At 42.7% G+C, this 70,872-nt stretch overlaps 5 protein-coding genes across 5 annotated transcripts; 3 read left to right on the forward strand and 2 right to left on the reverse strand.

Annotated features, from left to right (window-relative positions):
• Nucleotides 1-8,561: 8,561 nt before the first annotated feature.
• Nucleotides 8,562-9,896, reverse strand: LOC311506407 (cyclin-dependent kinase 5 activator 1-like; the record flags this gene model as incomplete). The annotated part of the gene is made up of 2 exons (XM_084570357.1): nt 9,134-9,896; nt 8,562-9,053 (listed from the first exon to the last, which is right to left on the reverse strand). Exons 1-2 carry the CDS (start codon nt 9,647-9,649, stop codon nt 8,562-8,564), a joined length of 1,008 nt encoding a protein of 335 aa, XP_084426483.1. The 5' UTR covers nt 9,650-9,896.
• A 3,933-nt stretch (nt 9,897-13,829) lies between these two features.
• rpain (RPA interacting protein) lies at nt 13,830-15,610 on the forward strand. Its single transcript, XM_084571191.1, has 7 exons — nt 13,830-14,011; nt 14,129-14,320; nt 14,406-14,478; nt 14,636-14,747; nt 14,871-14,934; nt 15,243-15,383; nt 15,481-15,610. Exons 1-7 carry the CDS (start codon nt 13,940-13,942, stop codon nt 15,508-15,510), a joined length of 684 nt encoding a protein of 227 aa, XP_084427317.1. The 5' UTR covers nt 13,830-13,939; the 3' UTR covers nt 15,511-15,610.
• Nucleotides 15,611-16,481: 871 nt separating this feature from the next.
• On the forward strand, nt 16,482-26,597 carry LOC311506622 (26S proteasome non-ATPase regulatory subunit 11A). The gene is made up of 13 exons (XM_084570656.1): nt 16,482-16,755; nt 17,617-17,718; nt 18,882-19,078; nt 19,767-19,824; nt 20,106-20,300; nt 20,384-20,528; nt 20,658-20,718; nt 22,769-22,831; nt 22,919-23,044; nt 23,152-23,187; nt 23,278-23,329; nt 23,429-23,572; nt 24,233-26,597. The coding sequence occupies exons 1-12, from the start codon at nt 16,665-16,667 to the stop codon at nt 23,569-23,571; spliced, it is 1,269 nt and encodes a 422-aa protein (XP_084426782.1). The 5' UTR covers nt 16,482-16,664; the 3' UTR covers nt 23,572; nt 24,233-26,597.
• Nucleotides 26,598-27,488: 891 nt separating this feature from the next.
• LOC311506679 (homeobox protein Dlx3b-like) lies at nt 27,489-36,110 on the forward strand. Its single transcript, XM_084570730.1, has 3 exons — nt 27,489-28,457; nt 30,741-30,925; nt 32,967-36,110. The coding sequence occupies exons 1-3, from the start codon at nt 28,109-28,111 to the stop codon at nt 33,405-33,407; spliced, it is 975 nt and encodes a 324-aa protein (XP_084426856.1). The 5' UTR covers nt 27,489-28,108; the 3' UTR covers nt 33,408-36,110.
• Nucleotides 36,111-45,580: 9,470 nt separating this feature from the next.
• LOC311507004 (homeobox protein Dlx4a-like) lies at nt 45,581-57,229 on the reverse strand. The gene is made up of 3 exons (XM_084571192.1): nt 56,733-57,229; nt 53,323-53,519; nt 45,581-45,906 (listed from the first exon to the last, which is right to left on the reverse strand). The coding sequence occupies exons 1-3, from the start codon at nt 57,067-57,069 to the stop codon at nt 45,664-45,666; spliced, it is 777 nt and encodes a 258-aa protein (XP_084427318.1). The 5' UTR covers nt 57,070-57,229; the 3' UTR covers nt 45,581-45,663.
• Between the last annotated feature and the right edge of the window lie 13,643 nt (nt 57,230-70,872).

Below are 70,872 nucleotides of genomic sequence, written 5' to 3' on the forward strand. Positions count from 1 at the left end.
GCAAGGTGGACGCGTTGATGAACCAGGAAGATTGATGCACACACTGCACCAAATGCAACAGCTGAGGGTTAGCCAACCCTTAGCCTTGGGCCTACTATAGGCTGTAGCATTTTAAATTGGCCACACTCAACAAAATACATACATTAAAGAAAGAAAGAATCGCCTATAGAAGGCACTCGGCTTCAAGACAAAAGAAGCAATCTGGGGAAATAAGGGATAACTGCACAATCCCTACTAAAAGAGGTTGCCTGGATGTTATTGTCAGGCTCTGAGACTTCAAGAAGGGACGTTGTCTTGTTAAATGAAGCCGCCTCTCCATCACCCTGCAGAAGTGATGAGAGGGCCAGCGGGGTAGCTGAGCGGGCTAGTTACCTGACATCATCCTCCCTGTGCGTCGACAGGTTGCATCCTACACAACCGCTGAAATAAATGTGCGCACAATCCACCAGGCAGCCGCTCCACAGCGCAAAATGAATACAGATTGGGGGCTAAAGAAGCAGCAGCAGCAGCACTGAAGGCTCTCACACATGTCACCAAGCGTTCACATGCACGGTCCTTTCATTTTCGGACTCTCTCTGTGCTTCCAAAACAGAAGCCGTGTTATTCAACATGGGCTACGCTTTTCAGTGGCAAGCGTATTTTTTTTACGCAGCCTGCGTCGGCTCAAGGGCAAGCAGAGCCCTGGATTAAGCGGCGATACTCCCAGCTGTCAGCAGGCTGAGGGAGGCTGATGCAGGCGCTACAACACGCAGTAAAGGGTGGAACGGTTCCTCACAGCGCAATGCAACGTTCACGGGGCTCGGACACGACAAAATAAACATCATGCTCTGCAATCGAGGTGACATTCAGGCGCTAAACCCTTCCAGGAGTGCTTACAAATTCGCAAGGAGATAAGACTGGCCCGACATTTTGCGCCACGGACACGCAGTCATTTTATTTACCACAACAGAGACGTTGTTTTATTAGATGTTTTTAAAGGGTATAAATAAAGCATATATGTATATTTACTCACCCGGGCCGCCATCTTCACGGTTTGCAGTGGATCGAGGGATGCAGCTCCGTTCAGTGATTCATAGGACAGCGGGGACAGTGTAGGGGGAAAGGCTCGGCAGCAGATGGGTTTATAGGCTGCTGCTGCGCACCGCGCTCCGATTGGCTGATTGGGCGGAAGGGGACTGCACCAGCAGCTCGCGTGCCACCGAGGAGGATCACCCGTTTTCGCGAGAACACTCACGTGGCATGCGAAGGTGGGCAAAACACGAATCACGGATGTGTGTGTGAGAGGAAACTGAAACGTTGATTATGAAAGATGGGCATTTGGACATTTGCCTCTTGGTCTCATATTTAAATGCTGCTCCATTTTTTCATTATAATTAAGGATTAATATGTAAAGAAAGACTAAAAATCTCAACTGACTTGGACTGGAATAACCAAAAGCACTTCTGAAACCTCATCCCGTCTTTTATTTTGGTAAATATCCTTCATTATATCCTGCATTTTGTCCGGTCCTCTGAGTCAGCACCACGGAGAGCTCCAGCTATCCTGTTGCCGCAGTGGGTGAATAATAAAATCCTGCAAACATACAGATTAGCTTAAAAGTATATGTACCCCTTAGAATTTTCTTTATAAAAAAGGACACAAAACATCAGATTTTCACAGAAATCCTCAAAGTAGACAAAGAGAACCCAACCACACTCATGAAACAGAAATATTATACTTGTGTATTTGTTTATTCGGGGAAAATGAGCCAATATTACATATCAGAGATGTGCTAAAGTAAGTGCACCTCAAGGCCAAATTCAAAGGCCAAGGACAAACTTGAAGACCTCAGAAAAGGAGTTGTTGTTGCTCATCTGGCTGGAAAAGGTTACAAAACCATCTCTAATGAGTTTGGGATCCACAAATCCACAGTCAGACTGATTGAGAACAAATGGAGGAGATTTAAGAAGACTGTTACCCTCCAACAGCAGTGGTCGACCAACAAAGATCAGTCTAAAAGCAGGATGCATAATAGTCTGAGAGGTCACAAAGGAACCCAGGGTAACTTCTAAGAAGCAGCTAAAGGCCTCGCTTGCATTGGCTAATGTTAATGTTCATGAATCCACCATCGGGTGAGGCTGTGTTAGCCAGTCTATCGCCATGGCCAACACAGGGAGACAGACAACCATTCACACTCACACCTAGGGCCAATTTAGAATCCCCAATGAACCTAACGAGCATGTCTTCGGACGGTGGGAGGAAGCCGGAGTACCCGGAGAGAACCCACGCAGACACAGGGAGAACATGCAAACTCCACACAGAAAGGCCCCAGTCGGCCCGGATTCAAACCTTCTTGCTGTGAGGCATCAGTGCTAACCACAGCGCCACTGTGCCGCCCCTGAAATCTGAATTATATTCAGGAGCTGAATCTTAAGAGCAATTAGGTCATATCGTTCTACAAAAGAACGTTTAAAGAAGAACATAATGAATGTTTAGGAACGGCCAAGTCAAAGTCCTGACCTTAATCCAATAGAAATGGAAACCCACCAACATTTAAGAACCGAAGCGGTGTAAAATTCCTCCGAGCCGCTGTAGACGACGGATTAGCAGTTACCAGAAACATTTAGTTTGCCGTTATTGCTGCACAAGGAGGTCACAGCAGATACTGAAAACAAGGGTCCGTATACTTTTTCAATGATTAATTGTCTCGAATACGTAAATGGACAAGTATAATTCATTCATTCATCTTCTATACTAGTCCTGTTAAGGTTGGAGCTTCTACTCCTCTGCTAATAGCCGACCCAGCTGATTTCATGATGTGTATACTGTATAATAAGTTGTCAAAAAGTCAGATTTAAGTTTAACTCACCTTTGAAGAGACATGAGTCACCAAGTTTTGGTTTGTAGTAGACCAGATCAGCTTGAGGTTGAAATGTCAGATCTTTTGGACCATTCCAGCCGGGTATCTAGTCGCCACATCAACTAGGGTATGTACAACCTAAGCCCTTCGAGCTTTGTACCTAAATTAATTTGCTTCAGACACTGGCTGTCACAACTCATAGCAGGGAGAAGCAACTAAGTGATCATTCAAGCATATACACCGATAAGGCATAACATTATGACCACCTTCCTGATATTGTGTAGGTCTCCCTTATGCTTCCAAAACAGTCGTGACTCATCAGAAAATGGACATGGGCCTTCTGAGGGTGTCGTGTGGTGTCTGGCAACAGAATGTTGTTAGTGGGGGGTTCTTTCAGGGGAGGGGCCTCTGTGGATCATCCCACAGATACTTGATCACTTTGGGATCTAGTGAATTTGGAGGCCAGGTCAACACCTTGTGCTGTTCTTCATGTTTTTTTAGTTGTTCCTAAAGTGTTTTTGTGTGTGTGTGCCTGTGTCAGGCTCCATCCTGCTGGGGATGGCTGCTGCCATCAAGGAGTGTCATTGCTACGGGGTGGGGGTGCCTGGTCTAGGTGGGTGGTTTCCCAGCAGCACATTTAATTGTCACAAGATGGTCACTTCTCCTGTCAGTGGTTTTAACTTTGTGGCTGATCTGTGTCACCTGCTGGTTCATTCATAAACCAATAAACTGAGTTGACGGTACCAACTTCTACATATTTACTACATGTACAATGTCAGCTTTCATTTCTCCCGTCATGTCAGAATATTTACACAAGAAGCCCCCGCCCCGAGGTAGGATTATCTCCACCCAGAGTAGATCTCAAGAGCCACTACACCCACTTAAGTACTAGAGAGCAAGCAAGAGGTAATTGCATTGCCTATTGTGGGACTTCCTCTTAGATAAAGACCTCTTTAACTCCTTCAGATACAACTTCTGCCGTGAGCCTGCGGCTTCTGTTCAGTTCACTTCACTGACTCTCTGCTGCCTTCCCGTGGTCAGTGTAAGAACTGTCTGTAAAGAGTCAAAGCACCTACTCATCTATGAAACCCCCAATCCCTGAAATAAACAAAGGAGGCCGTGCTTGTAAAGGTTTTGTTTTTATATATATAAAGTACCTGTAACAGTTGATCAAATTATTCTTATTTCTCACATACATATTCATACATCCACATAGTAACAGATTGCAGCATCAGCACTCTAGTAACACTAGTAGCCTTGACTTTTGTTCAACAAAGATTCTTGTTTACACAATATGATTCACAAATGAAAAGGAAAGGAGAAACCCCGTACCAAGTTCAACATCGTTAGAAGCTTCATATGTTACATGAAAGTCGTTGTCTTGTACGTGTCGCAAGGTAAAATATGGCACATAGTCGTGGGTTGATCAGTAATGAGAGTGCGTGTAGGAAGGATGGAGGCGGTCAACCTAAACTTAAGTTTTCAGTTCATGTCTCCTTTTTTTACCCAATAAATACATCATGTATGCTTAAATCGGGCATACAAAGTATTCAGCGTGTTTGTGGGCGTCTTTTCTCGAGGGCGTCGGACATTTTTAAACAAGATGTAGAAGCAGAACTCACTGATGTTTCAATCATAGTTGAGCATTTGACAGGTATGTTACAGGTATGTTAGGCTTTTGGGTTTTTTTTTTTTTTTTTGACAATCTGAAAAAGGTGTACGTGGTATTTCAAGAGTTTGGTGGTGGGTATACACCTGGCTGCCTTTCCAAAAACCTCAGCTCTTACTCCAGCTGCAACTGTTAGCTTGTCGGGCTAATTACATTATGACCAACAGCAGAAAACCCAAAGTTATCCAGGACCAAGTTTTTGGGCTCTCGTTCCTAACTAGCATTCCCAATTTTCTTTTTTGTGTGTATTTATCAACTGTGTGGAAGATAAACGTTGATGCTATCAGAGTTTAAGCTAACATTTCTGTCCTGCTCTTACGATTTAGACTTTTCCCCCCCAAGACCTGTTAACTTTAGCCTCATTTTTAGTACTTTTTGGCTAACTAGCTTATTAAGCTAACGTTAGCCTAATAAGCTAGCCAGTCAGCATCAAAACTGATCTTTTTGTGTTTAGATTAAGCACAATAAATACATCATGTATGTTTAAATTAAAGTTTTTTTTGGCTAAAAAGCTTATTAAGATAACGTTAGCTTTTTAAGCTAATATTAGCCTAATAAGCTAGCCAGTCAGCATCAAAATTGACCTTTTAAGCACAATAAATACTACATCATGTATATTTAAATTAAAGTATTTTTTGGCTAACTAGCTTAATAAGCTAACGTTACCTTATTAAGCTTATAATCTTGCAAGTCAGCATCAAAATTGATATTTTTGTGTTCAGATTAAGCACAACAAATTCGGTGACAGTTGTTTTTAACATTCGTCATCCCTCTACTAAATCTGATGCTGAAATCATGTCTAATTATGGAAAAGTGGATTTGTAACCTTTCTTTTATCCGTTAACCTGCAGCGATACACATCCTAAATTCTACTTGTAGTTTGGGTCATCAAGTACGACGACAAACTCTAAAAAAAGATTATTCAACAGTCGTCTTGGGAATGCCGTTGTGAGGAATGCTACTTGTCTACTGCTCCGTCAGAAAACGGCTGGAGGAGGAAGGACGCGTCACGAGCTCGTTCGCTAAGGATTCGTTCTCCGTGTGCATATTTGTTTCATGAGGTTTGAGGCTACATGTTTCTCTACCCCGCTGCAGCCGAGTCGGTCATCACCCGGGAAAAAAACAAAAACAGCAAACAGAGTTAAAACATCACCTGCACAGAGGAGTCGCCCAGTCTGGACAGAGGCATGACATTCTGGGTCAGTTTTAAAATCCCATTCCCCTCACATCAATCAATAAGTAGGGGCTGTTTGAATTTATTCAGAAATTAAAATTTGCTAGCAGAATGTGGAACACTGGATGAAATTTTGGCGTACGTTTTTTTGCAAAGTGACCCATAAAACTTCATCGTGTATTAAAATCACAAGCTTTTCCATTTGGCCATCCAGTCCTTGTTTTCTGCATCTGAATCTCTGATAACACGATGTAGAGACACCTTGAAAAAAAGCTTATTCCTTTATAGTCTTTCTTGTTCAGGAGGAGGAGGAGACTCTTGAGTTGGCTCATGTTTTTTTTTTTTTTCATGTTTGTATGAAATAATGAAGTCTTTATAATGATATGGCACAAGATCTCTGCCCTGCCTGAAAAGGCAGAGGTTTTTCTCAAAAAATTGAAGACAGTTCATTGGCTACGGTTAGACTTAGTGATACGACATCCTCAGGTTCAAAGAATCTCTCCAGAGGGAACATCTGAGACATCTCCTTTTTTTATATACCAACACTTTAACAATTGCACAATATCCTCTACATTGAAGGGGAATTCCACAAATAATCCACGTGGAAGTGAGTTTACATGTGACAAAGGGCACAAAACGGCTGCAGAGGTGCTGTCCCAGGTTTGAAAATGAACACAGATTGTGTCGTCTGTTATAGTAGAGGTTGGGATTGAAGGAAGACAGCCTTCAGGAGACAAATTAAAGATCCAAATAGTTTGGATGCCATTTTAAAGCTTGAAATTTGAAACATTTTTGGGTGGTATACGTATGCATTCAAACTGACCCAATCTGGTGAATGAATCCAGGACAAAATCAAGTCTATAGACGGTTTCCAAAATTGAAACTATTTAATCTTCCTGGGCTTTTTTATTTTAACCGTGTAACCGAGAAACGTGGAAATCCGATTGCACTCGTCTCGACTCCTGTACTCGCAGCCAAAGGCAAAGACTGCACCTAACCTTTCACACCACCTCCCTCCCCCATCAGAGAGTCACCGGGATGTCACATCACTCAGCCTAGCTTTCAGTTCAGTACAGCACGGCGGCCGCTCAGTCCCTTTCTGTCACGTGGAGTGCGGCGCGCCCAACGCAAAGCAGCATGCTAGGAAACCTATAGAATCACACATGCATGTCGGACGGCTCGGTGAGTACGTGAGCCGTCGGGTCAGCGGTCAGAGTCTCTAAATATGGGACGACTGGATGGCACCGGACGGGAGACGACCAGTTCAGACCAGATTGGACAGAGAGAGAGAGAGAGAGAGAGAGAGAGAGAGGGAGAGCATTTGTTGCTTTAGCTTGTCCGAGTTGCTGTACACAGCAATGAGCAGAGGAAAGGTGGGTGTATACGTGTGTGTTGTGGAGGGGGCGGGGGACTTCAAGCAGCGGCCAAGGTCTCTGGTTCCCGAGGGGCGACGGAAACGTCAAAGCCTTGTATTGGAAGAAAAGTCACGTGTACACTTGCGGCAACCTGCCCTCTCCACCCCTGGAGCATGATCACATTTTCTTTTTCATTGGCCGAGGCCGGTCACATGATCCGGTCTCGGAAAATGTCTGCCACGGCAGACGGCAGAGCACCAGCGTTGGCGCTCACAATGCAAGTGCTGTGTTTCTGAAAATTTAAATCTTTCTTTCGTTCATTCTTTCTTTCTTTGCGTTCCCAGCAGTCAGCACCAATATGGACTGGAAGAGAGAAAGTGCGGGGGCAAAAGAGAAAGTAATAAGATAATTCCCTGTGTATAATATGCTCTGCTGGGGTTGTCGTGTATTGCATTTTCCCATGTTATTTTATTTTTTGTGAATGTAAACAGCTTACAGGAGGGCTTTTATTAAATTATTATTCATCTTTGCCCCGAGGGATTAGCGTTTCATACCCAATTGCTAAAAGATCTGGCTGGATAAGCCCAAACGTTCCCTCACAAGTACAGTACTTTACATAATATGTCAATGGACGACTAATCCGCGACGGTACAATTGCGCCAAATAGTTAATGCTCTTTACGACAGCGGGACCTCACGGAACCACTTTTGGTGAGTGCAATAAGCTCGGGCGGGACTAAGGTAAAGTGGAGTTGGCAATAAGCATGTGGTCAAGTGCAAGGACATATGAGCATGAATGCTAAATATATAAATATATATATGTGTGTTTGTTTGTTGTCTGGCGTCTCTGACATTTTTTTTTTTATCAAAGCACGCTAGAGACAAATGTCGGTGCAGTTGTCAGATCGCTTCTCTGGCTAAAACAAGGTACAGGTCGGACTGATGCACGTCCCTGGACCTGAGGCGAAAGATAAAAAGGAAAGATATCTCTATCTCGCAGCCGGTTAATGTCACACAGCTGACCGGGCGGTGGATAAAACATCGCTTTCCTCGTAGGTGTTGTCACTTCACGTCGATCGTATCTCCGCTTTTAAAGCTCGTCGTCCTCCCGGATTCGGAAATGGCAGCAGCTAGCTTGTTGGTCTTGAGAATTTAATCGGAGCCAATGATGTCAAATAATGCAGGAAGAGCCTTGATGTTATCTGCTTTGTTGTGGTGGAACGGCCCCATAGGCCGGCGGCTACCATCAGTCACTACGGATCGTTTACTGCCTGAAAGCCTGTTGATGTTTAAACGCCTCATTACACAGCTTAAATGCAGAGTTTAAAACCAGACGCTCTTCCTTCCCGGTTACAAAGCGGAAATTTGGTCAATCATAAACCAGCAGAGACGCCAGACAACAGTACCTCTCCAAGGTAGCGCTACACTGCATCACATTCCTGTCCTCAACCTGTTCCCTTCCTACCATCCATCCTTCCTTCCTTCCTTCCTTCCTTCCTTCCTTCCCCACCCTCCCAGCTCCCATTTATCGGTCAAGGCCTATGAGGAGCTTGGTCTTCTCCTCCTCTTTCTTGCTCTCGTTCTTCAGGTCGGCAAACACCTGGGTGAAGAAGTGCGGGTCGGTGTTGATCTGGAGCATTTTGCCGCTCATGCGGTTGATGATCTCCAGGCAGCGGTCCCAGAAGGCCTCCTTCTCCGCCTCGACCAGGAAGGGCTTCAGCGGGTAGGAGATCTCGTTGCCCATGTAGGAGTAGGACAGGTAGAGGCAGGTGAGCAGCGAGGCCTGCAGCTCGCGCTCGGAGGCCACCTCGGACGAGACCACGTCGCGGCACAGCATGTAGAGGAAGACCACGTTGGCTGGAGTGATGAAGCCCTGATCCTGCCAGCCCTGGAGGAGGAGGGAGCGGTCCACGCTGCGCAGCCACAGCACCGGGTCCGTCGGGGATAGGCGCTTCAGTCTGTAACAGCGGCGGCACAGGAACTCACCCAGGCTGCGCATCAGTTCACTGGTGGAAGCCTGGGTTTAAAAAAGAAGGGGCAAAGGGTTAGCAAAGGAGAAGAAGGTGACACTGAAATAAAAGACAAATAAAGAGGTACCTGGACGATGACACGTTTCGGCGTGCCAGCAGCAGTGGAGGCTTGGACTCCAGAGCCTGTGAGGGAATTCTTTTTGGCAACGACAGTAGCTACGCTGGCCAGGGTCTTGGAGGTGGGCAGGTGGGAGGAGGTAGTGGTGGTGGTGGCTGAGGGGTCCTGGCCGGAGGAGTAGGACGCGAGGTTAGCGCAGGATTGAGACTTCTTCAGCTTCAGGCTGTTGGACGCCGAGTTAGCTGTGGCGGCCGCGTTGCCGTCCGGGGAGCTGCCTTTCCCGCCATCCCCAACTTCCGACTGCAGTTTCTTGGAGCCCTTCCTCTTTGCCGACACGGCCACGATCCGTTTCCATGGCAGCACACTGATGATGGACGGGCGTTTGAGGGACTTCGCGGCCGCCGCCGCCGCGTCCTTGGCGTTCTTGCTGTTCTGGACGGCGGTGTAGTGGCCCACGGTGGCCGGGCCGTCCTCGAACAGCGCCGCCTTGCGGTAGCTGGGGGACAGCGAGAGCACTGTACCCATGATGCCTGGTGAGCGTTAGCAGAGGGGCGTCGGGAAGTGCTGGGTGGAGGGAGGGCTCTTTGATTGGTCTAAACAAAGAGCCTTAAGGGGGTCAAAGCGTCTCACTTCTGGAGGAAGTTGAACCTGTGGACAAAGATGACATTTGACTTCAACAAACAAGGCTTTTTTGAACTTTTATACTCATGATCTTCCTCAACACATCAAGTATAGTCAGTGCTAGATGCACTGAAGGCTCTGAGCACGCAAGTGAAGGTGTTCTTGCAACGCTTTCATTGCCCTTTTTGAGTTCTGTAGCCATCCTATCGATTTACTAGTTGTACAGCTGTTGCCATGGATGCAGAAACGTGACGCAGATGTTGACTGCTTCGATCTGCTGTTGTGGCACAGTGGCACGGCGGTTCACACTGATGCCTCACAGTAAGAAGGTTCAAATCCATGGGCCGACTGGGCCTTTCTGTGTGGAGTTTGCATGTTCTCCCTGTGTCTGCATGGAGTTCTCTCCGGGTACTCCCGCTTCCTCCCACCATCCAAAGACATGCTTATTAGGCTCATTGGTGATTCTAAATAATAACCCCAACCCTAACCCTAACCCTAGCCCTGCGACTCTTCACGAGTGGATAAGCGGTTACGGAAGATGAATGAATGATCTATTTTTGCAAAAGCAAAGCCTAGACCTTGACTCTTCACTGTCTCACAGGTACCAGGACAACTGGGCAAACTGCATCCCGAGAGGAAACTCGTTAGCTAAACGCAGAAAAAGGTTATTTTCAAGATATTTTTCAAAACGGTTGCTCTCCAAACTCTCTCGCCCCACAAACATCCTCTTAAGGCTGATGGATTTTGCTCTGTGTGGCCGGGAGTACCCAGCTAGATAGCCTGTTACAGAGAGGATGCTGCTGCTGCTGTCCCCTAGCAACCGTGTCAAGTGAGCTATTCTCAGAGGAACATCCAGGAAAACAGGTCCTCTTATTAGGTATTTGCAGCTCTGCTTCCTGCATAAAATGCCGACAAGCGTGGACTTGAGCTTTCAGTGAAGTTAACTGCCTCCCAAAGTCAAATGTCAACCTGTTACTAATGACCGCATTTTAAAATGCACTACAAAGTAAAAAGGATTAGGAGCAGGATCCCGTTTTATCTCCGGTCCACACCGCGATCGTGTAGCTTTGCCGGCATTCCTTCACAGCAGTCGCCTCTCAGCGGGAGGCAAATGTATAGGGAGGCGCGTATAGGAGGCGTCACGTCTTCCTAACCCTGGCCTGCCACCGTTCATTGCCATTATATAAGGACCAAGATAAGGCCTCAGAGGCAGGGGGAAGAAATGTGCGCCAGCATCCATCTTAGCTTCAAAATGGAAGCCTTGAAAAACACCACCACCCCCTTCCCTCCTCCTCCTCCTCCTCCTCCTCCTCCTCCTCCTCTCCAGCACAGCTCCACAAACATGAACATTTCACACACCAAAACATACATATATACAGACATTAATGCTTTTATGTGATCACTTCTGCATCAATACATGAATTGCATGAATCTGAGTCTATTTGTTGGCTTCTTCTTAGGCCTTCTTGGCTGTGTTGTATTTTAACAGGTGAAATAAATTGCCTCATGCACCATGTTTTCCTACCTTCTAATTAATGGACTCTTCTTGCGAAATCCATGTATCACACCTTGACCCACCCCCCCACCACCACCACTCTGGGTGCTGCTGGGAAAATGTGAATCCACACCGCTAGAGGAGAGCAGTCCAGGGTCCAGGGCGTGAAAACTGCTCGGTCCCCGGTAATAAATGTCTCCTGGTCCGCCTTCTTCTTCTTCTTCTTCTTCTTCTTTTTGTGTCTTTTAATCAAATCTTCATTAATACAGAGCCTCTTTCTCGTCGGTGACGGGAACACTGGAGCAAAAATATACGCTTCGCTCCTTCGCTCGCAGCCAGGGGAAAGATGTCTTCCATTTGTGAGAGGCGACGATGTATGGATGCTCACAGCTCGGACGAAGCTCCCTCAGACTTAAATAAGGCAACACGTATTAAGATAGGGCTGAAAACCCTAAATCGACACACACAGAAAAAAAAAAAGAAAAAGCGAGAGGGGAAAATGGCCACTATGAAATCCAAAAATAGAGCAGCTTATTCCCTCAGCTATGCAAACCTGTCAGAGAGAGAGAGAGAGAGAGAGAGAGAGAAAGAGAGAGGCTGGGGCTGCTTTGATGCGGGCATCTGCAGTTATTCGGGTTGGATGTGGGAGAGAAACGTCGCCTTCTCATTGGCTGCCTCCTGGATTATGCCGCTGCCGCCGCCGCTGCTGCTGGTCGACGCTGTCGCATCCGCGCCGCTGAAGCCATTGGCCGGCGGCGGACCCCAGCTCCAGCCTATCGCGGGGCTTCGCTGTCCGTGGTGCTGAAGCGGCCGACCAAACCGCGTCCGAGGAGGAGGAGGTGGTAGAGGAGGAGGAGGAGGCGGAGGCTCTCTGCCGCCGACGAGCGTCGACGCGGAGGATTTTTTTTTAATTTATTTATTTTTTTGTGAATCAGTTTTTACACCGGAGCTGCTAAAAATCCGCCTGCGCGCAAACACGACAGCTCTGTGGAGGAATGCGCCACCCCCGTTAGTTTTCAGATTAAGAGTTTACAGGAAAAAAACAGCAAAAAAAGCAACAACAAATTATTTGCTTTACGCGTAATTCAACGGTTTTAGTGGTGGATGTGGGTGCATGCATAGATATAGACCATAGGGAGGAGGGGGGGTTGGGGATGCCCTTGTCCCCTAGCAACCATGTCAAGTGAGCAAACTCTCTGAGGATAGATATAGCAGTGTGGTGTGTTTTTTGAGTTGCAAAATCAAACTTTGACATTATTTGAATGGGGTTCTGGTCGTGGCTGCTGGGCCGAACATAAACTGAATGATCAAAAATGTTAACACAAACTCAAACAGGACTGGAATCGTGTCATGTCTATCCCATTGTCAGTATTCGCCAGCGTCGACTGCCTTATTTTGTGCGTTCCTCTCTGCATTTAAAAGAACACAGCCTGTAAACATGAGCCATATCTCGTAAAGGTTGACCTTTGACATGGCCGCGCCAGTGTTATAGGTGGGATTCTGGATCACTTTCTAATTATCTTGCATCGGCTCCTGTTCTTTCCAATCATCTTGTAATAAATTCACAATGCTCCCCATCATGGAGGCCACTTTAAAAACCAGTATGAAGGCCGTGAACCAGAGAGCAGATCTTTCTGAAAACCACACACAGCTCAGCAATCAGGCAAAGCAGGCCGCTGTATGATTTCACAGTGCCTTAATGCTGAGAGGAATAACACTATCACAAATACAACGAGTCACCTGCTGAGTCACCTTTTTTTTTTTTTTTTTTTTAACTTAGCAATGCAGTCAACAAAACAAAGAGCGCCAAAGGAGAATGTCACCACCCTGGCGTTTTTAACCATATGTTATGTCTCATGTAATGAACTGAAAAGTAATGGAGGTTTTATGCAAAATTAGTATTTTTATAAACTGGATACAGTCACAAATTAAGTATCTGTCTGGAATGCCAAATTAAAGTGCTCTGCAAGTTGATTTTGCATGAAAACATGTGAGGAATTGACGACAACAACAAAACCCATACAAAAAAAGAAAAAATAAATACATAAAATTACCTTGATAGTCATATTTTAAACCATCCTCTGGAGAATGGTTCGGTCTAAATGTTTGATGTGTAGGCCAAATTGTGTGGCAGGTGATGTGGGGTGTAATACAGTTCAGCAATATGCAGCTATGGGGAGGAAACCATTCGTGTTAGTATTTTCATTTTATTTGAAATAAATTGTACTGTTCAGATATTCGTGGGGAAAAAAAAAATAATTCTAACTTTATTTTCATTTATTTTTTTATTTTTTTTGGGGGGGGGTTGTAGCAAATGATTTTTATTTTATTTTATTTTATTTTATTTTATTTTATTTTATTTTATTTTATTTTATTTTATTCCTTGGCTTTGAGACCCTGCTCTTGTTTAATGCTTTTAGTATTTTTTAGTGTTTTTTTTTTTTATTGTTTTACTGCTTTTAATTCTTTGTCTTATGTTCTTATTCTTACCTATGTACCGCATAGGTACACATTTTATTATCGTAGCGAAAAACAAACTACATCACCCGTCATGCAATCCGGCGGCTGCGTACATCAACTTCCGGGGCGCGCGCGGTTAAAAGCTGAAATGTTGTTATTTTGAGGACCACCTTTAGCCAGTTAGTTTGAACAACTCTCCGCACTTACGCTAACGTGTCCCCCAACTAGTAGCACTTTTAATGGACGCCCTGCACAGACACCGCTCACTTTATAAAGGCACGACGCCGCCATGGAAAGAAACGTACAGAAAAGTGAGTAATAATTAAGCGCTAGCGTTCTTCTCAGCTAGCCGCATGGCTAGTTAGCATGTCGGTTGTCGTTTGACTCTAGCATAACGCTGCTCTGCTTGTCGTCTTTTCTTTTTAAAGCGATGTATAGACAGGTTGAAAAACAGCCGGTCCAGGCTGCTCGACAGGTACCGCCAGGCCGGAGAGAGCGAGCGACGTAGCGGCTCCGGGGCCTCAATCATCGTCCAGGAGGTGATGGAGGAGGAGTGGACCGCCCTGCAGTCAGAGGACCAGAGGCTGCCGTCGCTCTGGGGGCCAGAGGGTTTAACAGAGGTCGGTCTCTATCAGTCTTTTCTTTCATTTTACTCCACTTTGTCCCTCAAAAGCTTAATCAGCTGGTTTCTTTTCTTGTTGACAGATGTTCAGCCTCATGAAGGAGTATGATGAACTGGCAGTGCTTGATGAAATCCAACAGGAGCTCATATCTCATGGTAATACATTTCTATAAGCTGTTTTCAAGCCAGAATAATAAACAAACAGACATGCCATGTGCGTCGGTAATCTCTACAGAGGCTTGAGATATTTCTTCAGACCTATTTGAAGTGTCTTCTTGTTGATGTTTTTGTTTACTTTCCCTTGGCGCTACAGAAATGTCCATTATCGAAGAGTACGAGAGGAACCTGCAGTTTGAGCAGCAGTACATATCGGATGTCGTGGAAGGGATGGGGGACGCGCATATTATTTGCCCCACATGTCACATGTAAGTCCAACAAGTGATCGCTTTTAACGCATAACATTTGCGCGACTGCTTCCTCTTCTTCTTATATGTTGTTTCACTTCTCCTCTAAAACCTGTGCACAAACATTTTTTCTTAATCTTGCAGGAACAACTTGAACATCAATAGCCATTTTATCTCCTGCACCTGTGGACTTTACATCAACACTAAGGTTTGTTAATTAAACTATATTTGGTTTTATAGTAAAATATCACAGTTCTCTTTTAAGCTTTTGGCTTCTGATTCTTTTAAGTCTTATTTCCAAATTCATCTTGGCTTGTATAGTTGCAGTGATGTCCGTTCTGGATTAATATCCTGAGATGAGCGTACATGTATCTTATATGCATGATATAAACAAGATTACACGATTGTTATATGTGCATGATTGACGATGGATGGAGCCAGCGTTTGTTTGAGTCGTATTATTTGCGGATCAAGACTTTGGCTAAAGTGGTATAATGTTGTTAATCTCCTCCGCAGAAACTAAACATCACCCCTGATGTCCTGCGGCGTCTTCTCGAGTCCAGAGTGTCCGAGCACATGGTGGACTGTCTCCACAACCCTGTTTTCTTTGTAGCCCCCAACGCAGAAGGCTCTCCCAACCTGATGATAAGTTGCAAGGTACACTCAAGTCAGTCTAAACACCCTAAATTTGGGTCATGACTTAAGTGCAAAGTGTTAATTTATATTAAACCTTCTCGTTCTCTCTTGCTTTCAGGTTTGTGACTACCTGTCCATTGTCTTGTGAGTGCAGATGCTGCTGTCAGGCTGACTTTTTTGGGAGATTTGACTTTTTTTTTTGTGAAATAAAGAATATTTTTATATTTAATGCAGGAAGCTGGTGTCCTTTCTTTTACTCTCTGTTTCCCTTTACTGGCCACCTTGGTTATAAATCCGTCCACATTTCCAGGGGATTCAAACCTGGGCTGGTGTGCTTAGGATCACTTCCTGTTCAGCTTCGACTTTCACACACAGATATTCTCATATTATCTTCAAGCACTTATGAATATCACACAGAATTCATAGCTGAATCAAGCTGCCCAACAAAACAAAACCATAAAATTTCCACCACTGTCCTTCACAGCTAGTATGAGGTGAATCTCCTGAAAAGCTGTCTCATCAGCACCAGATACTGTTACTTTGCCCAAATATCTCGAATCTTTGATTCATCAGAACAGAGTGCGTTATTCCAAAAGCCCTAGTCATTGGCAACCTGTAGTTTTGCATCAAATGTTGGGAAAAAATCCTGAAAAAGATGATTTTCCTTGATGAAAAACTTTTTAAAACTTCCTTTTTAAAAAAAAAAAAATGTCATAGAAACCACCTAGATCTTTGCACGGCAGATTCTACATGTCAAATATATGGTTGACACAGTTGTGTAGTTTGAAGGATAATCTGCTTATGGACCTTTAGGTGCAGAAAACTTCCTTTAAAAAGAAAAATCAGCCACTGATATTTCACTTTTATCTTCTCGTTATGCTAAAATGCATTCACAGATGCAGACAGATAAAATGAATAAAAACATCTGCTGAAAAATAACAGTTTTGGGTTGAAATCATTGCCTGTGTGCTGCACGCCTAAATGGTTGATGATGATGATGATGATAACTTGACAGGGGCAATTTCACTGCTTCCAACTCATTTAAAATAATGAAAGCGTTGCATTTATCTGCAGCTGCAAATATATAAAATAAAATAAGAAATAAAAATCTTAACAGTGGGTATTATGATGTTGTGGAATAGTAAAATTGCCTCAGAGTTTTATTACAAAGCCCAGAACCATGTGTATGTGTAGACATGCAGTACTCGACTCCACCTGCAGGGGGCGGCATTGTTCCGACCATGTCAACATCCTGACCGGAAAGCGACCGGGCAGAGCGGAGCGGAGGCAGGCAGAGGAAAGATGGCAGCCGCGGCAGTGGCTGAGTTTCAGAGAGCACAGTCTCTTCTTGGAACAGACCGGAATGCCTCTATCGATATCTTACACTCAATAGGTAAATATGACCAACGCAGCGCGGCTTTAGGGAGGGCGGGATTTCACGCGCGGACGCGAACGGTTTCACTTGTCTCCATCAGTCGTGGAGCAGCTTGAGTTAGCTAGCTCTGCTGTTAGCCAGATAGCTGCTAAGCAAAGGTAAGCTAGGCTAAGTGAGCTAGCCCAGGTCTTTCGGCCGTGTCTTTTTTTTCCCTCCCTGCTTCTGCTTGCACAGTGAGTCAGCAGCAGTGGGCTAGCCGGCTAAGCAGCGCGCCGGCTAGCTTATCAAGCTAAGCTAACGCTAGCTTACCCCCCCCCCCCCCCGCCGCCTCCCGGCTCATTCATTTGACAGCAACTCGGATGACAGCTGGCTAGTTAGCATGCAGCCAGCGCTGTTAGCAGCTACTCCGTTCATCATGTCAGATGTCAGGCCGACGAGGAAAAAATAAATAAATAAATAAATAAAGAGAAACCGAGTTAGCTTTCTAGCATCACACTGTTTGTCATGGCCTTTAGCTAACGCCAATGTAGCATGTGCTTGTTTGTGCTCTGAATTAAAGCATAGCTGTGCACGAGCCGTTGTTCTTTACTGTTTAAACGGAAACCAACGGTTTTTCGCAGCTTCGCGAGCTGCCTGGCCGTTTGCCACCCGGCCCGGTGATATAACTTGAGACTAGACGGAAGCAGCAGGGCACGTTAACGTCACATCATCGGCGTTTCCCCCCAGTTTGTTTTTTTTTTTTTTTCTCGTGTCGCGTTGATTCATGTCGTCAAGGATCAGATCCGATTACATCATCATCATCATCATCATCATCATCATCATCACAAACCACCATCTTCATCATCTTCTTCATCACTGCACGCCTCTTGTGTTGTATAGTGAAGCGGGACATCCAGGACAGCGATGAGGAGGCGGTGCGCGTTAAGGAGCAGAGCATCCTGGAGCTGGGTGGGCTGCTGGCGAAGACGGGACAGGCTGCAGGTACATGGTCACATATCACCGAGCCCTGCGCACACACACACACACACACACACACACACACACACACACACAGTCTGATCTGATTAGAAACAACTCAAGTTCAAATTCAGCCTGAGGAGTTAATCACAGTTATATGAGGCGTTATTTAAAACTGAAACACTCAGAGTTGAGTTACCTCTGTGCCAAGATTGGTTTTAAGGGATCTTTGGCAGCCCTTTAATATATATATATCGAACCCAGACACCGTGGTGTAAGGGAGGGATGTCCCGATCGTTATCTGGGCTTCAGCCAAGCTTGATCTCTTTGTATTTATTTACTTTAAGGTCTCGCCATGCACCAAAACTACGCAGCGTCAAAATATCTTCTTCCTCCTCTGTTTTAAAGTCAAAAGCTGCCAAAAAAACATATGCAGAAGAAGAAAAAAACACGTGACTAAGCACATCTGCTGTGTGGATGTAAACAAAGCGTCAGACAGCTGTTAATTGAGCTTGGCGAGGTGGTGGTAGTAGTAGTAGTCATTCAAAGTTCAGGTAAGGGCTGCACCGAAACGACAACAACAACAACAAACACTGAACGTTGCACTCTGCACTCTACCTTGGCTTTGGCGGCGCTACTTAATACAGGTGCACGGTGCACATGTGGTCTAGGTGAACACATGCAAGATAAGATGAATCTCCTGGGGAGGAAATTCAGTTTATTCAAGATAAGATCGGCCGGTACTCAAATGATCGGTGTCGTATCATGGGGCAAAGAACTTGATCGGGACATAAGGGGGGTTGTTGTTTGGAAGTAGTAGCTGGTGAAGGTTCATTAATCCCGTGGGAAGCTCGCTTGTGTTTGCTGTAACTTATCTGATTAGTAGATTAGAGTAAAATCTACTTCCTGTATGTGTCCAGAAACTCTGCCCTGCGCTGAAATCTAAAAGACTGCAACAAACAAGCTTGTTTAATTTACTGAAAGGCAGGTTTGCCAGCTCAGATTTAGATGAAATCCTAAGACACAGGCATTTAAAATCAATGTATGAGGGATTTAAGGCAAAGCACTTAAGTGGATTATGAGTCCTGATTTTCTATTACTGAGAACTCATTGGAATCGAAGGTGCGAGTTCCTCGGATTAAAACGTCTGCGCTCACACTTTTTTTTTCTCCCCGCCCTCTTCTCAGAGCTCGGGGGCCTGCTGAAGTATGTGCGCCCCTTCCTCAACTCCATCTCCAAGGCCAAGGCAGCCCGGCTGGTCCGCTCCCTGCTGGACCTGTTCCTCGACATGGAGGCCGCCACGGGCCAGGAGGTCGAGCTCTGCCTCGAGTGCATAGAGTGGGCCAAGGCGGAGAAGAGGACCTTCCTCAGACAGGCGCTGGAGGTGAGACAGTCGCAGCGGTGCCTGACGCTGTGGGGCTTCTGAACTTTTTTCCCCATTCGTTCAGTGTTGCCCCTTGTCCCGCAAGTGAGACAGGATTAGGAAAACTTGTTAGGAAGTTAGTTAAGGAACCTCATTATGTTGTGTTATGAAGCCTGGAAGACGTGCAGCGTTATTTGATGTGTTTAACACTTTAAACTTGTTGAATTGCAACAGAAGTGAGTCAGCCATTTGTGTGCTTTGGTCTCCTGTAACTCCTGTTACAACCCAGAGAAGTGTATCCGAAGCCAATTTGTTGAAGATCTGACTCTAATTGAAGAATTTATCATAATTTAACTGCAAGAAGCACAACGTACATCACAGTGCTCGGCATGTGCCGCCAGAGGTCGGCCTCTACTGGTGGAGCCGGCAGCTGAGCTGATGAAGATGACGACTGCAAGTGGTGGCGACAAAATTTGACCTAAATAATTAATTAAAAACAAAAAAAAAAAACTGTCTTTGGTGAGGACTTCTTCTTCCAGCTTCAAAAGCAGTTCATTAACATTTAGACGTGCAGCTCATCGGTCGCTTCGTACCCTTAGATGGGCTGTAACTGGCTGCAGGTTTCCGTGTTCAGCTTCCAATAGCACAAGGGAGCATCGCAGCACATTAACACATCTTGTCAGGTATGTAACGTCTCCTCTCTCCCCAGGCTCGACTCATCTCACTGTACTTCGACACAAAGTGCTACCAGGAGGCACTACAACTTGGTGAGTGTTAAATCTCCTGTTTGAGATTTTAGTGCACCTGTAAATTACGGTTTCTTTCTTTTCAACTCAAACCTGGTGTTGTCTCCCTGTCGATCATGCAACTTTTATCTTCCAGGGTCAAAAATGAAACGGTCTGTTTATAAAGCCTATAAAAGCCCGGATTTTGTGGGCATTAGACCACATTTATAACAAATTATACGATATAGAAACATTCGAGAGGGGTCAAATCTGACCCGGAGGTCAGTAAGAAGGTTAGTATTTTCATTTTCCTCCTTCCCCAGGCTCCCAGTTGCTGCAGGAGCTGAAGAAGATGGACGACAAGGCCCTGCTGGTGGAGGTTCAGCTGCTGGAGAGTAAGACATACCACGCGCTCAGCAACCTGCCCAAGGCACGCGCCGCTCTCACCTCTGCCAGGACGACCGCCAACGCCATCTACTGCCCGCCCAAACTACAAGCAGCTTTAGACATGCAGTCAGGTAACTTTTAAACAGAGTGTTTTAATGCGTTCAAAAGAGAAAAACCCGATCGGTGAGGAATCGTGTTTCCTCCGCTTTCTCAGGGATCATTCACGCGGCAGAGGAGAAGGACTGGAAGACCGCTTACTCCTACTTCTACGAGGCCTTTGAGGGCTACGACTCCATCGACAGCCCCCGTGCCATCACAGCCCTCAAATACATGCTGCTCTGCAAAATCATGCTCAATGCGTAAGTGGCATACTCGACATTTAAAGGTTTACAGCTGGGTTTACATATGTTTAGTAGTCAGTGAGAAGAACCAGTAAAAAGGTTTTTGTCTTGCTGTGTCTGATGTGCGGATATTGTTTTCTGTTACAGACCAGAGGATGTTCAAGCCCTCATCAGCGGCAAGCTAGCCCTGCGGTATGCAGGCAGACAGGTATCAGTCTTCACTATAAAACGCTATAAAACTTTTAGAAATGACTCTTTTCTTTAAGCCTTGTCCCAGACCAGATATTGTTGTACCATAGCTTGGTCAGAGGAGACTCTGGATCTCTGTGTATGCGGTGGGTGGGGGGTGGGGGGTGTAATAAGATAGAAATTCATTATTTAAACCGTGTGGAAGGCAGCGCTTTGTTGTCATATCCAAACCCTGAAGGCACAAGAGGAACACTGCAAGAAACTGATTACGTTAGCATGTGGTAGTTCCTCGAACCCAGTGTTAAATTAAGATTTAATCCTATAAAGTATCTTAAAATGCCTCGACAGGTCTTTAATTTTGCAGGGTTAGGGTTAAACTTGTCTCATACTCGGCGAGAAGTGAAAAATGACTTGGTCTCTTGCTCCTAGGGCTGAGAGAACAAGATAAAAGTTCATTTTGGGAAGGTCATGTATATTTCACGAGAAACTCATGTGCCGAACTCCGGGGAAGTCCTCATAGGCCCCTCCCACTGCAGTATACGTCACACCCGCTAAGCATTGTGGGAGATGCGGTAGATGGACGACGGATGCTTCTCACTGAGTATGTAACAGCCTTTAATCAGATCAGGTTTGTCAGTAACTTATTTAAGGATTTTTAAGCAAACTGCTCTTGCAACCGACCAAAACTATCAATTTGTCCTTGTTGTAGTCTTTTAATAGTATTACTGTAGATTTCAGTGTCTTAGAAATATCGTCTGTGTAGCTTTAGGTCCACATCTAAGCGCTGCAGCGGGGTTCTACGTTGGTTCAGAAACATTAAAAGGAAAGAAGACGACGGGGAAATCTGCGTTTGATCACCTCTTAGTGAAATCAAAGAGACAATTTTTTACTATGGTGGTAAATCTGCCTCTCTTGTTGTAAGCTACATGAATAGACAGCAAAAGGAACAGTCACTACTCTGATCAGTTCACTCAGATTCAGAAAACTTTATTTATTCCCAGAGGCCAATGACATGGAAAATTAGAAATAGAATAATACACAATATGTACAAAAACTGTGCTATAACTTTACAACATGAGCTTAGATAGATGATTTTTTTTGTTGTTGTGTTTAATTAGGTTGTTCTCTAATAAGTACATTTTTGCCCTGGTGTCTTTTTTTGTTGCTCTAGTAAGTTTTAGAAGGTGTACCCCAAATTTTGTGCCTACCTTGCCGGAAGTCAGATTTGTAGTTCTTTAAAGATGTCATTTTAGGGTCTTTTTGCAGGTCCTTCTTCAGGCTAGGTATCCGGCTATGGTAGGAGGCTAGGTAGGAGGCTATGGTAGGAGCCTAGGTATCCAGCTAGGTAGGAGCCTAGGTATCCAGCTAGGTAGGAGCCTAGGTAGGAGCCTAGGTAGGAGGCTAGGTAGGAGGCTAGGTATCCGGCTTGGTAGGAGCCTAGGTATCTGGCTAGGTAGGAGGCTAGGTATCCGGCTAGGTAGGAGCCTAGGTACAGGAGGAACCTTGTTAAGTGTATGATGATTGGTCCAGGTATAAGTGCATGTTGAATGGATGAACAAATGATTAAATCACGGTCGACATTAGTGAAATTTAAACCGTGTGAAGATCCACTTAAAAATGGAGAATAAAGGCTCATTCAAGGTACTGAGGGACATAGACGCCGTAACCTACGTACGTAGCCTACGCCGGTGCGAGCCATTTATACTTCCGTCAGTCTGGTTCGCTTTTTGTTTCTACTTCCTGCTTCACTTTCAACAAAGACGAGCCCTACAAATGTTTGTTCCTCCTCAGTTAACCTTTCCTCGATGTGTCCCATCTTTACCGATCTGAAACAATCGGTTAGATAATTGCGGAGACGGAGAAGCAGCCGGAAAGCGGGCCAATCGCTGCTCGTGCGGCCTGCGTCGCCATGGCGTATAGTTACATTTCTGAGGAGGTGCACGTCAGGCAATGCCGCTAGGGTCAAATTGACGCCGAAGTCTAAACCGCCTATAACACAGAGTATGGACAGACAGTGAAGTCCTACGCTGATAATAAACTACTAATTCATATTTTTTTTCTTCTTACAGACAGACTCCCTGAAGTGTGTGGCACAAGCCAGCAAGAACCGGTCGCTCGCAGACTTTGAAAAGGTTTGTTGCGAGTCTGATGGACGAACTTTTTTTTTTTTTTATTTTGATTTAAATACGTCATTAACCTATACCATAAACCTATTCCAGGCATTAACAGAGTACAAAGCAGAGCTGAGGGATGACCCCATCATCAGCACCCACCTGACCAAGCTGTACGACAACCTGCTGGAGCAGAACCTCATCAGGGTCATTGAGCCTTTCTCCAGGGTCCAGGTAATAATCTTCTTCTGTCAGCTCAGACAGACACAGAACCTTATACTTGTGTTGCATTTATTAATCCGAAGTAAAACATTCTTCTTTTTTTTTTTATTTGCTAACAGATAGCACACATTTCCTCCCTCATCAAACTCTCTAAGGTAAGATTTTTCTCACGCCGATGCTGCAGGATTTTCGTTATTCACTACTTCCTCATTTTAAGCAGCTCACAGTTTTGACTTGCCCCGCAGGGAGACGTGGAGAGGAAATTATCACAGATGATCCTGGATAAGAAGTTTCACGGTACGTGTCGTTAAGCTCTCTCTCTCGCTCTCTCTTCCCGCTTCACGTCGTGGCGGCTGCGTATCGACGTCTGAATGTTGTGCGTTTTCAACCCGACAGGTATTTTGGACCAAGGCGAAGGCGTGCTAATTGTCTTCGACGAGCCGGCGGTGGACAAGACGTACGAGGCGGCGCTGGAGACCATTCAGAACATGAGCAAAGTGGTGGACTCGCTGTACAACAAAGCAAAGAAGCTAACATAAGGTGAGCCACCGGGGGGCGATGTGGAATAGATGTAGGAGAGTGGAGGCGCTGCATCTGAGGCCAGTTCATGTCTGATGCTTTTAGAAATAAGGACTTGACCTTTAGCAGAGCTTCTCAAACTAAACTATGTTTCCTTGGGTGATCCGATCCGATCAGCCACAACATTATGACCACTGACAGTAGAAGTAAATACCATTGACCATCTTGTGACAATTCAGTGTTCTGCTGGTAAACTTTTGGAAGTGTTATTCATTCATGTGGATGTTACTTAGACATGTCGCACCCACCTAGACCAGACCAGGCACCCCCACCCCATAGCAATGACACTCCTTGATGGCAGCAGCCACTTCCAGCAGGATGCAGCCACAAAAACGCTTTAGGAAGTATCTGTGGGATGATCCACAGAGGTCCCTCCCCTCAACCCATAGGACCCAAAGGCCCCCCACTAACAACATCCTGTTACCAGACACCACAGGACACCCTCAGAAGGCCCATGTCCATTCTCTGATGAGTCACAACTGTTTTGGAGGCAACAAGAGAGACCTACACAATATTAGGAAGGTGGTCATAATGTTATGCCTGATCGCTGTATATCCGGCCCAGAATATATAGACCTGGTAGCTCGGTATGTTTTCTGTAAACCGTCCCTTCTCCCCTCAGAGAGAGCGAGACCGTCTGTCCTCCTGTCCGGAGTGACGTGGGCCAGTCAGAAACTCCGCCGATCGCTCACTTCAACCCGGGAGGGACGAGGGGACACGGAGGACGAGGAGATTACAAACACTCAAAACAACCCAGCAAGCAAATAAACCAGCCGACCAACAGAAGACGACACCCCCGACAGAACAACAAACTGACAGGGTGGACACACGCCTCTGCTCCTGGTCCTCCCTCAGCCCCCTGCTCTCCGTCCCTCCTGTCACTGTCTCTTCCTTCCAATCTGTTTGGGGTTGATCAGACACAAAGTGCTCCTCCCTATGGACAATTCCAGGCACTGCGCCCTTCCTCTTTCTCTCTCCTCCCACCACCACTGGTTTCTACTGTATGTAACATTGGACAAGCCTCCCCTTTTCTCCCCCTCTTTATTTTTTTTTCCTGTTTCTCTCTGCGCTGGCCATCAGGGAATCTTGTAAAATAACAATAAAGAATACATATACAGCACTTATACATACATGTATTATAAAAAAAAAACAAAAAACACAACAAGTTGGGTCTATTCTCAGTGCGTAATCTGGGTTGGTCAACAGATTCTACCTGCTCTGTTCAAAACCGGCCCTGAAACTGAATGTTTTGTGAAAAATTGCCCCCCGACTCCCGCCGTAACTCCGCCCCCGTCCTCACACCTTTACCCGTTTCACCCTGAGTGGTCTCTCTCGCTCACTCACAAGGCATTCTGGGATTTGTGGACCATACAGGGATTTGCTCTTCTGTCCACTCGGGACCACGCCACAAGGAGAGAAGGGGACGTTCATCACCACACCGGGGTCCCCCTCTCTTTTTTTTTTTTGTTTTTTCTTCTCCCCCCTCACCTCCCCTCCCTCTCTGCACTCCCACTTCCTCTTTGTATATACCATTGCCAAGCGCCTCAGTTCATCCAAGGCCCGATGTATTCACACTCTCTTCCCCCACCTTCCTCCTTTTTTTTATAATGCGTAAGAACAGAGTAAACCTTGCCACCGCCGCCGCCACCGAGAGCTTGGTCGGTCACGCGGAGTGCTTTTTATGAGGCCCGAGGTGTGACCGGATGTGACTGTGCCGTGACGAGCTGGTTGCGCAGTTGAGGGGGAACAAGGCAGGTTTTGCTGATGAAGAAGAAAAAGAAAAAGGAAAAAAAAAAAAAAAGAAGCTGTACATTTCTGGGAACTTAATTTTGCAAGGACTCAAGGATTTACCAATATATGACAATAGAGAAAGACAAATGCTAATAAAAAAAAAAAAAAAGTTGAACCTGAAAGTTGTGTGATTTTAAGAAACTGGAAGTGAAAATTTGTTTTCTGGTGAAAAGTTGCCAATTTAGACCGGTGACTGGCAACCAGGGAAACAAATAAGAAGTCTGTGTATTAGGTCTGTTGCAACACCTTAACACCACAAGTTTGGACAAGCTAGCTAATGAGCTACATAAGCTAGCATTTAGAGAAGTCTAAAAAAGTCTAAAATCCAAATTAATAATTAGCTGGAAAGCATGAGGTTTATAAGTGTATATGGGAATGTGTTTTTATGAATAACGACATCAAACCCACACAAAAGTCAAAGCTTAAAACCCAACTTAAATGTGCACACAACTAAGAAAAATTTATTTTAATGCCAAACGTGTAAAAACTATTCGATTCCAAAATGGTTTCCTGAAACACCTGAACGTATGATTGCATGTGATTAATTAAAACTAGTAGCTAATATTTAGTAAGATCAAACAGTGGATAAACGGGTGAAGTGATATGGTTAGTAAGATGGACAGTAAGCTAAAAGAAATTAATACCTAGAAGAAATCACATGTGGAATATTTTATATATTTTACAAAAAATCACAGATTGAAAGCATGGGCGGGCACGTTTGATGTAATGTAACCTCAAGAATAATGAAAGCTCTGAATCGTTTTGAGTTGAATTCACCTTTGTCTGCTGTTTATTGAACACGCTATGAACACGGGTCATCCATAGTTTATCAGGCACAGATCAGAAACATACAGCTCTGCAAATCAGAAACTTGCAGCAACTCCGATCAGAAACATGCAGCTCTATAGACTGAAACATGCAGCTTCATAGACTGAAACATGCAGCTCCACAGATGAGAAACTTGCAGCTCCACAGATGAGAAACTTGCAGCTCCACAGATCAGAAACATGCAGCTCCACAGTTTAGAAACATGCAGCTCCACAGTTTAGAAACAAGCAGCTCCACAGTTTAGAAACAAGCTCCACAGTTTAGAAACATGCAGCTCCACAGATCAGAAACATGCAGCTCCACAGTTTAGAAAAATGCAGCTCCACAGATCAGAAACTTGCAGATCCACAGTTTAGAAATGTGCAGCTCCCCAGATCAGTAACATGCAGCTCCACAGTTTAGAAACATGCAGCTCCACAGATCAGAAACATGCACTTCCACAATTTAGAAACATAAAGCTTCACATATCAGATACAAGCAGCTCAACAGATCAGAAACATTCAACTCCACAGTTTAGACACATAAAGCTTCACAGTTCAGAAACATGCCGCTTCACAAACCAGAAACAGAACAACTCTCATTTCAAATGAAATCATTTGAATTTGAACTGTAAACTGCCACAAACAGTGTTTACCATAGAAACAAAAATAAACACTGTGAAGAACAAGCGGTTGAACGAATATTTCATTGAAAATACATTTGAAAATTGGGAAATTAACCCTATGTCAGTTTTGCGTGGCGGGGACTTTGTGCCGCTGCATGTTTGTGTCCAACATATTGTTAAAAATTAAGAGTAAAAAATGTCAGACCATTCAACAAAAAATGGTGAGTCGCTGCTGCTTTTGACAAAAAAAAGTCCACTTGAGCAGCATATTGCATAAATGGCATCTTATTTCTCCCATTATGGTTAGATTATTTTCAAAACTGGTATTAAATGAAAAGATTTATGTTTCCAAATGTCCCTAAAAATCTCCACAACTAGAGTCTCAATAGTGACGCCTGGTGGCGAGATTGTGCCACAGATGAATTCAGATTACAAACCTCTTTTAAGACTTTTCACCAACTTCTTTGTGCTTACAAAATACTCAAAAGACAAGAAAAGACCAGAGTATTTTACAATATTTCAAATATTTCTCTTTAGAGGCTTCACCATTATGTTCCTAAACACTTATAGTTTAAGAATGCCATTCACCTTAAAGTTTATTGTAGGTTTAATGGGGGCTGTTTCTCTTCCCCCCCAGGCCTGGGAGAAGCCTGGGGCCCAGGTCGACACATGTAAAGAAAGGAATAAATAACAAGCCGTGATTAATTGTAAATAACTCCCGACATGGGTCTACAACAGCACCTGGCTCCACATTTGCATCTGAATGGGAGGCAGCACCTGAAAGCTAATGCGTAAATACTCCTTATCACAACACCATTATGCAGAGTTTGGTAAATCTTTATCTGGTGAGCTGCGAATCTTGCGTGTCAAGTCCCCAGTGTATTTCGAGGTATAGTTTAAAGAGGACCTTTGGCTGAGTCTTGCCAAGTGTTTATGCGCTCTGGTGCTGGCCCGAGGAGAGGCTTACTGGAGGTTTCTGTGGGGAGAAGAGGGGAGCCAGACAGGCGACAGTCAGCGCTGTCTTGGCCTCAGGGCAGAGGCAGAGAGCGAGCCGGCGAGCCAATGAGAAGGAGACATCCACTCCTCTCTGTCCTGCCCGGCTTGGCTCAGCTCGGCGCGCCCTGTAATTAGGAGCTCTAGTTGGGTTGGGCGCCGCCACGGTGGACAGCCTGGCTGCTGCGTCAAGGGAGTTTGGGAACGCTTGCTCAAAGCCCGTGTGAGGATTTCTGAGCACTCCAGCTTTTGAGTTCAGAGCAGCAGGAAAGACGCCTGAAAATGAACGGGCAACCGTCACCCGTGTTCGAGGAGAAGAAGCCTTCCCTTCCCCTGGCCGGGAGCTCCATCTCGGCAACCAAGGACTCCCCGACCCTGCCCGAGTCCTCATCCACAGACTTGGGCTTCTTCAGCGGCCACAGCGCGCTCCACGGCTCGCAGGATTTCTACTCGACGCAGCAGCCGTACTCGGCTCAGCACATGAACCCGTACGCGTACCACCACTATAACTTGAACGGGATGGGTGCCGGCGGCGCGTACTCGGTTGCCAAGGCAGAGTACCCGTACCAACATGCGGCGTACAGAGATCACGGCGCGTTCAGCAGGGAGGTCCAGTCGGCGCTGCAAGATGGTGAGTAAAACCCAAAAAATAGCGAAAAAACTGAACATTAAGAACACACACGACATGATAACGTGTTGAGTAATTTGGTAAGACGCACTCCTCTGGCAGAAAGCGCTGCGTAAGATCCTCTCCATCTCTGTCCAAAGCCACATCGACCACCTGAGGCTGATGTAGGGCAAGAGCTCACGTCTGGCCATAGAAACCCAATAATTGCGCACGAGTTTTACGCACAGAAGGATTTCAGTTCTTTTGTATTTCCTGCGTCCTAAACTATCTAATACGCATTTTAAAGCATTTAGCTGATGCCCACTTAACTTCTAACTTCTCCATCACGAGAAGACGAGACGTGCATGCATAATTAAAGGAGTCCTGGGGGCTCTGGATCCACCTCATGCACACATATACCCTGTCGCAGTGTGTTTAATCACATGTACGTGTGGCACAAACACATTAGAAAATAAAATGTAGTTTCCCAGCTGTAAATGTAACGTTTCTACCAAGTGGAACTATATAAAATTAGGAATACAACTGTGTAAAAGTGCATTATTCATATTTATCTTTCCTGGAAGTTCAGGTCTCAGAGTTCATATATTTTTTGATGCTTTCCAAAATGTAAAGCTTTCAAAGAACTGCAGAGTTGTGGGCTTGCAGACATGTAAATATCACATAAAGTTTTGCAGATTTATCACTGATTTTGTAACTTTGCAGTTAAATTTCTACAAATAATAATAAAAAAAAATATATATATATATAAAAAGGTTAAAATTTGGTCTGGCAAAATCAGGATCATTTAATGGCTGGAATGAAGGGCCGGCCTGTGGGGAATTCACTGGAATTGTGAGTTCACTGCATACCTGCCTGTTTATAATAACATCTCGTTTCAAATTTTATTTTGACAGAAACATGGAGATCAGCCTAGGGGGGCGTTGAATGGTTGAATGGTTGAATGGAAGCCAGCACACCTACGAAGAACTACTCTAATACCACAGCACTGGTTTATTTGCACTAAATAGATCAATTAGACTGTCTGTGCCAACACAGATGAACTCGAGGGTGTCACACAGATGCCATAAGGTCAATTCAGACTCAAACACTCATCCTGTATCAGCATTACAGAACACGAAGGGCAACATTTCAAACAACACACATGCACATTTAGGTCTGCGACTTGTCCTTCGAGTGCAACCTTTCTTCTTTTGGCAGCTCTTCTGAGCCCGTGCGGCGTCTCTATATGCAAACTACAGAGCAAAAGCAAAACTCGACAGACTGGTGTTCTGTTTTTGACATTCCATTTGGGAGTTCACTTCGGGAAATGGCCCCGGGGGACTTTGGCCCACAGCCACGCACATCAGGTGTCACGGCATGTCAGTCAGCCTTGGCCTTTGAATCATCCAACACGGATGTTTCCTTATCACGCAAAGGCCACACCCAAGCAAATAAAATAAACACTTTGATTTTTTTTACATTTTTTTATGTACACAAATAACCCATGTAATCGTGGATGAGGAAATAATGTCATACATGTTCAAATAAATCTTCAATTGAAACCACCACATTCATAAATAGACCCGACACAAGAATAAATTAAATTAAAAAAAAATCATCCTCGGATTAATTTCTTATGGTCAAAAAATAATTTTATTAATTGAGAAAAATTGCCTCAGCCTTTAACACACACTGTGTACTTTAATAAGTTTAAAAGTATAAAACTAAAACTCTAAGTACATGCATAATATTTGAAAATTTAAATAATCATGAATTACACTTTTTTTAAAAAAAAAAATATCTTTAATGAAATCTCTTCAATAATTATTATAAAGGAAAATATATAAATATTAAAAAATATATATATTAAAAAATGTGTTGATCGTAAATAACATACGTGTTAATCAAATGTAAATAAATATATTTTTAGTCAGACTGGTTGTATATTTAAAGGTTAAAAAAAAAAAAGAAAAGAAATAAAACTGGTTACAAGAATAGCAGCACAAATGGGGAGCGATGTATACAAGCGGTCCTCCAGGCTACATGAAAAGCACCTATAAATCTCAGTCTCCCTCCCCAGCTGTGGGAGACACTCAGACCAAAATTATAAGTTCGCAGCACTGGTGGAATTTCTTTGAAATTTGGCGGCCGTGGCTATTTTGGTACTACAACTTCTCGGCGCAGAGCAGAGACCCGATCATTTTGTCGTCTGAAGAAAACACAGTGTGAGCCAGAAGAAGAAGAAGAAGAAGAAGAAGAAGGTGATGGGAGATATATAACGTGGCTTTTTTTTCCTGTTTCCTGCAGTGAAAGAGGAACCGGACGTGGAGGTCCGCATGGTCAACGGGAAGCCCAAGAAGGTGCGCAAGCCCAGGACCATCTACTCCAGCTACCAGCTCGCGGTGCTGCAGAGGAGATTCCAGTCGGCCCAGTATCTGGCCCTCCCGGAGCGGGCCGAGCTGGCCGCACAGCTGGGCCTCACACAGACACAGGTGAGGCTGCACACAAAAAGCCTTTTAAAGGTATTTAAAGGTACAAAACACCATATGCAGGTGATGTTTCCTCAGAGTTGTGACATTTAAAGCAGCTGAAGTTCACATTTCAAGTCCTGTAGGCGCTCGACTGCTGAGTTATTAAGTAGGTAAGCAAGTGGAGTAAAATTTGAAGCTCTGAAAGCAGTTGAATTGTTAGCTTAAACGCAAGCTGGAGTCATGTCAGAGTTGGTTGAACTAAAGGGACTGACAGCAGCTCAAATAATCTGGTTGGGTAGTTGTTTGTTTAAAAAAGTAAAAATGATTTGACTTGTCAGTTGATGTGGGATGAGCCTAAAGTACCAGAGCCGAAGCGGGATTCCTGAAAAACGATCTCATGTTGTCGTAAGATAAATTAAGCAAATTAAATTGTGAATAAAAGCAATAAAAACACAGTAAAAAACGAATTTCCCTGGAAGTCGGGCAGCGAACACAAGAAGTCGCTGCGAGCTGCTGTCGTGTCGCTCTGGTTTTCGCAGCCATAATCTCTGTGCCCTAATGATTTACCATTGCATGAATTATCTTTGCTCGAGTGATAAAAGACCAAACATGACACGGGCTGTTTAATCGCGGCTGCTGTAAATCATTGTTCGGCATCATGCTTGGGTAACAGGCTTTAAGAAAACAAAGACAGCAGCTCAGCACCGCTCAGCGATAGTTATGTCACTTGGTTTGATGCCTTCATGGAACTGGTGTTGTTAAGACAAATATTAGCATTAGATTAGCTCTTGGTGGAGTATTTAAAGGAGGTAGTGTAAATATTCCAGAAACCCTACTAGTCCAGTAGTCTTTGTTTCATCTTGTTATTTTGTTTTTGTTAGCCTTGCCTCTTGTAATGATTGGATGATTATTATTTTTGGCATTGATTCTTTAGTTTTGGGCTGAAATGTACCACACGTGTGAACAATGCACCTGCAAGTGCGGCTCAAGTCACTAAAGCAACTTCTTCAAAGCTACTGTACATTTAAAGCTGTACTTGGTGGCAACAGAACATGCTAAACATTGACCGAGAATGTTGATGCTCGTCTCTCAGTGATGGAGAAACGTTATCATGTGTTTTTTTTTTTCTGTTTTGGTCGCCACCAACTCACGAGTAAAATTTCTTGCTCTGTAGCTGTTTAATTGCTCGGCTATGTCTGCATGCCAAGTCAACTAGTTGCTAAGTCAGCCAATTGCTAAGACTGTTTTCCAGTTGCTAACTCTGTTTGCTTAATTTGCTCAAGGCACTTTGCGTAGACTGGTATTATCTGTTTTTTTATTTGTCCTTTTGAACACAGCTGTTTGCGCTAGAAACAAAGCTGAGGGAAGTGATGGCTAAAAGAATTAGCCAAAATAATTAGCTTAAAATGCTAAGACAAAGAGATAAAAATGCTTGAAAGGCTTCATTAAAGGTGCTTTTTTTATATATGTATGCTCCCTATAAGCAAAGCTAATCAGTGTCTGGCTGTAGCTACTGAGCTAGCATCCAAACATGAGCGCAATCACATGCTTGTAGCTAACGGCTACTAGTACTACTACTACTAAAACTCCACATGGGCAAACTCCTACTGGGCAACTTGTATTCTGGGTAATGTAGGCGTATGTTGAGTGCTTTCAATTGTTAACATGTGAGATGTGTGCTACAACAAGTCATGCTCTGGCAAGTTTAAAACTGCACTTCCACAGTGAACCTAGCTAGCTAGCCAGTCAATGGCGCACCTCATATTGTTCTTAGGAATTATTCAACACAAATCTGGACTTGCAGTTGGATTTTGTTAGCTACACATAAAGTAAAGAAAGAAAGAAGAAGGAAAGTTTATCCCGGTACACGTTTTCTGTGCTAAGCTAGCCATCATATTTAGCCATTGTTTAACTTTCTAAACTAAAAGTAATTTCCCTAAATGTCAAACATATGCCAAGGTTGATTTTGCATGTTGTTTTGCTGCCCTGCCCTATTATTTCTCACGTACGTATCACTTTACGTCCTGTAAGATAATTCAAGAATTCATGCTTTTCCTTCCAGGTCAAAATCTGGTTCCAGAACCGTCGCTCAAAGTTCAAGAAGCTCTACAAGAACGGAGAGTTCCCACTCGGGGAGATTCCACTCGGGGAGATTCCCCTCGAGCACAGCCCGGATGCGAGCGATTCCATGGCCTGCAACTCTCCTCCATCCCCGGCTGTGTGGGAGAATACCAACAGCAACAGCAACAACACGAGCAGCAGCAGCAGCAACAACACAAACAGCAATGGCATCAAGAGTAATGCGATTCTGGATCCTACCATCAGGGGGCAGGGTCCCTACCAGCCCCCTGTGGAATCCTCCCCGGCTTACATGGAGGAGTACACACACCAGAACTGGTACCAGCAGCAGGGCGCACATTTAGGTCTTCCACAGTCAGGCCAGACTCACCACGCACCACCGACAGCACCGACGGCCACACAGAGTATGGGAGCCGTCTACTGACGCAGGAAGATTGACTTTCAGTATCATTTCAACGAGCCTCGGAGCCCTTAAACATTTTCTTTTTTCTTTTCCTCTGGATGATTCATAGCTCTGCTGTGAACCAGAGACACCTGATAGCGATCATCCGACACGAGTCATGACACATGTTATAAAACAGTTTACAAATGTGGATTGTAAACGAGCGTCGGCCTCAGTTACCCCCATCTCTGCAGCTCCCAAGTTTATGAACTCAATACTTTGCGGAGATCAGGGTGATTGAAGGTTGATTTTTATTTTTTTTTTCAATGATGAGACTGACACTAACATTTTTATTTGAAATCACCGTTAGCAGATAGCATTCTGTGTATTTAATATTTGAAATATGAACATATTTATGCCTAAAACTGAATTATCCAGTCTTTCCCTTTTGAAAAGAGCCTTTGACGTAGACTTATTATTATTATTTTTTTCTTTTAACGCTAAAACTACTGAAAGTCTCCCAGTGTTAAAAAGCCCACCACACCTGCACGGGAAGCTTGCACATGTAAGGCTTTAAAAAAAAATACAGAAAACAAGACAAATCAGAGTCACGTTAAAAGTGGAAGACATTGAAAGGCTGATAACCTTTTAAAATATAACATCAGCCCAACAATGTGTACAGCTTTCACATGAGAATTTTCAAAATATAAACGCGTAAGCAACACGAGCAAACCGGTATTTTTTCTACAAACTGATACGAAACTGTTATCAGAAGAGCTGTGTGTGCTCTCAATTTAGAGATAACCCCATTCTGGATGTTTGTTTCCATTTTTGTTTGCTAAGCTAACTCGCTACTGACCGTTGCTACAGCTTTAGCACCCAAACACAAGTGAAAGTAACTGCTTGGGACCAGCAGCTCGAGGCTAGGATTGGTGCTACTAGCATAACACGCCCGAATTCCCAGCCAAACTGTTGGCGGTTGAGTCACATTGTGGGTAGCAAGGGCGCCAGGCTTTTTTGAAAAAGAAGAATGTTGCTGACTTAGCTGGTTCTGCTGTCTTTCATGAGAACAACACTGTTATGGTCATGAAATGCTGGATCAATAAAAGTCCTTTTAGGCAAGTCTCGCCACTTGGCAGCCATCTTGACATCACTAGCTATTTTGAGCTAACAAGCTAACGAGCCCCATGTAAATGAATGGGGAAGGAGCCATGACTGCAATTTCAACTGCCCCCCCCCCCCCCCCCCCCAGACAAGTTATACTTCTGCAATGCCTGTGCAAGGTTTCAGAACCAAAGGAAGAAACCAAAACAACTAGCCAAAGAAGACTAAAAAGAATAAATTCCCCCCAAAACAGATTTAAAGTGCTATTTTTGTTTATAATCCCCAAATAAACCAAATTATTATGCACAATGTGAAAAGGTAATCTAGATTTGCGGATTTTGTTACCTTCAGATAGCGCCATTATAGGTTCCTGTTACCTGCCTTTGCGCTAAGCTAAGCTAAGCTAAGCTAAGCTAAGCTAAGCTAAGCTAACCAACTGTTGACTGTAGCTACTTGCAGTATCAAACGCCTCATCAAAATCTGCTCCTCTCGGCCTGAGGCCAGCAGCTTGAGGCAGGATTAAGTGCCGCTAACAAAACATGCCCAAAAACTCCAGCCAGACTCGCTGTCCGAGTTTACTCGCGGTTCGCTTTGGCGCCAGGCTTTGACGAAGAAGAATGCGCGGAATCAAAAGGGAATTATCTCTGATTTTACAGCATTACTTTTGTTTTCATTAGCGCAACAAAATTGGATGCCAAAACAACTGACAGGTGATGAATCACTGCTGTAAAAATACCGTAGAAACGCTGGCTTATAGCCACCTTTGGTTTGGACAATGACGCTATGATGGAAGAAAAGGAAAACACCAAATCGGTTTCATTTCTTGGGGTATTTTATTTTTGCTCCCTTTGGTTTAGGATATGGGTTAGGTCCTCCATTATTACGTCAAGCAGTTGAAGACGTTGTACGGTTTTGCGCAGCATTTTGGAAGCAGGTCTGTTGATACAGTATGTGATGAACTGGATCAAACATCCACACAAGGCTCCCAAGACTTGCATCTAATTTTTTTTTCCTGTTTTTTTTGTGATTAAAGTCTTCTTCCTGGGATTTATCGTGCAACTACAAAAAGTGGCCTTTTTACTTCTTGCTCACAGACGCTGTAAGTTTCCGGCTGGCCTGATTAAAAAATATGCAAAGAACGAAAGAAAGTTGGTGCTAAAACATGCATTTGAAAAATAAATTGTACGTATTCTATTAACGTGTGCTGTACTCAGGATTGTTATTTATAGTGTCAACTGTAGATATGAAGTAGCACAATAGTTGGTGCCTTTGGAGCATTTTTTTTTTTTGTTGAGTACAATAAAAATAAATTGTATTTTGTTTATTTCAATCAGCTACTAGTGTATTCATATCCGCATGCCGAAACGGTAGCACACAAAGGCGGCCGTGCTGATGCTTTCCTGATGCATGTGTCAGAGTGAGTCACACAGCAGATACAGGTTGCACCCATCCATGTATTTTACCCACACATGCAGAGTGCGTGTAAAGGAGTTTGTGGGAGGTGACAGTGCAGCAGACACTCTGGAGTCTCTGGATGCTAATAACACACCGCTGACACTGAGAGAGACGGGTGTACGCTGCTTTCATGTGGCACGCAGTTGGAAAGGGGAGGAGTGTGTGTGTGTGTGTGTGTGTCGTGTTTGTATGTGTGTGTGTGAGACAAACAAGCTGCTCTCCAGGCTCGCAACCAGCCGAACCCAGAGGTTAGCGAACGAAAATAGGGCGTGAGGAAGAATAAAAACATAAGAATGCTTTTTAACAATGTTACCAGAGTGCTTAAAATATCCCTCTGCGTTAAAAAATGTCTTGAAAGTGTAAAGGAACATTTTGGGAGATGTGCTCGTTTGCTATCTTGCTTGAGATTGGAAGTTTGATATGGCTCGCGTGATTGGGGCACTAAAACCCAATTAGCCTAGCATAAAGGGTGAATTAGCATGCCGTGGGTGAAGGCACAAAAACCAGGTGCTAGCACTTTGAAATTTCCATTCTCACCAATTAACATGTAATACGTTTAGTTTATTCTCTATGTGAACCAAAGTGCAAAACTTTTAGAAGGGGGCAGCTGCTTAAGGCTGCTTAAGGCTGCTAAAGAATGCTTAAGGCCGTAGCCAGCGGAGACTCCAACCAAGAGCTACAGTGGCTCTCACTCTACTTTTTTATTTTTTATTGAACAGTTTATTTACTTTAGAGAGATGTACAAAAAGATGCATTCGTCTTTACAAGCAGCGTTTTATCAAACTCAACCCAGAAACATATGCAGTGTATTAGCTACAGCACAGGTTTCTAGATATAGCCCACAGGTTTTTGTCTTTACACAGATAGGATGCTAAACCTGAACCTGGCGGCTGTGATACGAAGACTTCAGGAAGCTTGTAAAATCATTTAGCTGTCATTAGCCAATAACTTACTCGCATATTTTCCCATAAAACCACAAACTGATGCATATCTCTTTTTGTCTTGTACCTATTATATGCTTATAAACTGTGTCGGTTAGCTCAGATGTTGGAGGGAATAGTTTACTATTAAAACCCAATGACATTAGACCAGCAGGAGAAGTAAAGCCCATCTTGTGACAATACAGTGTTCTGCTGAGAAACTTTTGGACTTGGCATTCCTTCATGTGGATGTTACTTAGACATGTAGTACCCACCTAGACCAGACCAGGCCCCCCATAGCAATGACACTCCTTGATCGCAGCAGCCACCAAAAACACTTTAGGAACAACTAAAAAAAAACATGAAGAACATCACAAGGTGTTGACCTGGCCTCCAAATTCTCTAGATCAAGTATCTGTGGGTTGATCCACAGAGGCCCCTCCAGATTACGAGTTAATAAACATATTTAAGGATACATTGGGTTGAGATCAGGACAGATTATTGGGAAAATGTCATTGTTTTGTGACAGAAACTGTACATTTCTTGCATCCTTGGCAGATCCACCTTGTAACTTCACAAGCAGACAAATACTGTACAAAGAAAAAACCTCTGAGACTCTCTTTTAAAAACAATTAAATCGCCTTCATTTACACGGCGGGGTCATGATCAACCTAAAAATAAAAGTTCCTACGTTGGCATGAAGGTCACAGCAGGTGAAAGTGGGACAGTAGTGTGAGGACAGCCTATTTATTGAGACATAACTCAGACGGTTAATGAATAACAGTTTACTGCTGCAGCTTTCACTGCGTGGAGATAAACCGTTTTGACATTTGACAGGTTTCCAGCTAGAGCAGTTCAAACGTTTCAGTCCAAACGTCAGTTGAAACTTGCAAATCTTGACTTCCTAGTTCGAATGGAACGCCCCACTAGTGCGTTCTGGGTGGTGCATTGAACTGGTTGTTAAATAATGACAATGCAATCATTATTTTATTTACTGCATTTTTGTGCATTCCTGTACGGTTCACAAACTTTTAGGCTTCGCCCTGCAGGGAGCACGACCCTCTCTGCTTCTTTTTGAACTCATATCTTCAATAAGATATGAGTTGAGCAGAGTGGCATCAGTCTAAGACGTAGGCCTGCCCTCTTGTGGTCGCTGACAGTTTCTTCTTTGCTGATTTGACTCGACTTTTATTTTTTGCCTCACTTGAAATGAAGAAAACTTGACACGGCGAAACACTTAAAGGTAAAATTTGCGGAAAGAAAAAGAAAAGAAGAAGATGGCTGCACAGAAGTCCGCATCATGATTTTCAGATAAGTGTGGTGCAGAGGATCTTAACCGCAGATCTGACTAAGACACCTTCTCTGTTTGTAGAGGCTCTCGGCTTCCTGTGCTGAGCCCTCAGCTTCCAGGTGTCAGAGAGGAATGTATCCCAACATCACACGAAACAGACAGCGAAGGCAAACAGCAGGGACTTGTAGCGACTTGCCAAAAATCACCAAAGCCATTGCGGGGTTTTTGGCTGACGGACTACAATTTAACAAGCATTTTTTTTTGATCGCTTTAACAAGTATGTAAAGGAGGACAAGCAGATCTTTGATGCAGATTTCAATTCTGTGAGTGGTATAAACTCTTCAGAGGCTTTGGAGAAAATATGCACCTTATCATTTATAAGTGTTTGGGTGGGTTAGGCGAGGACACAGTTTTACACCTCTGCTCTTTGGCATTCGTAATCTGGCAGAAGAGGGAGGTGGTGGTGGTAGTGTGGGCGAGGTGAGGACATCAGGCGGGCCGAGAGAGAGAGAGAAAAAAAAAAAAAAACTAGTGGCGGAAGGAAACATTTAGAACCGTGTCATGAAAGATTTGGAGCTGACGTTACTTTCCTTCCCCCCAGGTATGATCTGCGCGCCACATTTGGACTGATGTGCGTTGTATTTTTGGGAATTTGGGGGAATGATCTTGAGTAGCACGAATGGCTTCACTTTGCACTCAAACACTAGAAAACACACCAAGCGTATTCAGTCATACGAACCTTGCGGGATGTGAAGAGTCCCCTACATTTAAAAGAACAGTTTGGATTGCAGAACCATTTACTTACATTCATAGAATGAATGTAAGTAAATGGGCTGCGAACTTGAAATCACAATCTGTATTACTGTACTTACTGGACTTATAATACTTTGAGACTTACACAAAAGACTCCAAAACTGAGCCCCACACAAAAACTAAAAACACAAAGCTCTGCAGTACCTCAGTTGCAAGTGCGTACGTGTTTTTGCGCTCCATGGGTCAAATTTAACAAGCAAATATAAAGTGACCCCCCCGCTGTTTACGGCTCGTTTTAATTAATGTGTTTGTTTCCTCATCTCTCGGTGTGTCTCATTCATGAACATCTCTTTCTCTTTCTCCCTCTCCTTTGCTTTCTACTCTCTAGGGGGTTCGCATGCTGTCATCTGCCCAGTAGCAAGTATTGAAGTATTTAGTTTTATAGTTTTACATTTTTGTCCTCACGCAAGCTCTTTTTGGTTTCGCCCCCTCCGTTGCCTACTCGGATTTTTATTTTCCTGCCTTGTATCGACAATCTACAATGGATTATTATCATCGTGTGAGGAATCGCTAGGGTAGTCGCTTTAACGCTACGTTAAGTACAAACATCTTGGTCGCACTTATATGTTTGACGGTGAGCTAACAAGTCACATTAAACGCAATGAGCAGTCGGTACAGGAGTAATTGAAATAATGAGCCCTGCTGTGGGTTAAGGGTTGGGGTTATAGGGTGGTTTACCTTTTCTGGTTGTCACCACTTTTTATACTCACAAAAGAATTGTCTCTTAATGTAAAACCTACATAAAAGATAAGTTACCCACCGAGCTCGACTATTCATTCATCAAAGAAGTGAAATACAGTACCTACCTACCTCGTCTACAGGACTTGCGTCAACGGCGTAAGTGTCAAAGCGAACATTTCCCACCTGTGAATCAAGAATTGTGTTTTACTGCGACAGGGCCAAGATCCTTTTGGGTGCACAGACTTTTAATAGCCGTTTTGATGTCATCCAGAATGAATTGCCCCCATATTAGGGTGTACCACTTCCATGAATAGCAATCCTATCAGTGGCTCACTATTGCAATAAAGGCCTACGACGCTACGTACATATGCCAGAATATAAACAGGTAGGCCTACAGTTACATAGAGTAGGTCAGTACAAGCGGGTTGCCGAGGTAGCAAGTGCTTGGCTTGATGAATGGATGAATGAAGCAGCAGTAAATAACACTGACCATCTTGCGGCAATTCGGTCTTCTGCTGAGAAACTTTTGGACCTAGTATTCATTGGTGCGGATGTTACTTAGACATGTATCACCCACCTATACCAGACCAGGCACCCCCACCCCATGACACAAGGTGTTGACCCAAACTGATCAAGTATCTGTGGGATGATCCACAGAGGCCCCTCCCCTCAACCCATGGGACCCAAAGGCCCCCCACTAACAACATTCTGTTGCCAGACACCACAGGACACCCTCAGAAGGCCCATGTCCATTCTCTGATGAGTCACGACTGCTTTGGAGGCACAAGGGAGACCTACACAATATTAGGAAGGTGGTCATAATGTAATGCCTGATCTGTGTTTTTTACACTTTTATGCTTTTCTGACCTGTGGCGACAACCAGGAAAGGTAACCACCCCTAACCCAAGGCAATCTACTTAAGAGGAAGATGCCTCCTGCCTCTCAGTTCCCACTGCCGGTCCAACATTAACATCAGCCGATGACTTTGACAGTCCTCCTACTTCTCAGTCTCTGGTATTCTTGATAAAAAAAAAAAAAAATAAGAAAGGTCACCACTATGCAAGGGCAACCCTGTTGGTGATGTGATTTACCGAGTGTCCGTTCTTTTATGTTTGATTATTAGACTGCAGAAATAAAAAAGTGTTTATCCAGACCATAAACCTTATATGATACACTCACTCTAGTTTAGACGTCTCTCGCAGAGCTACAGTGTGCATGTGTGGCCCTTTGCTCTCTCTCCCTCTCTCTGTTTTTCTTGACTTCCTATTTTGTGGCCCCTCCGGTGTACACCGCTGTGTTGGCATGTTCCCGCGCCCCCCGACGGGCTTCCATCACTTTATTAGGACGATATGACGTGTCTGAAGTGTTCTATAAACCTCGACAGTGTGAACTCCGCCAGAGGCAACAGGATGCTGCTTCCAGTCGCAGATATAATAAGTCGGGGCCTCCTGAAAATTCCAGCGTGTGGCCTTTTCCTTCTTAAAAAAACTGTTTGATCCTTGGAAGGAAAGAAAACACGGTCTGTTTTTTTAAAAAAGAAAAGAAAAAGAGAAAGAAATGACACGCCAATGCGCTTTCCCAGGAAAGGAGGTAATGTCATTTTTAATTTTTTTTTAAATTTTTTACTTCTCCACTCGGGTGATATCGTGGCAAAGTGTTCATGTTCCCCAACATGTGTTTCCCTTTGAAAGGACAGAAGTCAACTGTCTACACTAGCTTCAAGAGGAAGAGGAAGAAAGTTTCCAGTGAAAGGCTGTTAAAGAATAGGTGCATAGCGGTTAACTAACCGAATCGCTTTCCAGAAGGGAAGCCACTTCATGTCCTGGAAAAAAATGACTTCTTCATGTGATTATTCACCTAGTGCTACCTGAGGACGGGCGGCACAGTGGCGTAGCGGTTAGAACTGATTCCTCACAGCAGTAAGGTTCTGGGTTCTCTCTGGGTACTCCGGCTTCCTCCCACCGTCCAAAGATATGCTCGTTAGGTTAATTGGTGATTCTAAATTGGCCGTAGGTGTAAATGCAACCAGTCCAGGGTGTACCCCGCCTCTTCCCCAATGACAGCTGGGATAGGCTCCCCCCCCCCTTAACAGGACAAGTGATTACAGAAGATGAATGAATGAATGAAGATTTGAGGACCTGGCTGTATTTGGAGATCTGGGTCAAATTTAAGTCGAATGATCGTCACTGCTCTTGACCACCCTATCACTGTTAATGAGGTTGGCTTGACTGACCTTTCACGTTTAGGGAAATGCCAATCAAGCAAGTTCAGATTGCTTTTCGGGGAGTTTTTTGTTGCCATGGTATAGTTATTGATGCTATATAAACAAAACTGAACTGAAAATGAATTGAATAGATCCAAAACTGAACAACACAATATTTTGAGGTAGTCTTTTCTGTTAGGGTTAGGGGTTTCATTAGGGTTAGTCCCACAAATGTATCATCCAAATGTTAGGATTTAAGGATGATCAGAAAACTTGGCAGTGGGTTAGGGTTAGGGTTAGGACGTAGGTAGGGACGACAGCGAGCTCATGTGTTGCACCACCATGGTAGACATGGTGTTGAACATCTCCAAATCTCCGAGCGCTTCATCAATCATCGCCAGAACTTAGTGTCAGATCGTAAAAGTCGGCGGCGTCTGCAGTACCTCAAGCAGTCAGATGTGATGGCTGAATTAGTTTCAGTTGCGGAGGTAGTAGCTGTCATGGAAAATCACCACAATAGCAACACATTGCTATTACTCAATACTGTGGTTAGTAAGTGCACTGTCCTTAAAATTTTTTATCCACAGATAAAAAAAAAAATAAAGCAATTTGATCATCTTCAAAGATGCACGTACACATGTTAAATCTATACAAATTCTATCTGGCACGCCGAACGTCACCCTTCCACTGTTTCCTTTTTAAACTCAAGTCATTCGGCCAGAATTTTTATTTTTTCCTCTCGGTCCATCTGAGCACTCTAAATCTGGACTACTCAGTCACAGAATATAGTTTTTATCCAACAAAAAAAAACAGAAATGCAGCCACATATAGGAAGCATAAGCAGAATTATAAGACGTATGTATTGATGCAAATATAATATTCACTGAAAAGATCAATTTGTTGTGAAAGGATTAGCCCTCACTAATCCAGTTTGGTGCAATCCACAACTTCCTAGGCTTTTCCCTTTGGGGCCCGAGGCAGAAGGATATTCCCTTGACTGACAATTACAGATAATTACACCGTCGGAGTGAAAGCTTTATTTAACAAGCTGTGTCCTAAATTACCTATAATTGACGTGGTCATTTTATAAAATCATTGACGATGTTTGACGACTCTTTTTGCATTTCCAGATGTTTGCGGGGGCCAAAGACGTGACCCGCTTCTTCTGATTTACGACTTTAGAGAAAATGGCTTCAGGCCACTGAGACGCACAAAGACCTTACACTGAGGAGGAGCGTGTTATTTTAGCAATCCCTGGATTTGATATTAACAACACAAATTATGTCCACTGTTGGATGTTCAGTTAAATAAACAAAACCAAACAGGGCCGTGATGATCACTGGGGTTTGATTTATTTCAGAAAATAAAGTGCATTCTGGCCGATAGAATCTGCTAATATATTACTGGAAAAATATCAATGCAGGATTTTAAGAGGTTCTTGAGTAAATTCCTAAAATCCTCAAGATGTGGCAAGAATACATAAATTGTTGGGAATAAAATACTGAAACTGATGAAAAGATGAAAAGTTTTTCACAATCAAAAGTTTCACTGCTTAAATTATATGGAGCCTTATTGTATAATTTACCACAAAACACTCCAAAGCCATTAAAATCACTTTCTGAAAACAAAATTAGGCAATAACTTGAGTGAAGCGGGTGGGCATGCGAGGCTGTATTGTTGTAATTTGGCCAAGGATATTGGTTACAAAAATTATTTAAAAAATGTTTTCCACTAAATAACTTGGTGTAATTTATTTAAACATATAAGTACCTATCTTTCTGGAATTTTCTTTGTAGCTTGATCTTGGTTCATACTTTTGGAATAAAAACAAATCCTTTTGTGGTTGACTTTTTCTTAGACAGCACATCTGATGTTATTGATATGAAGTTTGACGCCGTGATGTTAGCTAATGTTTTTTGTGTATGGCAGTAATGATAGCTAATTGCTGCCATACTTAGGAACTGGTAACGTTTGCTAACACTACCTGTTAATGCCAGCCTTTGGCAGTAGTGTTAGCTATCATTAGCGGTTTAAAAGTCTCTAGCAGCAACGATAGCTAAAGTTTTTCCTCTATGGCAGAAGGGCATAATTTGTCAGTGTTAGCAGTTTGTAAGTCTCCGACACTAATGCTAATGTTACAGATTTGTATGTCTCTGGCTGTAATGTTAGCTAACGTTTTTCATGTCTGGCAGTAATATTAGTTAATGTTACCTGTTTATAAGACACTAATGTTAGCTAATGTTAGCTTAAGTCTCTGTCAGTGATATTGGTGAATGTTTTTTTCATGTCAGGCAGTAGGCCTAATGTTAGCTATGTTACCAATGGCTGTAATGTTAGGTGACGTTACCAGTTTTCATATCTGGCAGTTTTTTAGCTAATGTTAGCAGTTTACGAGTCTGACCATAATGTTAGCTAAAGCTTTTAATATCTGTCAGCAATTTTGGCAAACAGTACCCATTTATAAGTCTCTGGCAATAATGTTGGCTAATGCTTTTATATTGTGGCAGTAATATTAGCTAACGTTACCAGTTCATAAGTCTCTGGCAGTAATACAAGCTAGCGTTACAATTCTGGTAGTACTGTTAGCTAACGTTACCAGTCATTATTCGCATAATTAGGCACAATGAAGGATCAACCTCATACACTGTCAAAAAAGCACTGGAAGAAATACTTTTATATCAGGGTGTCTGTTTAGTTTGTTACCATTTCATAGCTTTTTTTTTTTAAAAAAAGGTCTATATCCTCCACAGAAACTGCACACAAGTCAGCATCACAAAAGCTTTCTCTTCTTCAGTTCTTTAATCTGATCCGTCTTTAAACATTAGAAAACCAGAGGGTTCACTGAATCGTTACAGTTAAAATACAATTATGAGGAAGCCCTGAAGAAACATTTTATTATTATTTTTTTTTACATGAGTATCTGCCTTCTTTTAACTGAACCACTGAAAATACCTCCTGAAATGTCCAGAATCAGAGATGCAGGGCTGGAAATAGCTTCGACTTGACTTTAAATCAATTTTATTAAAATTGTCTTGGCAGACAGAGCTGCTCTGGAGGCAGAAATAATAACTTGAGAGGCTTTTATTTTCGTTAATTACCTACATAAAAAAAAGATATTTTCAGAAACATTACTCCTCTTTCAATTAAAACTTCTATACTGTAAAGTTAAATTTTATTTTTTACCATTATCCTTTAATTGTGACTTGTGGCCGTGGTTAGTGTTGAAAAATATCAGAGATAACACAGATTCGGTAACGGAGCAGTGAAATAATAGACCTCAGAAAATATATATATATAAAAAAAACATATTTTATTTCTGTGGAAGTCAAGATATTGCAAAGCAGACGGGTTTAGCAGTGTCGCAAGGCTACAGACAAGGATGATGTATTAGAATTTGTAAGTTTAACTTACAACTATGCAAGACTGGCTAAACTCCATTTTCTTTAGCTCACTGCTACTAGTGAGTGCTATGACTTGTGCCAATGATCTCACTCCTCAGCTTTTGCTGATTTCTTATCAAAAAATGCACTGCTAAAATCTAAATGTGTGGTTGGTACTGTTGGTGCTAACTTTCAGTTGTGATGTCCTGATTCCTTAAATTCACTTTGTTTTTTAAATGTTTAATCTTGTTAATCTTAGTAGCTGTTTCAAGATATTATTCATCTTGAATCGGGTAGCTGCTACAACTACAATTTGTATCTGCCACTTGTTCTATTTTTGCCTCCAGAGTGGCTCAGACTCTAAATAACTTCCACGACACCATATTACTCCAGTCCCATTTGCTGGTATAAATCCACAATTTGTCCTGGAAGCGTTGCGTCTTCCTGTCTGTCACATCATCTGAGTTCTGGGCATGGAGTCCTGCTGATGTCCGGGGTACCAGTGTCCAAAATTGTTCATGTACCCTCCTGAGTGCACTGGTGCACCTTTGGCAGCCATGCCGATGTCCCACAGGGAGCATGGAGAGGAAGAGGACGGCGCTGGGGGGGCAAGGTGGTCTCCCTCAGGTCCACAGGGCCCATTCTTCATGATTTTCTTGTATTTGGATCGTTTGTTTTGGAACCATATTTTGACCTTGAGGATGGAGAAAGGGAAAGAGTTAGAACTCAACCTAAGAACTTTGTGATTTTACAATCAGTATTTCAAGTCTACGCCTTCAGGACACCTCTGTAAACTGACCTTTGCTTTGATATCGCTATGGTTATATACTGTATATGTATTTTTGGCATTTAAACCGCCAAAAACTAAAATTAAGACGTCAGTTTTAGTAAGCAACATTTTACTTTGTCTCTGGGAGTAATGTTATTAGCTCTAAATGGGGTTGCGTTTACTGCGTTCACACGAAAAGTCCATATGAATGGCACGTTCTTGTGGTAACTGTATGGAAATATGAGAAAATCTTCCGTAAGGTCCGAGATCATGAGTTGTGACGTTTATGGAAATGGCAGAGGTGGATGGTGAATTAATATATTGCAATTTAGTAGGAAATGATTAGAAGGAAATGTCTTTGCATATCCTACATTACGCTGGCTGGTTCTTAGCTTCCTAAACTGTTAGCTATGGCAGCTAACATTACAAATTCTTTAGTCGCTGGCAATAATGCTTGCCAATGTCACTGGTTGCTGAGTCTCTTGTAGCAATGGTAGCTCACACAGCTGGTTTAAAAGACTCTGGCTGTAATGTTAGCTAATGTTATTGGTTCTTAAATATCTGGCAGTAATGCAAGCCAGTAATACTAGCTAAACTCTTTGGCAGTAATTTTAACTAATGTTCTTAAATCTCTGGCAGTAATCTTAGCTGACATTGCTGCCACATGACAAGTGAAAACTGATGCACTGAATTCCTCTTACAAGAATCGATGAAGAAGGACTACAACTACAAAAACATATACGTGCCAGTATGGCTGGCATTTATAAGAAAGTAAGCTAATATTGACGTACCATTATCGAGAACCGACATGGACATGAAAATGTTACTTTCAATCAACAGTCATGTTCCTGAGCTATCACAGGCATCAGTGTAAGACCAAAATCAGCTGTCCTCTATTTAAATCCTCAACCAGATGCCAATTTAAGGCTTAGCTGCTCCACTCAAGCTAAACCTAAACAGTGAACGACTTAAAAGATTTATTACCAATCTAAATGAAGATAATGCATATTATAAACTAAAGCAGACAGAAACAATTCAATGCAGTAAAAGTAGCACAAGATCATACACAGTTGAGCTAAAAATATGAAGTCAATGGGTAAAATATTATATAATATTATAAAGTCTTGATTAACATTAAAAAATACTAATACTAATAATAATGTATTATATGGCATAGTACTACACTGATTCCTGCATTCCTGCATATGGTTAGTCCCCTATGGCTTATATATACAATTATTAAATTAAATTGTTAAATTGATAACTTGCAATAAATAGTTCAATGGGTCTTATGCTGATTCATGAAATTTTCAAGGCAGCATGCCCATGATAAGAATATTAAGTAAACAATATAGACTCAACATTATTCTAATGTGTCAAAATATTGAGCTGAATATCTCTTCAATCATTATTCCTGTGGTTAGAGATGATTTGGTCGGGTTGCTGTTGATATAATTGGCATGTTTTCTGTTTCCAGCATGCTTGCAAATTGAGCATCAAATTACAAGAATGTGCCTCACGGGCAACCTGTCAGCTTAGCGGGAACGGATGAATCACGAATAATTACACACAGTCCGAGAAGGATACTTTTGCCCAAAACAGGTTTTAACTGCGCCGTAAAGGAAAAAAACTAAATAAAAAATACGCCCATGGTTCTGGTGCTGCTTGGGGAAAATGGTTCTGGCTAGCAGCGGCGGAGGAGAAAAAAAATATATATATAAAAAGACAAAGAAAAAGAAGAGAAAACACTCTTGGCACTAAAATTGTTTGCTCCTCCATTCTTGAACGTCCTGGGAATTATTACCCTGAGAATTTATGGGTATTTATGAAGATGGTTGAAGTGGTTTTATGGAAGATATTTTATTTTATTTATATATGTGTAAAAAAAATCTAATTTAAGACTGCTTTAATTGACTCGGAATATGTGGAAAAAATTATCCGGATAATTAAAAGCGCAGCCCAACTTTCACACCCAGCTTTTGAGCTTTTAACAGCCGTGGAGAACAAAAAAATAAAAAAAAAAATAAAAAAATAAAAAAAACCTGACATTTAATTTGATCTCTATTGTTCCAGTGTATCTTCTGACGTCAATCACGGCCTGTTAGAAGTTAGCATGGAGAGCGGTGAATACATAAAATGAAACTATCACGCTGTAAAAATATGCAGCGCCATTATAATCACAGCCCATAATGCCGTTATTGAGAAATGAACTTGTAATTGCACTTTGAACTTCATCTTTAAAATTCTTCCATCTTTGTTATAATACATGCGAACGCAATAAAAGTTATGGGCACCAGACTGTAGTGCAGGCAGTATAATAAATACCTGGAGCGGGATACGACTGCGGGTGAAAACTTAAAGTGGGTATGCGCCGCTTAGCTTATGCGACCAAGAGTCAATCAACAGCACGTTAAGTTAATGCAGCCTCAGTGAGAGAATTTCTGCTGTAATTATTGGTTTCATATTCCAGCAGCAACATGGAGCTGACAGCTTCCCTGAAAGCGTGGCTAATGGCACTGACATTAAGGGAGGAGGGTGGCTGAGAGGCAGGCCAGGTGCCACTGAGTGCATGTTGGGAACATTCGTATATATATTAAACTAAAAACCTCTGCACGTTCTTTAATCTTGGATACGTCAGCGGCGTCCCCTAAAATCCTCCATTTGGATACTATACAGGCAGCTTTTTCGCTTAGTGTGTGTGCGGTGGCCTTTTCTTTTTTGAGGAAAAACACTAGGACCGTGCTACGTGCCATTTCTCAGCTGCGTCTGGGAACATTAGCAATTTCGATGGAAAGTGGTCAGCGGTTGGCCGGGAGCCTAATGGCATGTAGGCGGGATGGAGATGGTGGTGTATGATCGCTATCTCCAACTCAGTGTGTGTGTTTGTGTTTCCATCTGTGTATGAAAATGCACACATGAGCTACATATGTTTGACGAGTGTGTGTGCGCGTCTGGGCTAAAGCACGCCCACATAATGCACAGAAGAACACAGGGCTAATTACAGCTGACTGCGTGCTTTAATACGAGCCGCTCTGTGTCTCTGTTTATTAACCGTGTCACCACCGGAAGAGAGAAAACCCAAGAATAGCCAAAGAATATACAAATAAATGTAGCTTTAGACAATATTTTAAATATAATGTACGGTTTTCCCCGCCTAAAGTACCGCTTAAAAGTATTTGCAGAATTAACCCTGACTAACCCTAACCCCATTTCTGCATAAAAATTCGTCAACAGAGTAGACAAAGACAACCCAATCAAACAAACTTAACAGAAATATTGTACTTCTGTGAGTTGCAAAAGTGTGTTAACCTTTTTTTTCAGTGTCTGGTGTGACCCCTTTGTGCAGAATTAAAAGCGACTAAACGTTTCAGCCGCCAACAGCGGCTTGGAGGAAGTTTAGCCCATTCCTCGGTATAGAACCCCTTCGGATTTATTTATTTTTTTTTTAAATAAAATGGGCAGTTAACGACACCCTCTGTCTCATTACATTGATTGGAAACACTTTTGAACAGATGGAGTGTAATTTGGCCTTGAAATTAGCTCGTAATCATAGAGGTTGCGCTTACTTTCGCACTTCACTGATATGTAATATTGGCGCATTTTCCCAAATAAACAAATATGAAAGTCAAATATTTCTGTTTCATCAGTTTGATTGGGTTAAATTTGCCTACTTTCAGGACTTGTGTGAACATCCATTGATGTTTTGAGTTATTTTTATGCAGAAATGTGGAAAAAGTATTATATGCAATAATTCATGCAGCCCTAATGCAATTAATCTGAACTGAGCAACTGTTTTAAACTAAATCCTAGATATGATTTTTTTTTTTTTTTTTTTAACATTCACCGTTTAAAAAGCCTAAAATGATAAATCTTCATGGTGACTATCAGACGATGAAAGGGTAATTACAGTGAGCCTCATTTGGCCGAAAAGGGCAACAAACAGCGGCGGTCAAATAAATAGGCGGAAAACAATTGTTGCATCTGAAAGAAACAATTAACTGAGCTAGTAAAATATCTGCTCAGACTGTGAGTTTTAAGACATCAGGACATCAGGTCACGTGGAAACACACTAGAGTAAATAGACTTTTCCCTCCTCCCAAAAACGTTTTCAAAGTAAAAAGGAAACTTCCTGGTTCAACTTCTACGGCAGTTGTCGTATTTAAACACTTATTTTCTGGGGATTGTTAGAGTTACGTTGCGGGTGAACTTTGTGACACGTCATTATAGAAAGTTGCTCAAAACGTTCCTTGTCAGATCCTAGAAATTACTTGTAAGTGCATTCTTATCACAATACCTACAACCAGGCAGATAAGAAAACGATAATAAGCCTTGTATTCTAATAAACTGTAGTTTACTTGTAAAGTTCACTATGGTTAATGTAAAACTAGGCCACAAAAGAAATAGTTTGATATTTTCTTTCTTGCCCAGGGTTCGATGACGGGACTGACACCACTACCATATTTCTACATCCGTTACCGTTAATGGAAATTAGCTGCACCGGTTTCTGGTTGGCTACACAACAAGCAAGTTTCCTATTTAAACCTCAAACTTCCCACAGGTCCCCTAGAACTGAAGAAGCTACTCGGATGAGTGGTGAAACGTCTTCTCAAAAAGTCCAGTTGCAAACGCTTTTTTGGACGTACCGTGACCTGGATGACTGAGAACCTTCACAAACACATGTTTCTGCACTAAATACAAGGCTAAAACTGGTTAGCTTAGGCTAGAATAAAGCCAGGAATGGCAGGGGGACGGATATCTTGGTTCTGCCTGAAGGTGAAAGCACCTCCAAAGCTCATTTTCTAAAATGTTGTATCTGGTTCGATTAATCTGAACGAATGCAAAGGTGCAAAAGCAAAAAAGGTGGAAGAGAAGTCACTTCCTGAAGTCTGCACCAGTTGCTTGGTAACCTAATCAAGAGATGCCAACGAGGCTGCTTCCAAAATCACCCTCTCATTAACAGACATTCACTAGTTTACCCGGTGAGGAGCCGTAACTTGCCATCTCGGACACTTAGCGTCGCCAGCTTGCACACCAATTCCCTTGTCATCAGCTAAACTGGAGGCACGTTGCATCATGGGATTGCTAGCTAAACTACAGACTCTACACTCTTCATTTCCTTGTGGAATTTCTGAGTGCACAATGTTGTAGATTCATTTATAAATTAAACATTTTGACGCTCAAAACATCCCAATGAAATGGCAGCAAGTCATTTCGGACACAGCCCGAGAAATCGCAAGTTGCAGAACTGTCGGAAGAAGATTGAACTTGCTATCTGATGCTAGAGAAAGATCTGTCTAGTAGCATTTCATATTGTTTACAAAAAAGGGAAACGAAGCAGTAAGCCCCCAAAAATCTGACATCCACATTCTTTATCCCAAGCCCACAAAAGCGAACCTCTGATCCATAAACTTCCGTAAAACATACTCTAACTGGAACCCTCGTATCAGTCAAACTCCGGCATCCTGTAAAAGCTCCGACGCAATCACTCGAGGCCCGCTTTCTCTGATCCAAAATACCTCAAAGAATACAAACAAACAACTGCTTCCTCAGCGAGCATGCATGCGAGTAGAACTAGAAGCAGACCGCAATCCCCAAACCGCTTCGCCGCCACAAAAGACGAAGGTAAATGAACGGATCATCTCTTACTCCCAGTGTAAACATAGCTGCAGCGGTTAATTCGTGTAGGATTAGGGCAGTTCAGCTGATGATTGCACACACACACATATAGACAGTATGCATGCATCATCTTTCAAGTGAGGTACTCCTCAACAGTCCTATATAATGTTCCCCCGGTGGGACACCTGCTCACAACTCGAAGCTTTATTTCTGCCTTCTGCATAAGGTAGCTCAGAAGCCCAGTGTCCAGTATTATCATTTCCTGCTGTTGCCTCAAGACTATAATCACAGCCAGGACGATAAAAGACACAAATAACCAATTTGTCTACAGTCTACAACTAAAATATTTAAGTGTTAGAGGGGAAAAAGCTTCCTGTTTTCTGACCTGGTGCAAAAATCAAAAGCAAAAATCAGTTTACGATACTTTCGTGTGCCAATGAAACTGATGTGTAGTCATTCGTATTAGGCCTAAAAATTAGTCTTTGAACTACAAAACAGCTGCTGTAGCTGGTACGGTAGCCACAGATATGCCTCAGGTGACATCCGCGAGCGGTCGAGAACATTTTGTAGATTCAAAAGCCGTGGAGTCAAGTCACGGAACAAGCGTACAGCAAGACCTTTTTGATTTGTTTTGGAAGGTCCACCATCCCACTGACGTGTCACCCCGCTGACATTCATCCTGATACTGAAAAACTTTTTATAATGATGCAGTCTGTGTAGTTTCCTGCTCGTTGGTCATCCTGTTACACCATACGATATTTTAATACCCTCCAACCGATCATGTTTTCATCTATTACGTCAAGAAGCTCTGCAACTAAATCGAGTCTTAGACGAATCAACCCTTAATCTCTGCGGTATTCGTAGCCAATGCCCGATGGCAATGTTCTTTTTTTAACCGTCTTAACAGAAGTTAAAACACTCTTGAAACCAACTGCCATTCACAGGACTCGAAAAGGACAAATTAAGCCATTTGCAAAAAGTTAGGACATAGTTTTAAGAATGACAGTACAATTTCTCCTTGCTATGGAGGACTGTTAACAGAGTATGAGGGTTTAGAGAAGCTAGAACGACAAATATTCAAGCATTCATCAGGTGGATATAAGCTGAATCACAACCGTTTAACATCAACATATATTAAATTGCAAATTAAAAAATGTAGAATGACTCGAGGCTGCAAAAACACCATCCGGGGTCGGATCACGTGACAGACTAAACTGCTGCAATTAAGCTTTTGTTGAGCCTTTGACTGCACACATCTGTGTGTGTGTGTGTGTGTGTGTGTACACTTCGGAGACAAAAGAAAGCAGACAAATAAAAATTGCAGAGTGGAAACGATGAGCAGTGGGAAAGCAAGTCTTAACCTCGGCCGAAGACACAAAGGCTCCATCGAGGCCTTCCCTCTGATTTACGTAGTCTCCGTAGCGTACGCCTCATCGTGCCTTTTTCTACGATTTCATGACACAACCCACGACTATGCCACACACAGCTTTTATCACTGTAAACTTAGTTTCTAATTACGCGCAGTGACACCTGTCAGCAAGAATGTAGCGGTGCCCGTTTGGTATTCAACCGTGAACAATGGAAACAATCAGAGGTGTGGGAGTTTGAGTGAAGTGATGAGCTCACACCCTCTCAACTAGAGAAAATCATATGTAATTACTTCTTGATCTTCAACAGTATAATGATTTTCTCAAATATTATATGTGACTTGATCCTCCGCGTTACCTGGGTCTGAGTGAGGCCCAGCTTGGCCGCCAGGTCGGCCCTCTCGGGCAGAGCGAGGTACTGGGTTTGCTGGAAGCGCTGGTTGAGCGCCTGGAGCTGGAGGCTGGAGTAGATGGTCCGAGGCTTCCGGATCTTCTTCCCCTTCCCGTTCAGCCGCACCTCCCCGTTCTCTATCACCGCCGTGGGCTTCTCGTGCTCTACGTGGTGAGTAAGCAGAGGAATTCCCTTTGAGTGTCAGGAATTTTTTTTTTTCCAGTCAGGAAAGACGCTGGGCGTTTTGAGGAACAGTTTTATACCAGAAAATAAATCAGAGAGCATTATTTTATTAAGAATATACCAATGTAATAAGTAAGAAAGTGAGGTCTTATTTAGTTTTAAATGCTCAAGCCATTAGAGCGTATACTTGATATAGACACTTTTATCACATATGTAATAAAAATTAACAAATATATATTGTTAAAATATTTTTTAAGATTTTCGGGGGATGGGTGCAGGGGTGGTCGGTCCAGTTCTCTGAACATCTAACATTTTACCCCAACTTAATTTACATCCTTCATTTTGTCCAATATTTGTGCACTGTAAAAAAAAATTACTAGTCACCGTCAAAAATTTTTACCAAATTTTACAAAATAGAAAATTATGGTTAATTAAAAGATTGTGATATAAACACATTTAGGTTTGTAATATTGCATTGTTAGAGATGATTATAGAAGTATGCAATTTGATTAATTTGTCAAAAAGAAAATTATCCAACATAGGTCAACGTAGCACCGAACTAAGAATGAATAAAGTTTACCCGCTACGATGGGTAGAAACCCCCCTGCCTCGACACAAGTGGTGTTACGTTGTTTGTTATGTTAGCCGGATGACTTTTAACACACTGATTTACTGTGATAAGAACATGCGGTTGATTTAAAGCCACTCTGTTGTGGTAATTATGACCGGGTGCTGAGAGATATGAATAACAGTGATTTCAGGTGAAAAGACAAATCCACTTCGTCCAAGCCAGTTTAGTTTACACTAATTCAGCCATACGCAGCTCAGACAAGAGGGTTTCTCCTCTCCTTCTTTCTTTCTCTCTTTCTTTCTTTTTCTCCCTTCCTTTCAAGAAAGCTATACTGTGTATACGTTCAACCACAATGATCTTTGTTATGACATGAGCTCTCAGCCTGCAATGGCAGGAGAGAACAGCTGTGGAAGAGCCAAGGCCCCACAAGACGTTCAGATCCTGCAACTGAGCCGCTGCTCCTCGGCTGCAGAAATCTCGGAGAGAGAGGAAAAAACAAGGGGCTGCTCGGAAAAGATTTGACAAAGGAAGGTTTAAGTTTCCAACTTGCACCATAGGGTTTTGCTGATATTAGACCTCACTGCTCCGTTTAATAACAACGAGAATCGGTGTAGGTCCACTGAGGTGGTGCAACGAAAGCTTTGCGTGAACAAAATATTTTGTTCCCTAAAAAGTTAGACAAAGAGTTGTGCCACACGATAATCTACAAACTGATGCTATCCATGTGTCAGAGGTCAATTAGATCCCAATCAAACTGTTAGAAAACTCCAACAACACAAATCCAAGTCGATTGGTTTGGGAATTGGGAGCGGATAAATTAAAAAAATCAGAGTCAGAGTCGATCTCAGAGGCTGAGCAGATAAAAATCTGCGCGTCACAGCTGATCATTTTCTGTGCCACGCGTTCAGAAATCACATTTGTGAATTTGGAAAGCGTTAACGGCCGTGTAGAGTGGCGTCCAGTGTGAGCTGATGCCCATCTGTTCAACCTTTATATGCAGAGGCATTACTTTATTTATGCAGAGAGCAATGGAAGAGAAAAAAATAAATCTTTGTCTGCTAAACGTGACGCGGGATTTAATGGATTCAAATTTAGAAAGGACTGCAATAAAATCCCTTTGCATGCATGCAAATGTTCAAAACACACTTTTTTGTTTTTTACACTTTTCTGCAGAAGCTGAGTCCATAAATCGTAGATTTTGTAATTTAGTTTTTTTCATTTTTCCTCTATCTTGCGTTTCTGCCAGTTTTAAATTTGGGGAAATTCTCAAATTAAGAACTTGAGCTGAAAATAAAAGGACACCAAGTGCGTTGGGTGAAGGTATTTTTGAACAAGTTTTAAAACAAGGACAAAAATAAATGTATAATTAATAAAAAATTGACCAAAATGCACCCAAACTATAGATATATGCGCCTAAGGCCTGCAGCGTCACAGATACACTAAGATTAAAGTTTTTTAAAAAAGAATAATTAAAAAATAGAGAAGAAAAGAGAAAGAAAACTGATAGTTCTGAAAGAAAAACAAAGACATTTTTGCCTGGATTCAAGTATTTCTTTCACTTTGAACAAACAGCTGCGTTATTAGCAGTAACAGGATTAAACTCCACATCTCTGCATCTGTTAACAATTAATTTTACATATATAATGACAAACAGACACTATTTGCCCGAGCAATGAGTGGATCATACAGGTTTAATATCTTTTATTTTCTAAAAGCTGGTGATAAAATCTCAGATTGATTTACATTTTAAATTGCTCCACACAGTCTGCAACATTAAATTATAAGTCAGTTCTTCAAATAAAATAATTGTGACATTGATTTTATCAGTATTTTCTACTGATTTTTTAAGGATGTTTTATTTTGAAAGGACGCTTTAATCCACTAAACAACTGGAAATATATTTAAATGTATTTTTCTGCAGGTTTTCTTTCCATCCAAAGCTTTGGTGAATCTTGCGGCAGAGGCAGGAGACGTCAGATTGCAACCACAGGCCCTGCAGAGAGGGAAACGCTGTGGCTGTTATTTGGGAGATCATGATGATGATGATGGCGGTGATGATGAGGATGAGGGTTTTTCTTTTTCTTTTTTTTTTTTTTTTTGGAGGGAAGCTGAATGTCCCGCGGGCCGCTGCGGGACACCACAGCGCCGGTGTTGACCGCTTCTTGTGGAGAGTGTACACGGCCTCTGCAGGCCTTAAAACTCATCTCCCGTCCAACCCCAAAGTACACTAAACACGACGCTGTGGCCGAGCTGTGTGTGGATCCAATTATTGTGCGCCGCTGTGGCTCATTTTCCTGTTTTTTTCCTTCCTCTCTCCAGACTATTGGAATTTTAATGGTCTGATTTTTACCCCCACTAGTTATTAGTTTTGTGCGTATTGGCGCACTCAGTGTCTGAAGCAATGCTTGTGTTTTTATTATTATTAATATTATTATTACTAGAGCCTTAATTTAACCCAGAAAGATCTCACTGAGATTAAACATATGTTTAAAAAAGATTCAAAGAATTATTAATGCAACATATATTTATTGTTCTTTATTTAAAAACCTTCAGCATAATGTTCTGATTTCTTTTTTTATTGAAGGCCAAACATAATTTGCGTAAAACCTGTGCTTAAACCTACCCGCATCCTCCAGTCTGGTGTGTCCAAGCGCGCCGCCGTGACCCCCGTGCTGGTAGGGCAGGTAAGCCCCCGGGTGGTGCGCGCTCACAGAGCTGTGGTAGGGCGGGTATCCCAACGGGCGTCCGTACGAGGATGCGCCGGAGGAGAAGGGCACGTCGTGCTGCGAGGCCCCCACGGCGTGCAAGCCGTGGACCGGGTAATGGTTGTGGGACAAGCCCGAGGGAGGCTGCTGGTGTCCGGGGTGCCCCGGGTAACTGTGGCCGGCGAACTCCAAAAACGCCGATTTGGACGGATCAGTCGGGACCAAAGTGTCCGATATAGAGCTCATAGTCATCATTGGGGAAAGGGGCAGTGGTGTGGTGGGAAAAAAAAAACGAAGGGTCAGCTATGACCTCCAGGAGGGGGTCATCATAAAGCAACCCACCATCAAAACAAAAAAGAAAAAGGAAAGAAAAGAAAAAAAGTCAGAAGACTTTCAGAGAAGCGTTTCACTTTCCATAAACCTGCATCAGCTTTTAAAAACCGAAGGAAATGGCGGGTTTAGGTGGGTTTGTCCTCCGCTACATCCCAGCTGAAGGCTCCACAAACGTCAGCGTTCAAAACCATTGAGTCCAAGAGGGACAGAAAAGACGCATGACAGAAAAACAAAACCCAAAACAAGACGTAAGTCAGCTAAAAAAATAAAACTCCAAATATTAAAAATAAGATCCTTCCAATAACGCGTTTTCCTTCCTTCTTGTCTATCCAAAACGTTTGTTTTTCCCCCCCCCCGTGTTGTGAAGAGACTCCCGTCAGCAGAGAGGACCGGAGTGTGTTCCTCCCCTCCAGTGCGCGCTGTGCGTCTGCACGGACCCCCTCTCTCTGGCTGCGCTTGGCACACGCGGCGCGCTCATTGGCTGCAGCGCCTCGCCGTGTCACACAAATCACAACCGGCACCGGCGACCGACCCGCGCTCCTCGGGCTTTGGCTGAGACCAGGCCTTAATAATACAAAGAAGAAGAAGAAGAAGAAGAAGAAGAAGAAGAAGAAGAAGAAGAAGAGGCTTAAGTGAAGAGCAATTTTTACAGATTAAAATATTTATTGGACTAAAACGTATGTGGGGAACGATTGACTAAATACACTTTAAGACCCCAGTTTCTTAATGCTTAGTGGCTGGATAGATAGCTCTATAACTAAACAAACATTAAGAAGCCTAAAGCATATATGGCTTATAAAATATCATTTGGTTTATTTGTTACTGTAATAATTTACAAGACATTATTGTTGACTCTTTAGGCGACAAATACCATGTTCCGCTGTTTAACTCAGTCTATCCGACACTTGCAAACATTACTCAAGAATTAAATACGCCCACTGAACTACAAGATGTCTTCTCTTTTCACGTAAAATTAAATTTTATCAGAAATATACATGGCATATAAGTCATTTAATGGCGCAGACAGCAGGCTCACTGTGCGCAACGCCTCTTCCAAAATAAAACCCTTCCTCGTTTGCCAAACGCAAACTAAGGCGGATCAGACACAATTATCTCCATAAGCTGCTGTTGAAAACTCCCAGGCGTTACTGGCCATCATCTTCTATCAAACAGACGCTTATAACTGACCCAGAATAATCTCATATTTGGGCCTGAAAACGAAACGAAGGGAATAAGTATAAAACCTGAAGACACGCATCTTCTGTGGTCCTACTACGGGGGGACAATTACCACTCACGTCGCCCTTTTTTTTTTTTTTTTTACCCCAGAAACTCAAAACTTGTGATTTTGGCAGAAGCTCGGACACTGTAATTTCAGCTCACGGTCATTATGCTCATCTGGAAATCCCGGATTGTGGGCCTGCTCTTAAATGCAACTTAAAAAGAAACCTCACCAGCATTATTGTGTAAATGTATATACATTTACAATCATGTGGAATTAAATAATTTCCATACAAAAAAAACGAAAATATCATATCAAACTAGAGCATTTTATCACTCTAATTAACTTGTGATTTAATGTCATTAAGTGAAAACATCATTGATTTATTTTCATGCAGAAATTCAGTTAAAGACACAGTGAAAAAGCCCAAAAGGTTCAATGTATGACCTGGTAACGGTGGTAAAAAGCAGCAAATTATTTAAGTGCAGTACATTTAGGCTTACTTATATTTGTATTTCTATTTTATGGTGTGTTGCGCTTTTATTGAAACACACTCATTTGACGGTTGGTGTAACTTGTCAGGGCAAGATTTTATCTGAAGGCTTGAATTCATTGCTAAAGATAAAAGCAGGACTTCCACACATTCACCAAAAAATAATAAATAAATAAATTAAAAAGCAGTTTGTAGCCGGGGCTGTCAGATAACTGTAATTAGTTGTTGGCGGCTCCTCCACAATTACATTTGTTTTTTAGCAAAGATTAGAGAAAATCTAATAAACTGGAGACGGACATGATCCCATGGAAGGGTGGGACCTTTAGGACGGAAATGACGGGCCTGAGCCTAACCATACAACCGGAGTAAGGTACTGAAATTTGAATGTGCCAGTCAGTCAAATTCTACATGAATTGAACTCACTAAAAAGCCTCACAATTCAAACATTGTAAACCATTTTAAGACAGAAATACATGAGCAACAGCGTCAGCTCCTGCACAACAAAGCAGTTGTGGTTGCTCCGAATGTTAACATGCTTCCAAGCTTTTTGTGTTTCTCGGTAAGAAAAATAAAAGGAACAATAATTTAAAAGAGAGTTTGAAATCAGCTTTTCAATGTGAAGCAACTGCAGTGAAATGCTGCTTAAACATTAATACAGACGTGGTGTATGTCAGCCAAAGCTGCCATTTAGAATCCCACCTCCTCCCAGTGGACCACCATTGGACCTCAATTTGGGAAAACGTACAAAATGCTAGTCAGTGGCTAAATAATTAGGGATGAATAAATTGAGCCAATAATTACAAATATGATGGTGAGCCAGTCCATTCTTTTGGTGAACATGTCACAATTTATAATGTAATGTGTACCGAAAGAAGGTCAAGGCGGTGGCAGTTTGTCGTAAAAACACAAAAACACACCCGAAAGTCATGAAACATCATTGTGATAGTCTCTCTCTCTCTCTCTCTCTCTCTCTCTCCACAAACCACCCAGAGAGGGATAGATAGATAGCAGCGACTTTAATCTATTTTTATTCTTTCATTCCCAAAGGATACTGAAATTAAATGAAATGTTCCACGGTGACGGCCATGTTGGCGTTGGTGACCCCTGCTGTTCAGCTGCAGTTCACCGAGCGGTTTCACACAAAGCTAAGCGCCGCTTTAATTAATTTGTGACAAAGTTTTTTAACGGTTCAATTTGGGACATGCACCTTTAAGACGGTTGCGTTGCCGAGATGCAAGCATCGCGTTTTCACGCATTTGTTCTGCTGGACCTATAGTCAAGACGGTCGGATGCTCTGCACTGAACCTTTACGTTCTACTCAACAGTAACGTTTGCGGCGTGGTCTTGACCGTGTGACGGGATGAAGCCGTACAACCGGGCTTGGTAAGGTTGAGTACTTTCTTAGGAACAAACAACGAGCTTTATGGAAACCACATAGGTGTGAGTTTTTGGCTAACAACGTTGTCTACACTATTTGACTAGCCTTACCGAAGACCACGACATCTGAACACTTTCTCTTTTTGTGTATTGTGGCCACCAGAAACTGGAGTGGGACTTCACCTCTTTCTTTGTATTTTGAGTTTACTTTGGTGACAATAGTTCTGTCTTTGACTTTGATTTCAGGGCTTTCGCTTTCACTAAAAGATGTCTGCACTCGTGAAAAATGATAACCACCTAGAAAATAACACAGAAGACGCATACAGTTGTGTTTTTATCAGGAATTTTTTGTGAATGTGGGGTATGAATGAATCAAGGAATATCAAATATCAACGTTGAACAAGAAGGAAATTCTGCAGTTTTGACCGTGCCAGCTGGAAAAACAAAAAGAAATCAATAATAATTTGAAGGTGTTGCAGACAAAGAGAGAAAATGGCGTAAAAGAGGAGGAGGAGGACAGTGCGCAGACACATAAGAGGCCGAGAGATGTTTTGGCATGTTTCTTCCTCTATTCTCTTCTCCTGTCTCCAGGATCCAGGTTATTATACCAACAGACTGATGTGTGTCGACTTATTACACATCCCAGCCTGCGCTCCGGCTTTCATCTGAGGCCAACATTCCTCCCCTCCCTGACTTCACCTCTGTGATCGTTGGGCACACCCTCCTTCGCCGCGTCAATGCTGTTATTTAGTGGCACAGCCTTTGCTAGGTCGTCAAATTTTCGTTCTTCTTTTTGTTTTGATTTTCGGCACGGAGCGAAAGATGAAGGAGTCGGTTGGCGGGAGCTTGGAGGGATGTGCAAATTATCAGTCTCGTAAAACTAAATTGCGCATGTCCGAAAACTGAAGGTCCTCTTTTACCTGTATGTCCAAGTTGCCTTTATGCCCACATTTAAAGCAAAAGTATACCATACTTTGTCCAGTCTACATATATTTTGGAGTAATTTTGAATTAGCGTTGGTTTAAACAACTAACGCCTCTTATTCGTCAAATAACATAGGCTAAAGATTGGGCTCAAGCACATACACCGATTTGCTGGCCCGAAGGGAAGGCAATTTGTCATGTGGTGTCAGGCCGAGATGAGATACCGTCTGACAGCAAGATATGGAGCTTCTATATAGCAGTTTGTGGTAACATGTGCAGGTCGGTTTACACCTCCAGGGAGAAGGAAAGAGACGATGGGCGAGCAATGGATGCAGGTATACGAGAGTTGTTCAAACCATTAGCAATGAACTCTACTAAGGAGTACTGTTTGGAAAACAGAAACTGATCCAAAACTAACAGAAAATATTCTTATTACAAATTCCCCATAAGTATTTAAAGACAATGCTCATTAAGCAGCTAAATCTTTTTGTATATTAATATAACTGTTTGCCAGAAATGGAAAAGGGAGCAACTTTATCAAAAGGGTCAGGGAAGTTACCAAAGTAACCCAGGTTCTATGGATTCTGGAGGTGAGGTTGAATTTAATTTAAAACCCAGGAAGTGTTCAACAAACTATGTTCAGAAGAAGGATTACAGTCTTAAGAGAGCAATTGGTGTCAAGTGCTGAAAGAAGAGAAGCGATTTAGGGACCGTAGGCGTTTGCCTGTGCACCCCGTCAGTGTTTGTGTAATTGCCAGACAAAGGAGACCGGGTTTAATTTTCCACTAGGAAAAAAAGGCTAGAAATAATTTGTAAGAAGAAACTCATGAGGTGAGTTTTTTTTTAGAAACATTTGGAAAGCTGTTGTGTTTCAGAGGACTCGACTGCATCAACAGCTTTATGTCTTCACCTCCTTAGAGACTTATTTGCCTTGACAGTATCTTATTTGTAATGGCAACATTACTAGAAATAACAAATAGCCAATGTGTGATTTTTAAAATGTAATCACAATTCAAGCCTGTTCTTGTCAGTGGACATAGTGATACTTCTTGCCGATGTAAGCAAATATTTTCTTTCTTTCCCTGTATTTCTGCATTTCAAAACCATATGGTATTCATATTGTAGATGTCTTTGTTCCCTACAGGCGTCTACCGCTGTAAATGATGACGAGACGACCCTCAGACCAGTTCCTTGTCTGCTGCTGCTTGGTGTGGCTTTGACTAATAGACCTGAAACAGCCTGAACGTTGTTCTTTTAATTTACAGATGTTGCCATTTCTTAAAGTTTAGTTATTTTAAAATGCTATATTGAATTTTTGTACCGTGACTCAATATGACGCTACAAGTTGACGTCCGACACTTGCTACGTGTACGTGTTAGTTTAGCTTCAACTTCGTTTGTCGCAATAATATGCATTAGTTCCACCTGTTGATGTGTTATATTTACAGTCAATGCCAAACCACACCATCGATGACGCCACCAAGCGCCTGAGTGTCATTCCAGCAGAGACTCTGATAATGTCACTGGCAACGCTGACAGAGTTTTAGCTTTTGTTTCTCGTTGTGTGACTGTGCCGTAAGGCTGGGGGATACATTAGTTGTACATTAAACAGTTGGTACTCATAGTCAAATGGGCAAGCGCAAAGATCTGAGCAACTTTGACGAGAGTTAGATACTTTATTTATCCCAAGGCTACGGTCATACAACTGGGCAAGACTCGTTGGGTGCTCCAAGTCACCAGTCAATACTGGTCCTTGGACAGACTCTGAACTTGTGACAGGGTGTTAAGTGATGTGCTGTAACAAACCTAGTGGACTCCAACTTGAAACTTACAGGACTTAAAGAGAAAAAGCATGACTGTGATTTCATTGTGCCTGATACATCAGGAGACCTTCAGACGTTGGGTACAGTCCCGGGCCTTGGTTTGTTGGAGCCGTGTTGTCTGCATGCAAAGGAGAGTATTAGGCGCAGGTCTTTTGGCTAATCGTTGAAGAAACAATGGATCTTTTTATTGCCCTTCACTTGTGCTATCACCAACAGTAGCCAACCGTGAAAAAAGGTTGAATTTCTACACATGTAAGTGATTTATCCCAGCGTCAGTGACTTTCAAGAGCAGCATCAGTAGAAGAAAAACAGGTTGACAAACGTGAGAATCCGAGAGCAACAAGTGCGTGTGAACATGTCTAAGTGACAGTGACATACATCACAAACTGTACACGCATGAGAAAAAAACCAAAACATTTTACTGCATGTGGCCCCGTTACCCCGCCAGGTGAGATAAAGCAAGGGCTAAGGTAGACGCTGCCTGTGTGTGCCTCCTCTGCTAAGACTGTAATTATGGCGTGCCATTATGGAGTGCAGAACAAAGGCGAGCCCTGCAGCTCTGCAGCAGCCGGAGAGCAGGGGATGTACTGCTGCCTCTATTCACACCACAGTTAATAACAATACTTCTCAACGCACTGCAGACAGCACGGCGTCAACCCTCCCACGTGTGTCTCCTTAGGTGTGTATGTGTTCAAGAGGGGAGGGAGGGAGGACGGGGAGGAGGGTGTGTGTGAGACAAAGAGACAGAAAGACTGATGGTGATGGGTTTGCATGTTTGTACTTTGCATACGTCGTACATGTATGCGAAAGAGTCTGAGGGCAAGTCCCGGTTTGAAGTCAGCCTCCACTGGGATGCTGCAGGTGGGGTGAACCGAGCCAGGTTCATCCATAAAATGGGCCAATCATCTTCTTAAAGCGGGGGAAAGAGTAAATTGGCATATGCAAGCTGAAAACAGTTGTAAGCTCTTTAGGGTGCTTTCATAACGCATTGTGTGTGTGTCAATGGAACAATGCAGCTCTTTGGTTCGGGTGGGCCAAGATGCATCGCGTGTTTTGTTGCAGAGTGGGAGGTGGAAACAGTGGACAATGTTTTTTTTTGTTGTCTTCATAGCAGATTTGTTACTGGTCGTTGTTTAACTCTTGTCTTTTCAGGCGTCCCCATACGACATGTTAGAGTAAAGGCTGTTACATATGTCGCGAGAAGCGAGAAGTTTGTTCTCGCAGCCCTCGTTTGGGAGTTCTCGCAGCTTGTTCTCAACACATCAAACGGGCAGACCTTTTTTTCCTCATGTTGTCCGGCAACTATTCTGTGATTGGTCAGAAATTGGAAGTGGGCCACCAGATGCCAACATTCGCAGCGTGGCCACTAGCCTCTCCTGGGTAGAGATCGGCATACTGTGTGTGGGTGCATGCTGAATGAACGGCGTGATCCGACGGACACAGTCGTCAGAACTCGTCGTCCATCTCCCACAATGCTTAGCAGGTGTGACGTATCCTGCAGTGGGAGGGGCCTATGAGAACTTGCCCGGAGTTTGGCGCTTAGGTTTGTGTTTCACCAGTCAATTTCTAAATGTTTGACAACACCTAACAATGTCAAGAAGCGCTTGAGCAACACTACACGACTCATCACTACTTACTTGTAGTGTGAATATTACAATAAAAGTCCTTTCTTCTAAGTTAAACCACAGTTAGGGTAAGGTTTAGGGTTAGGGTTATCGCATAAAGTAGCATATTTTGTCATTAGCTTAGCTGGCTAGCATCCCCGGATGGAGATCTCTATTGTAATTGACAATATAGTTAGCTATAGTTTGTAGTTTTTGTTCTGTTGGACTGAAAAACAAGTGTCTAAAAAGCATTCATGTGGAAATTAAGTTCTTTTAAATTCGGCGTCGCTTGTTGACCTGATATACTCACACTGACTTTCGTGCAACTCTACGTTTAGCAAGATCTCTACAAATGGTTGAAGGGACTGCACAGTTAGCATAACACATGCACCTACAATAACCATATCAGTTAAATATATGGCAGGTTAAAATATTGACTATTTCAGTACTTATTAATCATATCATGACCCCTGAGTTATCTCGGGTGGCCTTGGGGTGCGCTTGATCCCTCAGTTGGGAATCTTCATCACAGTAGCTCCATGCACAGTAAAAATGTAGCTTACACACTGGTGTCAGTAATATAATAATGTATCAGCCACTGTTTTCCTGCAGAAATTGTATTTACTCATATTTGGATTTTACTTGCAATAATTCTAGTATTCTGATCATAGTACAGATTAAGAGACCGATGCTTTTTTGCCACTAGATTTAATATTTTAATACAGCATACTGTGACTGTGTCTGCATACATGCACAAGTTAAAAAGTACGATCCTGGTCTCACCAGAAAGTCTGTGTGTTTTGATTTGCATCTTGCAAAAATAATGTTGACACTGGAGGAGGTTGTCATATTGTATTGGCACGCAGCCAGATCTTTGAAGGAATGCGAGACATCCAGTATAACCATCATGCACATGCAAAGTGTTTGGGTTTGACAAGAGTGACGGCACCCGGGAAAATATTGTCTGAAACGTACACCTACTACATGAAAAACATACACGGTCATCATTGTAACAACGTCTTTTTACGGTCTCTCTGAGGGATTAGATGTTATTGTCATTACTGGGGGTTAACTTTGCATAGCTGACACTCGTGTTTAGATTGTCGGTTCAATTCCGCTAACATTTAATCCCACAGACTCGAAACATGAGCCGACGGTATTCAGGAAAAAGTAACGGCAGTTTGCAGCTTTAGAAATTCATTCCAACTTGTCAAATCAAACAATTTGGACATCAATTAGATTTTTTATATATACATATATACACACAGTGTGTAGAGCAATAAACTCTTAAAATAAGAACATTCTGGGACTTCAATAACTTTTTGTATTATTGAATATTTTGTGAAAGCAATATTGTGACACATTTACTAAAAAATGTAGTTCCGTCTCGTGCATACATGCAGACGTTGTCAACTTTCTGACCATTGCATGAACTTAACAGTCTACACCAAAAGAAAAGAGAGAAAAAAGATGAAAGAGGAGATGATAACAGCTTGGGCAGCTGTGTTCTCAGATCTCGCCCTCGTCCGCCAGTTGACCCCAGAGTATTTATGAACCGATTTGAGCAAGTGTATTAAGAACGAAAAAAATAAAATAAAAATAAAATAATGTCTTAGGGGAAGCTTTTGTTTTTTGTTTTTAATTGTCAAAGGGACCAGATGCAACGGCTCTTTCAGAGAGATCGTAAACGGACAGCATTCCACCATTAAAGAGCTCGTCCAAGGCCAGTTCTGGCCTCAGTTGTTCTGCACCTTTAGGTTTTCACCCCAAGTTCAAAACTACAAACAAACTAGATAATTTTCTTACAAGCAAGTATAGCCAGACATTGAACTAACTTAGACAATAAGAGAACAACAGTAAACTGAAACCAAATGAAGCGGCAAATACACTTTTAACAGTTGACTGTATTTCTTTTTTTAGCAGTCACTTGATATAATCCATGCTACAGGTAAAGGTATTTAACAGTGCTCACGTATCTGAGACAAAGTCAACTGGACTTATTTCAGATTTCTTAAAGATGTTCCACTATTCATCCAGGTGGCTTTAGTCACGCGAGTTTCAGACCCACAAATGTTTCACTTGAAAACCACAAGCAGTCATTTCAAAAAAAAAAAAAAAGTTCAAGTTGCCTTTGTGTTTGTAAATTGGACAAATCATAGTGCAGATTCAGAAGTCACGAGGTATTTATTTCAATCTCAGCAGGTAATGATAATGAGGTTGAGCTGGCCTGTTGGTTGTGGCAGTCAGGCTGAGGTGCGGGCAGGTAAGAGGCAAGCTAAAGTGGCTAGCCATGAGCTAGAGATCTGGAACAAGTGAGTAATGGTCATAGAACAACAAGAGTAACTAAAGGAAGAGAAAATATTAAAGACACAAAGTCTATTCTTAGTCAGACAGGGTCAGAAAGCTACTGCACACAAGAAGAAATGCATGAGTGAACAGGGTATATGTATACTGCAGGGCTTGATAGGTGGATAGAGTTCAGGTGTGCACACTGATTGGCGAGCAGGAGATGATTGGATTGCCATGCCCAGAGCCAAAACAATGAGAAGCTACAAAAGGGTGGGGGAAAAAAACCCCACAAGAAATAAGAGAAATAACATGCCAGAGCCATGACCATGTTAGCCTTGATTTAGATATCCCATGACCTGGATGAGTGAGAGGCTTCACAGACAGCACTGCTAATGAACTATGTCCACTCTTTTGCTTTGAACGCCGTCCATCCCCTGCACCAGCAAATGGAGGGTAATTCCCCAAAAAAGGCTCACTGAAGTTTTGTAAAGTGTCTTGCAACGGATTTGAACATTTTTAAAGTTAGGAATGTGACTATCTTTTCAAATTCAAATGTGCAGAAAACCAAAAGAAAGATATCTGCCAGTGGCCAGCAGAAGTCTTGGACGTGCACATGGTCTCTGCATGTTTGACTGCAGAGGGAAGCGAGTGTGCCGGCTCTGGTGGGTCAAAAATGCAAAAGGCTGCAGAAACAACGGCCAACTTTTCAACCTGGTATCCAGTTTTAATATATCCGTGACAGAGATGCACAGATAGAGACTCCCTTTTTGTTTCTTCAATAAACTTTACTGGATCTGTTTGTCGTTTCTCATTTGGTGTTATGATTAGCAGGAGATAACCCACGTCAAAGCCAAGGTGTGGTGACTGCATGCACACTTTTGGCAGTGTAATTCAGCCGTAAGGGGACCCAGCATGGAAATGTTGCGACATGGTTTGTGCAAACTCCCAGAAAGCCTTTTGTTATGTTTTGGAAGATGGTCGTCTGGCTTGATCTCTTCTGACGTACTTTCAGTCTCCACCTGTCTGCATTTGCTCCATATACTGTATGTCAAAACAGCCGCTACGTCGTTTCATGGCAACCGCAGCAAACAGTTGCACTTTGATGAGGAAAGAATTACGCAAATGCACAGCGACTTAAAGCAAGAAGAATGTGTTCACTCTGAAACCTACGTCAGGTAGGTTTCTCTTCGGATCACCTGCAAAACTATATGTATTCAGTCACACTGATCTCTGGCTCTGTCACCTTGAACGTGACCTGAGGCTTAAATCCTATAGTTCGGTTGCCAAGTTTGCTCTACAGGAACGCTGTGTCTTCTGATATTTATTTCATTTTCCACACCCTAAGTTCAATTCAAGGTGTGTGTGCACAGGCTGGTATACGCATGTTAGCTTTGATATTTGGATCTGTGTGTCTCGTCCTGCGTGTTTCAAGTGGGAGTGTTTCTATTGGCAAACTCGTGAGTATCCATGGATGTCAGTCAATGTTGATTTGCTGCGTATGTGTGCTCTGAACAATGCCGCATGACGTAGGGCATTTATCCGTCTGAAGAGCAGATGCGGAAAAGACATTCCACATTGATATGAACTGCAGCGTCTTCTTTTTCTTTAGTCAGTGTCAGAATATCTGATCACAGACTCTAGTCGGTGTTAGAATCTTAATCAATGGCAATGGCAAAAATACAAAATCCAGACTAAAATGAATCACCTTAATTTAGTTTTTTTTTTAGCATCAATAATAATACTAATTGTCTCAAGACGCTTTACAGAACCTGTTGTAAACCCCCCAGAGCAAGAAATAAGGTCGCGATGGCAAGAAAAAACTCTTTTAACATGAGGAAACCTTGAACGGAGCCTTAAAGGGGAACTACTATTTTCTGTCTTAAAATACGGTCATTTACTCACCCATATAACTTTTGTGTAATTTGTTTTCCTTCCTTCGGGAGATATTTAGATCTGCATATATCCATGTAATGGGAGTGACTGGGGCACCGAAACGCAGCCTCTAAATAACGCATTATCTGCCATGAAACTCCAATACAAATTACACAAAAGTTATATGGGTGAGTAAACAATTGTATTTTCTGCCAGAAATAAGGTCCAGGTTGTAAAAAACAGTAGTTCCCCTTTAAATTCATTTGGGGGTCCCATAAGCTTGAGGCTGGCCGGGTGGAGACAGAAAAAGAGACATTCATCCGAGTAGATGAAATCAGTCCTCTCCTGTCTGGATCTCTCATTACATCTGTGACTGAAATCTTCTGGCGACAAAGCTGAAGGCTGCCTATAGACATTAAGTTGGATAGCGCCCACTTCAACCGACAAAGTGAAATCATACCAAACTGACGGAAAGTAGTGTGCAGGGCGATGGATAGGTTGTCCTCTGGAGCCTATCCCAGCTGTCATTGGGCAAGAGGCGGGTACACCCTGGACAGGTCGGCAGCCTATCGCAGGGCTAACACAGAGAGACAGACAACCATTTACACTCACACCTAAGGCCAATTTAGAATCACCAATTAACCCAACGAGCATGTTTGGACGGTGGGAGGAAGGGAAAACATGCAAAGTCTGCACAGAAAGGCCCCAGTTGGCCGGTGGCACCTCTCAACAGGATGAAGATATTTATTCCAACAAGAGTGAAGCTACTAGATCAAGTGTTTACTGATCTTGCTATGAATCACACAAGTTCCTCAAAAGATCACAAAGACTTTATTGTTTTACTGACTTATTTCAAAAGCCAGAAAAAGAGAAACATCAGACCACAGAAGATGCCTCATCAACAGGTGTGTGTGCATGAATCCAGTATGTAAATCCTGCATCTGAGCAGAAACTGAGCAATTTCACTCTCTCTCTGAACTTCCCACTCAAGAAACTGAAATCAAGCCAAGAGCAACAGACTGCGGAGCTGGACCGACAACATTCATTCCTTTCTCTCGGTTTCTGCATTTCTCTTTTTCTTGTCGTTTCCTTTTCTTTTTTCTATTTTTTTTCCCACCACTGTCAAAACACACATGCACAAGCGCAAACAAACACGTTCACATGCACCAGCATTAGCGGAGGGGGATGATGAATACCCTATGCGGATGGACTGAATTAAAAACAACATTAATGAGAAAGCTCTAATTGCCGTCATTTATCAGCCTGTCTGGGGTTGAACTCTGAAGCTCACAGATACAAATCAGTCCAACTCTCATACTGTTAGGAAAGAGTGAGTCAGCATTTTCCTCACTGGAATTTCTTCAGTATGATGCACACATGCTTATGTGTGTCTGCTAAAAATTTTGATGCCAAAATGTTGATGTCAAGCCCCGTGCAAAGGATCGTCTCGTTTCCATGAGGGCATTGAGTCGATTTCATTAAATAAATGTGCAAAAATATGCGCAAAAATCAATTAAATCGTGTTTCCAAAGGTTTGCAACTGCACCCCAACCCCAAATTCAAACTCAGATTGTGGAGGCAAACTGCAATGATGTTGATAGCTTTGCGAAATGCCAGCTGTCATTTCGCAGGGTCAGACTTTGAAGATCGCCAGTACATGAAAGCACTAAAGTTAAAAGTGCTTATGCCAAATTACAGCAATTATATCAAACGTCATAGTCCTCAGAAGTATAACACAGTCAGATCTAAACATGACAGAGTTTGTTGGAGATATTTAAGTACTTTGAAAAGCTCTGTCTTGGAAATCATAGAACAAAACCCAGAGAACAGAGGATCAATAAAGATGGAACACATCGAGGAAAGGTTAACTGAGGAGGTTTGGTTATACAAACATTTGTGGGACTCATCTTCGGCTAAATTTCAGATAAAGTTTCAGTCGCCATTGTTGAAGGTGAAGCAGGAAGTGGAAATAAAAATTAACCCAACTGGCAAAACAGACACAGCGCCGACTAGCGTTTGTGTGTCATTTTTACAGATCGAGCCAGACTGATGTAGGCTACATCTCCCACAGAAGTATAAACCGTACTTACCTGTTTGTATCTGTATTCTTTGCTCTTCCGGTTT

This window comes from Chelon labrosus, assembly GCF_963514085.1.
Source record: "Chelon labrosus genome assembly, chromosome: 21".
In the NCBI taxonomy this organism is placed as follows: domain Eukaryota; kingdom Metazoa; phylum Chordata; class Actinopteri; order Mugiliformes; family Mugilidae; genus Chelon; species Chelon labrosus.

Coding starts and splice junctions, on each gene's coding strand:
- LOC311506679 (XM_084570730.1), top strand. CDS start 28,109: ATGAACGGGCAACCGTCACCCGTGTTCGAGGAGAAGAAGCCTTCCCTT. Junction 28,458..30,740: donor CCAGTCGGCGCTGCAAGATG/GTGAGTAAAACC, acceptor TGTTTCCTGCAG/TGAAAGAGGAACCGGACGTG. Junction 30,926..32,966: donor TGGGCCTCACACAGACACAG/GTGAGGCTGCAC, acceptor TTTTCCTTCCAG/GTCAAAATCTGGTTCCAGAA.
- rpain (XM_084571191.1), top strand. CDS start 13,940: ATGGACGCCCTGCACAGACACCGCTCACTTTATAAAGGCACGACGCCG. Junction 14,748..14,870: donor ATTTGCCCCACATGTCACAT/GTAAGTCCAACA, acceptor TTAATCTTGCAG/GAACAACTTGAACATCAATA. Junction 15,384..15,480: donor ACCTGATGATAAGTTGCAAG/GTACACTCAAGT, acceptor TCTTGCTTTCAG/GTTTGTGACTACCTGTCCAT.
- LOC311507004 (XM_084571192.1), bottom strand. CDS start 57,069: ATGATGACTATGAGCTCTATATCGGACACTTTGGTCCCGACTGATCCG. Junction 53,520..56,732: donor CACCAGACTGGAGGATGCGG/GTAGGTTTAAGC, acceptor CTCACCACGTAG/AGCACGAGAAGCCCACGGCG. Junction 45,907..53,322: donor TGGGCCTCACTCAGACCCAG/GTAACGCGGAGG, acceptor TCCATCCTCAAG/GTCAAAATATGGTTCCAAAA.
- LOC311506622 (XM_084570656.1), top strand. CDS start 16,665: ATGGCAGCCGCGGCAGTGGCTGAGTTTCAGAGAGCACAGTCTCTTCTT. Junction 16,756..17,616: donor CGATATCTTACACTCAATAG/GTAAATATGACC, acceptor TGTGTTGTATAG/TGAAGCGGGACATCCAGGAC. Junction 23,045..23,151: donor AGCCTTTCTCCAGGGTCCAG/GTAATAATCTTC, acceptor ATTTGCTAACAG/ATAGCACACATTTCCTCCCT.